The following is a 72,089-nucleotide window of genomic DNA, read 5'->3' as shown; positions in this document are numbered from 1 at the left end:
AGAACCAGCCACAGCGGGGAGGGGGGCTCGCCGGAGAGGTACCCCACTATCTATCTTAGGGTTCAGAATGGGGGCGGTGGTCGCCGGTAGTGGCGGGGCGTTGGCGGGGCGGTGGCGTGGGGACCGCCGGACAAAAACCTCGGCACGGGGGTGGGGGCTAGAGGGATGGCCGGGGCGGCGGCGGACCGGCGGTGGGGAGTGTTTTCGGGGCGGGCGGGGTGGCGCACCGCCGGCCGCGGGCGGCGGGGGGCTTCTGTTTGGCCGGTGGTGGCTGGCGGCTCAGGGGGGTGGAGGTTGAAGATGAACCGCAGGCCCTTGATTTCGTATCCAACGGCTGCAAAATCGACTGACTAGAGATGAAAAAGTCAGTCGACCGACGTGTAGCCTCACCTTGCTAGTGCGTTCAGTTTCGACAGCAAAATTCAGTTTTGACAGCAAAATTCAGTTTCGACGGTTAAGTTCAGTTTCGACAGTTAAGTTCAGTTTCGACAGTTAAATTCAGTTTTGACAGTTAAGTTCAGAGATGAGCGGCTGATGTATTTTACATCTAGCACTTTGTGGTTATGTATTTTACGTCATGTATTGGAGATGCTATTAGAATTCCACTCAGGTTAACGTTGTTCGTTGTCTCTCTTGTCCTACTTCAGCCTCAGCGTCGTACAACTCACCGGAGCTGCTCCAACGACGAAACCCTCCATCACAGCGGAGCAGTACCTCGGGCTCCATCTCCAAACGCCTAAGATCTTCTTCCCCTCCTCCGACAGCCGAGTCAGCCGGAGCATCCTCACCGGCCAACCCAATCACGCTGAGATTGACATGGCTTCGCCAAAGAGGTTGTACACTTGTTGCATCTCTTTTTTACTCTACATGTTATATATATTGTCCACTGAGCACTCGTAGTAACGGGAAATACGATTATTTTATCCTACTATATGACAACCAGTGAGGTACCAGGCAACTTAGCTATCCGTGATGGACTCTCTTAAACGCCATCATTATTTATCTCTGCGCATTTGAGCTGTGCATTTGTCGATGGGCCTGGGAGTTGAGCTAGTATGGCAGTGGCCTGGGTCCAAAGTAATAGAAGTAGCACAAAAACATTTTTTAGTGTAGGATTTTCCTTGCTCAAGCCTGCCTACTAGAATCGCCAGTGCTTGAAAGGAAAAGTGAATGAAAAACATCGGAATTGCAAAGTTTCCTATGGTACTACTTTTCATGAATTTGGTGCAAAGGAATGGAGCAAAGGAAAACTGTAGGATTTGTTCCTTTAGTGTCTCCTTGAAAGAAAAACCGTAGGAATTCTAATTTCCACTTCTCCTCCTTTTCATATTCCTATTCATCAAGCACAAGACTAAGAGATAGTAGCATAATAGAATTATAACCGTACATTTTCTTGTGGTTTGACTTAATCTCACCATGCTTTTTTGCATCCTGTGATCTTCCAATTGTTGTGAATCAAACACCCAGATTGGCAGAAATCCTGTGTTTTTAAATTCTCTGTTTTGCACGTGCATTCCTATCCTATTCCTGTCTATTTCCTATCCCTGCATTGTTAGAATCCTCAAATTCAAACAAGCCCTTACTCAATTACTTCTGTTACAGATATGTGTCAAAGAAAACCTTGTGTGGTTTGTCCTGCTCCTGCGGCGCTGTGTTCCACCCCAGCTCAGCTGCTCCAACGACGGAAGGGTTCACCACAGCAGGGATCCGCTCTCCAGACTGTCTTTCGCCGCCTCAGATCTTCTTCCCCGCCGCCGGCAGCCACGGCAACTGCATTACCATCATCAACTGAGCAGATGACCTTGAGGACTACACGGGTCCGCAAGAAAGGTCGCACTCTTCCGTGTCTTCTTACGTTATGCGTCGCTGAATATGATGACATGCTACATTATCGTCGTGTTCACCTATTAGACTCCGAGTCAGGTCCAAACTAATGCTGAAACTTGAGTTATTAAATGGTTGTGGGATACATATTGGGGCAGCAATCAGTACTATCTGTCTACTATCTGGTTAATCTCCGGTGTCTACTATGAGTTTCATGTTGGGTGCAAACAAACATTAAAGGAGCCATTATCTGTATTTTTTAACTAAAGCTATTATCTGCCTGCTATCATTGGTTTTGGGTCTATCCATAGTTTGCTACCATCACTCTGGATTTGTGCATGCACTCCTTACATAATCTCACTATGTTTTATTCCTATGCATGCCAGTTATTGTACACAATGAACTGATCATGTAGATCAAAAGAGACGAGCCTTGCGTGGCAATAAAATTTCATGCAGATGTCGTTCCATGGTGGGCGCAAAGGCAGCCCCCCCTCCACCCATTTCAGATCGTAATCAAGAGGAAGATAACTCCTATTTACCCCATGAGGTCTTCGCTCTAACTTGGCATGCTGATGTTGGTAATATCATGCATATGGTGCCTTGCATTGCTTACTGTATACATTAAAGATGTCATCTGCTTAGTTTAGACATGCTTTGTGTCAATGTCATCTGTTTAGTTTCTTTATCGTATATGTGAATCATGCAATGCCATCTTGTCTAGCCAGGCATCATATATGTGAATTTTGCAATGCCACCCTGGTTAGCCAGTCATCTTATATGTGAATTATATCATGCCATCATTTTTTTATTACGTGTTAAATTTGTCAACAATTTTAGTACATTCAATTACTCTTCCTGTGCATAAGCCATTCGGCACGGTCATGGAAAAATCTGGAGTGGAAACAAGGTCTTCAGAGCAGACAATGCTATCTGACGAAGCGCATGTCTTGCTGGTTACCGATAGCTCCTCAGAGGAGGATTCAGAGACAGATGACCAGTCATATCCCCCCCCGAGGTGCATGCCCTAACTTGGCAGGGTTATGTTGCTCATATCGTGCGTATGGTATCTTGCATTGCTATGTCATTTGCTTAGTTTAGACATGCTTTGTGTGAATGCCACATGTTTAGTGTCTAATTACCATATATGTGAATTATGCAATGCCATCTTGTTGCAAGACATTATATATGTGAATTATGCAATGTTATCTTTTTGCAAGGCATTATGTATGTGAATTATGCAATGCCATGATGTTTAGGCAAGCGTCATATATGTGAATTATATCATGCCGTCCTCTTTTTTGTATTTCTCATTGCTTTTGTCGACAATGTTTGTATATTCAACTGCTCTTCTTGTGCATCAGCCATTTGAATTGGTGATGGAGAAATCTGGAGTGAAAACAAGGTCTTCGGAGCAGACAATGCTACCTGCTGAAGCAGATATCTTGCTGGTTACAGATAGCTCTTCAGAGGAGGATTCAGAGGCAGATGACAAGTCCTATTATCCCCCTGAGGTGTATGCTCAAACTTGGCAGGGTTATATTACTCATATAATGCATGTGTTGTATTGCAATACTTAGTTTTTACATCATATACACAATATTGAATGCCATCTCCTTAGTTGACACATCATATATGCGATTGCCCTCTGCTCACTTCCTTAGTATATAAATCATATATTTGAATTATGTCATGCCATGATGTTTACATAGACAACATGTATCTGAATTATGGCATGCCAACCCATTTTCTAAAGACATAATATAGTTATATCATCTCATCCTGTTTACATAGTCATCATATTTTAAATTATGTCATTCTATCCGTGAATTATATCATGCCATCATGTTTCCATCGACGGCATGTTTGTGATTTATGGCATGCCAACCACTTTAATAGACACATCATATAGTTATATCATGTCATCCTGTTAACATAGTCATCATATTTTGAAGTATGTCATTCTATCCTGTTTAGTTAGCCATCATACATGTGAAATTGTGTCATGCTATCCTGTTTAATTAGCCATCATATATGTGAAATTATGTCCTGCTATTCTGTTTGCTTAGACAACATAAATGTGAATTATTTCATGCCCTATTTTCTTCCCTACTATCCATTGCACCTGTCTATCTTACAATGTATGTACATTCAATTACTTTTCTTGTTTATTAGCCATTTCAATTGGAGGGAGTGATGGCAGTATCTGTGGGAGTAAAAACACGATCTTCAGAAAAGATCGTGCTACCTGTCGATGCAGATAGAACCACGGTTGTACTTGCCCAAGAACCAGCCCCACCACACATAACCCACACTCATGCAGATTGTACCCCTACCCAGTTGGACAGAGAACCAGCTACACCCCTTCTAACCCCAACCCCAGCAGATAGACACCCAGTTCCCGTTGACACAGCACCGTCTCCACCACAAAGCACCCAAACACGAGCAGTTAGTAAGGCAACTGCAGTGCCCAAATCACGAGGACCACCACTCCGAACCCGAAGTCAACGCTTAAAGCAGAAGAAGAATTGTTCTCAGGTCAGGTTCCGTAGCTATGGTTCATACTACTTTGCTCTTGCATCACTGTATTTACGGATACCAACTAATTTCAAATTTGAAGGATGCAATTGAAACTCCAATGGCGCAACAGGTATGTTTTAAACCTGTTTCTTCAACGTGTTTGGCTGTTTGCTGTTGTAACTTGCTCTATGTTGATTTCAGTTTCAATTGAATAAACAGTTATGTTCTCATGCCATGCACATTACAAGTGTTGTTATTGATGTGTAGTTTCCCACACTTATATTCTGTCTATGCTGCTTTGTCTTAAATAGATATGATTCGAACTATATCTATCTTGATTTGGCAACATAAACTAGAATGATATAGACCATACAGTGACCATACTACATAGATATATGTTTGTTTCATGCTGTTATCCTGTCCACCTTACTACTGAACTGGTTTACCAAAATGAGTTTCATATACTACATTGTAAACTGAGATGTGTTTGTTTGTTTCCCTTTTAGAACGCGGATAAAATATTGGAGAAGAGTACCCTATTATGCAATGGTAAAGGAAGTAATGCAAATAAGGTTCAAGATAGTGAGACATCCCTGTTGGTCTCCAAGAAAGCTGATAAAAACTATATTGAAGACACTAAGACAACCCCAAAGTCCTGTCTTGATGTAGTGTTCGAGTTACTGGCTACCACTGCTGGCACCAGCTCTTCGAACTTGTTGCCTGAATCAGTTCGGCTTCTTGAGTCTCAACTTCAAGTTGAAAGACATCGATCAGATGTTATGCGACAGGAAGCCGAAGGACTGAGGAAGTCCCTGCAGAATTCAGATGCATACTTTCTGTTGCAACAGCAAGCGCTTGAGGACTTCAGCGCCAAACAAGAGAAAGTTAATAAGCTTGCTAAGCATCTTGCCAGCATTATGGGTACCCAGGATATTGTTTCTTGAGCTCTTCTGAAGTGGTTTCAGTTCTGGACTTGTTTTGTTGCGGCGTTTATATGCTGCTGTGTTCCCTATATTTGCACTGGTGGCGAACTTTGATGCCCAGTGGATGTAATATGTGTCTGTGATAGCCTAGTGTAAGTTGCTTGCTTATTTATTTCCTCGTTGTCTTGTTTATTTGTTTGCTTGTAGTCAGTGCAGTTCTTTTTCTGCGGTTTGCTAGTTGCTGCAATAACCTATTTTTTAAAACTAGGCCACAATAACCATGGGCTAATATTTACTGTAGTGACACTGGGCCTCCTACGGGCCGTAGAAACAGTGGGCCTTCTACGGGCCATAGAAACAGTGGGCCTTCTATGGGCCGTAGAAACAGTGGGCCTTCTACGGGCCGTAGAAACAATGGGCCTTCTACGGGCCGTATCATCAATGGGCCTTATACGGGCCGTATGATCGATTGGCCAAACATGGGCCAAACAGACCGCATTCTGGCCGTAAACAGGCTAGAGTTGGAATCGTCCGTTCATGGGCCGACCATAACGGGCTACCGTTAATAGGCCGTATTTGATGACGCTATGAAAACGGACCAACGTATTAACGGACCACAAACGGGCCGACTGTAATGACGGGCTGAATTTGGCCCACAAGCAGAAAATGACAGTAACGGGCCGTAAGTAAACGAATGCTGGAAAATAGCCCAAGAATAAATGGGCTCTGAGAAGGCCGAAAGATAACATGGGCTGGAAACGGCCCAATGGAATAACAGGCCGTTAATGGGTATAAAGTGATACACTGTTCATTACGGGCCAGTTTCACCATGGGCCGTTAATGGGTGTAAAGTAATACACTGTTCATTACGGGCCAGTTTCAGCACGGGCCGTTAATAGGCCAAGAGTTACATAGGGCCTCATATGGGCCGAAAGACGTCATGGGCCATACATGGGCCAGAAGCGAAAACGGGCTGGAATCATATTGGATGGCCCAGATGACGCTACTGGGCCTAATTCGAATAGGGCGTAACGGGCCTTGGGTTAGCGGGCTATAAATGGGCTATATGCGAACAGGCCGTTAACAGGCTTTCCATGGGCCGGCCCGCCAGCTTTTGACCAAGTCAAACAGGCCGGCCTTTTCACAGGAATGGGCCACTGTTGGGCCGTGCCACGTGTCGACGTATCATAGGCGCCTTCTGTCTAATGAGTGGATGACATCTGTCCCAGCGATGAGCCGACACGTGTTTCCTCCAGCCAATGATGATTTTACACATGGAAAATCCCCATTGGTCGGGGCTGTTAACGGGTTATCGGATCCAAAACCCGACCCGATAGCTTAACGGCGTTCCGTTACGGTGGATGCCACGTGTCGGTCACCCTTGACGAAATCACTTCTGTGACGCGCGATTTATCGTCATGGAAGTGGACACTTCCGTGATGATAATTTTGGTGATGTCATGGAACACTTCTACGACAGCACAGGTATGACTATCTTGATTCTGTCATAAATTTGTCATGGATGTACATGCATGACAAAAAACGCGACCTACTGTGACAAACACGTATCATCATGGAAGTGTATTTTTTTTGTAGTGTCCCTTGCATGTTATAGTTCATCACGAAGCTCTTGTAGCTTGGTGGCAGTGATTGAAGAATTATGTCAATGACACTATCATCAGGAAGATTAACTGCCAGTTGAATCAAGTGATTGTTATACCCAGACGTTTTGAGTATATGCTCTTTGACAGAACTATTGTCCTCCATCTTGCAGCTATAGAACTTATTGGAGACTTCATATCTCTCAATTCGGGAATTTGCTTGAAATATTAACTTCAACTCCTGGAACATCTCATATGCTCCATGACGTTCAAAACGTCGTTCAAGTCCCGGTTCTAAGCCGTAAAGCATGGCACACTGAACTATCGAGTAGTCATCAGCTTTGCTCTGCCAGACGTTCATAACATCTGGCGTTCCTCCTGCAACGGGTTTGGCAACTAGCAGTGCTTCCAGGACGTAATTCTTTTGTGCAGCAATGAGGATAATCCTCAAGTTACAGACCCAATCCGTGTAGTTGCTACCATCATCTTTCAACTTAGCTTTCTCTAGGAACACATTAAAATTCAACGGAACAACAACACGGGCCATCTATCTACAACAACATAGACATGCAAAATACTATCAGGTACTAAGTTCATGATAAATTAAAGTTCAATTAATCATATTACTAAAGAACTCCCACTTAGATAGACATCCCTCTAATCATCTAAGTGATCACGTGATCCATATCAACTAAACCATGTCCGATCATCACGTGAGATGGAGTAGTTTTCAATGGTGAACATCACTATGTTGATCATATCTACTATATGATTCACACTCGACCTTTAGGTCTCAGTGTTCCGACGCCATATCTGCATATGCTAGGCTCGTCAAGTTTAACCCGAGTATTCAAAACTGGCTAGCACCCGTTGTATGTGAACGTAGAGCTTATCACACCCGATCATCACGTGGTGTCTCGGCACGACGAACTTTCGCAACGGTGCATACTCAGGGAGAACACTTGTACCTTGAAATTTAGTGAGAGATCATCTTATAATGGTACTGTCGAACTAAGCAAAATAAGATGCATAAAGGATAAACATCACATGCAATCAATATAAGTGATATGATATGGCCATCATCATCTTTTGCCTTTGATCTCCATCTCCAAAGCACCGTCATGATCACCATCGTCACCGGCGCGACACCTTGATCTCCATCGTAGCATCGTTGTCGTCTCGCCAACTATTGCTTCTACGACTATCGCTACCGCTTATTGATAAAGTAAAGCAACTACATGGCGATTGCATTTCATACAATAAAGCGACAACCATATGGCTCCTGCCAGTTGCCGATAACTTCGTTACAAAACATGATCATCTCATACAATAAAATTTAGCATCATGTCTTGACCATATCACATCACAACATGCCCTGCAAAAACAAGTTAGACGTCCTCTACTTTGTTGTTGCAAGTTTTACGTGGCTGCTATGGGCTGAGAAAGAACCGTTCTTACCTACGCATCAAAACCACAACGATTTTTCATCAAGTATGTGTTGTTTTAACCTTCAACAAGGACCGGGCGTAGCCACACTCGATTCAACTAAAGTTTGAGAAACTAACACCCACCAGCCACCTGTGTGCGAAGCACGTCGGTAGAACCAGTCTCGCGTAAGCGTACGCGTAATGTCGATCCCGTCCGCTTCATCCAACAATACCGCTGAATCAAAGTATGACATGCTAGTAAGCAGTATGACTATTATCGCCCACAACTCACTTGTGTTCTACTCGTGCATATAACATCTACGCATAAACCTGGCTCAGATGCCACTGTTGGGAAACGTAGTAATTTCAAAAATTTCCTACGCACATGCAAGATCATGGTGATGCATAGCAATGAGAGGGGAGAGTGTTGTCCACTACCCTCGTAGACCGTAAGCGGAAGCGTTATGACAACGCGGTTGATGTAGTCGTGCGTCTTCACGATCGACTGATCCTAGCACCGAAAGTATGGCACCTCCGCGATCTGCACACGTTCGGCTCGGTGATGTCCCACGAACTCATGATCCAGCAAAGTGTCGAGGGAGAGCTTCATCAGCACGATGGCGTGATGACGGTGATGATGAAGCTACCGGCGCAGGGCTTCGCCTAAGCATTGCAACGATATGACCGAGGTGGATTATGGTGGAGGGGGGCACCGCACACGGCTAAGAGATCAATGATCAACTTGTGTGTCTATGGGGTTCCCCCTTCCCCCGTATATAGAGTGGAGGAGGGGAGGGCCGGCCCTCTACTATGGTGCGCCCTGGGGAGTCCTACTCCCACCGGGAGTAGGATTCCCCCCTTCCAAGTAGTAGGAGTAGGAGAGAAGGAATGCGAGGAGAGAGGGAAGGAAGTGGGCGGCCCCCACCCAATTCATATTGGGCTAGGGGGCGCGCCCTCCACCTTTTCCCTTCCTCTCCTCTATTCCACTAAGGCCCAATAAGGCCCATATACTCCCCGGGGGGTTCCGGTTACCTCCCGGTACTCCGGTAAATGCCAGAATTCATCCGGAACCATTCCGATGTCCAAACGTAGGCTTCCAATATATCGATCTTTATGTCTCGACCATTTCGAGACTCCTCGTCATGTTCGTGATCATATCCGGGACTCCGAACTACCTTCAGTGGATCAAAACACATAAACTCATAATATCGATCGTCACCGAACGTTAAGCGTGCGGACCCTACGGGTTCGAGAACTATGTAGACATGACCAAGACACATCTCTTGTCAATAACCAATAGCGGAACCTGGATGTTCATATTGGCTCCCACATATTCTACGAAGATCTTTATCGGTCAAACCGCATAACGATATACATTGTTCCCTTTGTCATCGGTATGTTACTTGCCCTAGATTCGATCGTTGGTATCTCAATACCTAGTTCAATCTTGTTACTCGCAAGTCTCTTTACTCGTTCCGTAATGCATCATCCCACAACTAACTCATTAGTCACATTGCTTGCAAGGCTTATAGTGATGTGCATTACCGAGAGGGGCTAGAGATACCTCTCCGACAATCGGAGTGACAAATCCTAATCTCGATCTATGCCAACTCAACAAGTACCATCGGAGACACCTGTAGAGCACCTTTATAATCACCCAGTTACGTTGTGACATTTGGTAGCACGCAAAGTGTTCCTCCGGTATTCGGGAGTTGCATAATCTCATAGTCATAGGAACATGTATAAGTTATGAAGAAAGCAATAGCAATATACTAAACGATCAAGTGCTAAGCTAACGGATTGGGTCAAGTCAATCACATCATTCTCTAATGATGTGATCCCGTTAATCAAATGACAACTCATGTCTATGGCTAGGAAACTTAACCATCTTTTATTCAACGAGCTAGTCAAGTAGAGGCATACTAGTGACACTCTGTTTGTCTATGTATTCACACATGTACTAAGTTTCCGGTTAATACAATTCTAGCATGAATAATAAACATTTATCATGATATAAGGAAATATAAATAACAACTTTATTATTGCCTCTAGGGCATATTTCCTTCAACATCCACATGTATGAGCAAATCGTGTACATAGGTATCTACAAGGCCATTGAGGACGCTACGATGTTGGCCTTCCTCAACCGGCTGGAAGCCTTGGATGCCTTTGCTGAGAAGCACCTTGACCTCGCCACAAAAGCCGCCGCTCCTTAGTCGCTGGTTGGTGGCCCGGGGCACTAAGTTGAGGAGGAGGAGGTCGTACGTTTTTGGATGCATCTTTATTCTTTCCTCTTGTAACCACCACTGCGATTGCCTGATCGTGGCCCTAATTATTATTATGCTATTGCATTCCGGTTCTAGTCAATACCGACATGTGCGATCCCTTTGCTTAATTATATGCATCACTGTAACTAGTACTCCATCCGTCAATTTATAAGTTGTGCTTACCTTTTCCATCAACTTCGTGCAACGCACGGGCATCTTGCTAGAAACACTAGAACATGTCGGACCGCATGTGACCAAACCGACGATGCGCCAACCTAGCTACTACGTACCCTGCTTATCTGGCAGAAATAGCCCCGCCCTAGCGTTTCCAATCGTTATTTCTATCTATCTATTGTGCCAAGGAGCAGAACCAAATGTTACAATTTATACATTTTTTCTCTACTCCTACTCCTATAAAAGACTCAGTTGGTGATGGTGGTGTGTCCGTCATCCGTCGTTTCTGACCATTAGATCTGCATCTAACGGCTATGAGGTAAGTTGTGGCATTTTTTCAACAATTGCCCACTTCTCTGCTCCAATTTGCAGAAAACCCCTTATTATCTTGAAAGCAACCACATCCCTCCCTCACCTCATGAAAACAGCCTGAGAAATATATTTTGAGTGAAAAGTAATATATTGGGAGTATATCAAAACAGGAGTGATTTCTTTTAAGTTTGTGAACAAGTACTACTATTCTACTACTTTTGATCCATCACAACGCACGGGCATGTTGTGAGTAAAAGGAAAAGGCCTGACGCGTTCGCGCCGCACCCCCACATGCCCGGGAATTGGGAGTACTCCACGGCCCGTCTGGCACGCCACATAGCTAGGGAAGGCGTGATGCCTAGCATTTTCACTTTCATGTGGGACCATCGTTGAGAAAACCGACCATTGGCAAACGCACCCCGCCTGCCGCCGGGTTGGAAAAGAGAAACGAGGGGAAGATCTAGCTGTAGCATGGAAGCCAAGAAATTTGGTGTCTGATGGGGCTCGTTGACAGAGTGTTATTTATTCATAACTAGCAAGATGCCCATGCGTTGCACGGAAAATCAAGATGCATTTGTATGAGTAGTTTATGTTGTGGGAGAAAAGGATGAACAAGAGAAGGCCTTATTCGCAAATGTGGAGAGGGGTGTGGGCATCTTTTTGCAAAATTGCCATAGTTTCCTGCCTATCCGTCAGATATAAATCGGACGGCCTATATTGCAGGATGGCAGGCACACCATCATCACCAACTCTGTTTCTTATAAGAGTATACATATAGATATATATATATATATATATATATATATATATATATATATAGTAGAGACTTGGTTACCAAATCTCATGCGTGCAATGCATGTGTAGCTTACTAGTTGGTTACCAAATCTCATCCAGGTTTGGCACGAGCTCGTACTGCGGGAGCACCACAAGGCCTTCCTATCCGTCGCAACGCACGGGCACATTTCCCTCTCAGGGCCCACGGGACCGAGCTTCAGTGGCTTAGTGCACCGGCCTATGAGTCAATGGCATGCAGACCTTAAATGCGGCTGGCCCACATGTCATTCTCATGGTGGTGGCGTGGTTCACGACTCACTCATTCGAGATGAACCGAACGGTGGTGGCATGGCCGTGGCGAGGGTGCCACAGCTGGGCGTCGAGGCGTTACGAGGAGTAGATGGCCACACAGGCGGGTACTACCTGTAGTACATAAGTACTCCAGCTGAGGATTGATGCCCGGGACGAAATGTGTCACAGCCGCTGGATGAAAATTCGATGGTGCGGGAGTACGGATCGGAGCAGGCAAACCGCGTCCAATCGGGTGTGGCTGTGGTAGAAAGTTGATGGTCGCTGCAGTTCAGCTGGCCCGCATGTCATGCACACAAAGGTAGAGGAGCGGTGGGGCCGAGAGGGATGAGGCGCACGTCGGGGGACGTCGTGCCGTGGGTTGGAGCGGCGTCGTGGGAATCGCGTGTGGGTGTGGCAGTGGTAGAAACAAGAAATGTGATGGTCACCGTGGTTCAAGTTCCATGGACAAGCTGTCATGTATGCTGACACATGCATTGCATACCGCTCACTGCAAGGAGCAGTAGTAGAGAAAACTTGTTCCAAAGAAACCATTTTTCCGATAAAATTCTCGAGATATCATTAGTTTTTACACATGGGATTACTCCTGCAAGGGTCAATCACAACAGGTGTTTTGTAAAAAAATGCATCTTGATGTTCCCTGTAGTGCACGGGCATCTTGCTAGTTATAGAAGAAGGCCACGCGGGCATCTTGCCGCTGGGTGTGCCACCGACCCAAACTCAATTTTCTTTTGAGACGATTAGGTGCACCGGATGCAGTGCCATGCTATGAAATGTTAAAAAAACAGCTCCAAATTTTTTAAAACCTGTTATCTTCAAACCATCAAAACAGCCCGAGGAATATATTTTGAGTGAAGCATGATTTACTTTTACTAATATGTGTATATCAAAACTAGAGTGTTTATATTTCAAGCCCGTGAACAAGTATTATTCTACTACTTTATATCCATTACAACGCACGGGCTGGCACATTGGTAGTAGTAGTCTCTATCTCTATCTCTACTCTACTCTTATAAAATACAGAGTTGTTGATGATCGTGTGCCTGCCATCCTGCAGTATAGGCCGTCCGATTTATATCTGACGGATAGGAAGGAAACTATGGCAATTTTGCAAAAAAAATACCCACACCCCTCTTATACTAGCAAGATGCCCGTGCGTTGCATGGAACATCAAGATCTTGTGGGAGAAAAGGATGAACGAAGGAAGGCCTTATCTGCAAATGTGGAGAGGAGTGCGGGTAAGTTGTCATAGTTTCCTTCCTATCCATTAGATATAGATCGGACGGCCCATATTGCAGGATGGCAGGCACACCATCATCACCAACTCTGCTTTTTTATAGGTCGTCCGATTTATATCTGATGGATAGGAAGAAAACTGTGGCAATTTTGCAAAAAGAAACCTACACCCCTCTCCACATTTGCAAATATGGCCTTCCCTCGTTCATCCTTTTCTCTCACAAGATAAACTACTCATACAAATGCATCTTGATGTTCTGTGCAACGCACAAGGATGTTTCGTTGGGGGTCTCTCCAGCGCGGCGTGGCCATGGTTGCAAGTTGCCCCTTGAGATGCCGACGTTGAGGGGCACTCGGATTTTGTCCGATGAGCAGGTAAGATGAGTTTGATCACGTAGTAAATGCATTCTAAAGACTACTTCCGTGTCCATTTCCTAATTCTCCCCCTGCCCACTATATCACAGGTTAGGCTCGGTGCGACTGGAGATTGGCTTGCATATGTACGGGAGGGTACCAACATCAATTTGCACAACATTTACAATGGTGACACCGTTCTCGTAGAACCTTTGTCCAACATTGGGATCAGCCATGCAATGGGCCACCGCCTGAATTGGTACGATGGAACCATGGTGAGATTGAAGAAGATAGCACGAACCTTGCACATGGCGGTCAAAGGTGGACGATGCTGTCTGCAGCCGATTTGTTGTCGTACGAGTACGAAGACGCTATGCTCCTTTCTAACCGCATCTTCGCGGTGACAAACCAGGGGACTTGTTTCGTATGGGACACATCCAATGGTATACTCCCACTCTCCCAGTTTATTTGTTTTGAATCTTTTCGTTTTATAAGTTTCAAATTCAAATTTAGAGCTCCCCATCACATGTTGAGATTACAATGTCCATTAAATCGTTGCGTGCATGTATAGTAAAGAAACAAATCTCGAGTTTGCCACGAGTTCGTGCAGCGGTAGCACTACAAGGCCTGGCGCAGGAGTTACATTTACCTCTCGGGGCCCTCGGGTCTGAGCTTCAGCGCCTTACGAAACCTGCCTTTGAGTCAATAACATGTGGACCCAATAGGTGGCTGGTCCACCTGTAATGCTCCCGAAGGCAGAGGGGCAGTGGGTCCGAGAGGGGTGAGCCGCAGGTCGGGGGACGTGTGGTGTCATGGGTTCGAGCGGCGTCGTGGGAATCGCGTGTGGCTATGGTAGAAACTTGATGCTCGCCGCATTTCAGTTGGCCCACATGTCATGCACACAAAGGCAGAGGGGCGGTGCGGCCGAGAGGGGTGAGGCGCACGTCGGGGACGTGGTGCTGTGGGTTGGAGCGGCGTCGTGGAAATCGTGAGTGGCAGTGGATGAAATGTGATGGTTGCCGTAGTTGAACTTCCATGGACAAGTTGTCATGTCTACGGACACATGCATTGCAAACCAATCACTGGAAGGAGTAGTAGAGAAAGCTAGGCGGATAAATAGTTCCTTATAGTCAAGCAGACCCACACTACTACTTGTTCCAAAGACATGCACACCATCGAAATAGTCCATCTATATCAATATACATAGAGAGGGAATATATTTTTTTACAAGAGAGGAAATAGTTCATCCATCCATAATGCCCTGCTGCTGGTGCAGCATCTTCTTCTTCTTCTTCTCATTTTCTGTGGGAGACGGCTTCGCAACAAGCTCTCTGGACCTTGCAGCTATCTTGAAACTCACACGAGCATCGAGGGCAGCATATTTTATCTGCTCGTACGTCAAGGGATAATTTTCCCATCCAGACGACCTTAATGCCAGCGTCTCGTCACCCTTCTAAAGATTTGTTCCGAGCACAAAATTTTCTACGTTGAATAGGGATGGTGTTGGTTTATCACAATCTTCTACAGGAAACTTTATTTTGGTTTGTAGGTCAGCGATGCTTTTCAAATCAAGGTTGTACGGCTCCAACTTCTGTTTGTCCCCTGCGATGGCTGCCCCACAGAAGTATATGTCCTCCCGAGACAAGAAATCGTGATGCTCACCTGGTATGGAGGGCGCGTGTATGATGTGGTACACCAAAACAACATCTTCGAGGCACAGCTGAAGGACGGCGGCGCGTTGGATCTTCCCAGCGGCACGCTCCGTGTACTCTGCGTCGAGACCGATGACATTCATCTCCACCTTTTGGAGGGAGTTGGATACATTGTTGATCCACTTCCGAACAACCCTTGGGTGGTCGGTGACTGTGGCAAGTATGATCAACGAGCCTTTGACGAGGACATGTTGGACGCTAAAAACCTGCATCTCGATCTCTTTCGCCATTTGGAACCGCTGGACCGGAGGGCTATGGTTTAGAGAATTAGGATTAGATGGCTAGTCTAACTGAAGAAGATGATTATTTATAGGGGCTTCGGAATTACTCCAGGAGGATGTGAAGAGGTTAAAACAATGTGAATGCAGTGTGGTTTGGATGCAAATGAAGATCAAGGATTAGTGAAGAAGCCGAGCAAAATCGGTTCCCGATGGAGAAGTAAATGGGAGAAGTTATGGGCATGCATGAGGAGAGCTGCGGTGGTTTGACTGCTGCATGCAATGGATTGGACGGGCTCTTCGGTTACCTTTTCTCTCTCCCACGCGCACAGAATGGCCCACTTGCATGCTGCAGTTTATTGGCTGGAGTCTGGCTGCAGCTGCTCATGCGTACGCTAATTAATGCTGTGAATGCAGGGCATGGAGGGAAATGGGCGCATGCAAAAGGGTATATGCGCAGACTAATTAGAGAAATACTGAAAAAAGTTATGCGCAGACAAAAGAGGACCGGAGGGAGTACTACTCATGTTCCTACTACTCCTACTAGTAGTAGTTGTACAACTGTGGTACACTTGATGGTCAAAATACTATTATTCATCCGATCCTCACAGTGAAGTGACAAGACCTAGCGCCCGAGGTGACACCAGTCCAGGTGGTGTGTCCGGGTTACCGAAGTCAGCCTCACCTTGTGCACTGTGCAGTCACTGTCACCGCCGCTGTATAGCATGCTTCGCCTTGTCCCCCTCTCCCTTAGCACCACTCCATCTCCATCTCCGTCTCGCCAGAGATCCTGAGGTCACTCTTCATCATCTCACTGTGCCCCCGCATACCCTCGCCTCGCTCGCCTCCCCCAGTACCACTATTCCCTCGCTAGCCGCTCCAGCACCGAAAGCCTTCTCCCCCGTAAATCAAGCCCCCCAAAACCCCACCTTCCAAACTCCACCATGGCCGAAAGCGAACCGCGCAGCATCCATATGAGCCGCGATTGGAGCAATCTCCCCAGTGACATCCTCGACCTTTGTTGTTCGTGTATGGATATGTTGAGCGCCCTACGGCTGGCTACATGCTCGAGGGGCATGCACACGGCCATCATCGAAGCGAGGCCTAAGCTTTTCAAGACACCCTGCTTGCTGCTATCTGGTCTTGCGAGATTTGCTCACCATGATACAGAGGCGTACATAATGCCCCTCAACTTCAATCCAACCTCCATTAGCCGAAACTTCTTTGCAGGTATGTAGTGGGTCGCCATACATCATTTCCCTCGACTTCGATCCGATAACCTTCGCCCGAAACTTCTTGCAGGTATGTACTGGGTCGGCATGAACTCCCACTGGATGGCTGCCGTCACAGAAGACGGGGAAAAGTTGGTGCTCGTGAACTTCCAAACCTCCCATGAGATTATCCTTCCTCCGTTGGACGATATAGAGTTTTACCTTCGCAGTCCAAGTCAGCTAGATTACGTCGTCAGTTGGATGCACCTTGTTTTGCAGAAGATTGTAATCTGCCAAGTGCCCACACGACATGCGGATTACGCAGACTTCAAGCTAATTGCGCTGTTCGACAAGGGACTCGCCTATCTTTCCGCCGGTGCCTTGTTTAGCTGGAGACAGCTCAGCTCGCAGTGGATCATCGTCAAAGCTGATACACACTTCTGTGATGCTATTGAACACAATGGCATCATCTACGCGATCGACAAAGCAGATGGCACCACGTATTGCTGGGACGGCGCGTGTAAGTTGTTTCCGTCTAATGTTAATGATGACGCCATGACACCGTTTGAACTTTTTGTGATGATTGACATATCCCTGTTTGAGCAGAATTTGAGTAGAACTATGGCAATGTATTAGAGACGCCGTAAATCAGCTATATTTGGAATGAGTTAATTCATGCGATTGTAACCATGTCATTACAGCCAATTTGTACCCCTGAATAATCAAACTGTTAGGAAGATATTAATATTCTCATTATTTTATAGTAATCTATATACTACTAAATATGAGTGTGTATCAATGGCCATGTTAGTTTCCTCATTTTCATGATGTAGAAACATGCATCACACTGTTCATTTCATCTAACCATACATTAGGGAAGTAAATGTGCATATGGGGAACTCTATATTTTGAAGTAGTGAAATCCTGTAATGCTTACCATGTGTACATACCTATGTTCGCCCTTCAGCAATCAATAGCTAGAATAATATGCTCACAAAAATTTTGCCCACAGAACATGAGTATATAACAATGCATGGTATGTTAGTTTCCTTGAAGAATTTGTTTTTGAGGACAGAACATGATTACATAACATGCATGACATGGTAGTTTCCTGTGAAGAATCGATTGTGAGATAACATGAGTATAACCATGCATGGCACTTCTATATTTTCGAACCCAGTATACATTTCCCTGTATTTTCCTCCCAGTTCCAACAGGGACATATCAATGTTGTTTCTTGCATTATCCTACTCATACTCTGAACAATGCTGATCTTACATTAATAATGCCTGTCCTTTTTGATATGATGCAGTGTCCCTATAGTTACTGCCCTTTGTAATCACACCAACCTTTGCCAAAAATAGGGAAGCACAACTGGTTCCTCGCTCGATCAGAGGACGGCAAAAGACTGATGATCATTCGGACACATGAGCCGGAAAAGTTATATTGCAAAAACCCCAATGTATGCAAGCACCGTGAAATACGTGAGTATCCGGACAGTGGCTGCTACGTCTATGAGCAGGATACCAGCTTGTTTGGGCCTGCAGGATTTTTGAGTTGGAGGCGGGTAAACAGCCTTGGTTCATACTCTCTGTTTCTTGGACTCAATTATCCGATTAACCAGGAGATCACCATTGGCAAGGACCTTGATGGCAGAGAGGCTCTGTTTGCTATGGAAAACTGTGTCTACACGGCGAGCCCTAGGAGTTCGGGAGCAAACTCCCCTGATTGTCAACGATACAGCCTGCAGCCAAAAGAAGGTAAGAATGACACAGGCATCTGGATTAACTTTGATCCTTGGATGTGTCGAGTCCGACAGGCAGTGATGTGGTTCAAGCCTTCAGGTTGATAGGTAATTGGGCTGTTGCGTCAAAAGGGTGGAGTATTGGTGTCTCCGGATCACTGGTGGCTGAACCGGGGCTGCAAATTATGATGGTGTTGGATCATCCCTCTTCGAATGAGTTGCTGTCTTTGCTGCTTGTTCTGGATGGGTAGTTCTCTTTTTTGTTATGCATATTCCTTGTCATTTGGTCATCCTCGTCTATGTCACTCTTACTATGTAATAGTTGCCTCTATTTAGAATGTCATTCTCGTCTGGATCACGAGAGTCTGAGCGCTGCAGATGGGCGCGTTTTGGTGGTGTAGCAAGACTTCTTATGAACTATCATGTCTTGTTGTTTATGTCAGTAGTAGTCACTAGTCAGTGTTTGAATGTTGTATATATTGTTGTTTTGAACTGTTTATTGTCTCGAACGGCTAGTGGGCTAAATGAGAGCATCACCATTCTCTAGTGTTCAGAGTATATCTCCTCTTTTCAAGTTATAATTTGAGCTCAGTGTCTTTTCGATGATGTACACTTGTTTGGGCCAGTGAGGTGTCGTTGAATATGGGCCGAGTAGTAACGCAATGCCAAATAGGTCAATTATGACTCTCAGGCCGGGCTCTCAAAAGATCCTCAAAAAAAGGTCGGGCTATCAGAAAAAGAAAGATTAGGGACTCTTAGGCCGACATGTGGGCGCCACCGGTGTTTTCGTGCGCTTGCGCGCCGAGAGCATATTGGCGCATGTTCGAAATTCATGCTACCTTTTCATACCCAATCAACCGCCCCTCCCCCACCTCTGGAATCTCGATTCCTACTCCAGTTCCCCCAAATCCCCCTCCTGTACTCCCTGTACTCAAGCGCACTATCATGTCTCCGGTCAACGCGGATCTCCGAGCCGGAGATCCTGGGTGCCACCGATCAAAGCTCTCCGCACTGCAGTCGAAAGTTTTCCGGAACCTGACGTTTGTTCTGCGATGGCACGCTGGTGAGCTTTGATCGGTGGCACCCAGGATGGGGCTCGGTGCCCTCTGAGCTTGAGTTTTTAACAAAGGTTACCTTCCACGGCATGCCTCGACGTGCTTGGAACAGCGAGTCCATGAATGAGCTTATCAACGACCTTGGAGGTGAGCTTGTAAGTATGTTTGTTCCTCCAGACAGCTGGGCTCTAACGGTTATGGCATGGATGAAGAAGTCGTCCACCATACCGAAGGTGATTGGTGTTGAGATACCGGTGCAGGAACCGGGGTTGTACTATTCGTCACCACCAAGGCCGCCGCAGACCATGTTAGGGATGTACCTGTATCGAGTGTTCGTGCATGTCGAAGAAGTGGTCAATCAATCAATCGAAGTCCTGCCGCCGCCGCTGGTGCCCGGGTCCGTCGACGACGTCCATTACAGGAGTCAACGTCAGACTTTCCCCGTGTTGCTCGGAATGATGGATCGCGCAGGGCTACTCCATCGCGCGATGGAGGCCACTGCTTCTTTGGGAGAAGAGGCAGGGTTGGCTTCCTGGATGTGCTCTAATTTGAGGTAACAACTGAATCTTGTCAGATGACCTGTTCTATTTTTTTACCTAAACTTTTTTTAGAAAGGGTTGTACGTCAACTTAATGTTCTAGCAGAACTTATATATTGTGTTGTCTGTCTGTTTTCTTTGCACAGCATTCAAGATATTTCCCCATCATTGATAAAGACGATGAACCGTTATGTACGAGTTTGTTGGTTTCAACATAGCCCTACCCGTAGCGATCCACTGCTTCCACCCTGATTGTGCCGCCTACGTGAAATTTTTGTATGCAAGTTCAGTGTGCTATGATGTTCTATATGATTGTGTCAACTATATAAGTTTTTACTGAGCATCGTCAATGCATATGGCTAAAAGATGTATTTACGAGCATCGACCGATGGGTCTCACACACACACACACACGCACAAGTGATATGTCTCCAACGTATCTATAATTTATGAAGTATTCATGTTGTTATATTATCCATCTTGGATGTTTAATGGGCTTTACTATGCACCTTTATATTATTTTTGGGACTAACCTATTAACCCAGAGCCCAGTGCCAGTTTCTGTTTTTTCCCTTGTTTCAGTGTTTCGCAGAAAAGGAATATCAAATGGAGTCCAAACGGAATGAAACCTTCGGGAGCGTGATTTTTGGAACAAACGTGATCCAGGAGACTTGGAGTTGAAGTCAGGGAAGCTTCGAGGTGGCCACAAGGCAGGGAGGCGCGCCTGCCCCCCTGGGCGCACCCCCCACCCTCGTGGGGCCCTCGTGGCTCCCCTTACCAATTTCTTTCGCCTATATATATCTCCATATACCCTAAAAATATCAGGGAACATAATAGATCGGGAGTTCCGCCGCCGCAAGCCTCTGTAGCCACCAAAAACAAATCGGGACCCTGTTCCGGCACCCTGCCGGAGGGGGATCCATCACCGGTGGCCATCTTCATCATCCCGGCGCTCTCCATGATGAGGAGGGAGTAGTTCACCCTCGGGGCTGAGGGTACGTACCAGTAGCTATGTGTTTGATCTCTCTATCTCTCGTGTTCTTGAGGTGGTACGATCTTGATGTATCGTGAGCTTTGCTATTATAGTTGGATCTTATGATGTTTCTCCCCCACTACTCTCTTGTAATGGATTGAGTTTTCCCTTTGAAGTTATCTTATCGGATTGAGTCTTTAAGGATTTAAGAACACTTGATGTATGTCATGCATGTGCTTATCTGTGGTGACAATGGGATATTCACGTGATCCACTTGATGTATGTTTTGGTGATCAACTTGCGGGTTCCGTTTGTGAACTTATGCATAGGGGTTGGCACACGTTTTCGTCTTGACTCTCCGGTAGAAACTTTGGGGCACTCTTTGAAGTTCTTTGTGTTGGTTGAATAGATGAATCTGAGATTGTGTGATGCATATCGTATAATCATACCCACGGATACTTGAGGTGACATTGGAGTATCTAGGTGACAATAGGGTTTTGGTTGATTTGTGTCTTAAGGTGTTATTCTAGTACGAACTCTATGATAGATTGAACTGAAAGAATAACTTCGTGTTATTTTACTACGGACTCTTGAATAGATCGATTAGAAAGGATAACTTTGAGGTGGTTTCGTACCCTACAATAATCTCTTCGTTTGTTCTCCGCTATTAATGACTTTGGAGTGACTCTTTGTTGCATGTTGAGGGATAGTTATGTGATCCAATTATGTTATTATTGTTGAGAGAACTTGCACTAGTTAAAGTATGAACCCTAGGCCTTGTTTCCTAGCATTGCAATACCGTTTGTGCTCACTTTTATTACTTGTTACCTTGCTGTTTTTATATTTTCATATTACAAAAACCTTTATCTACCATCCATATTGCACTTGTATCACCATCTCTTCGCCGAACTAGTGCACCTATACAGTTTACCATTGTATTGGGTGTGTTGGGGACACAAGAGACTCTTTGTTATTTGGTTGCAGGGTTGTTTGAGAGAGACCATCTTCATCCTACGCCTCCCACGGATTGATAAACCTTAGGTCATCCACTTGACAGAAATTTGCTGCTGTCCTACAAACCTCTGCACTTGGAGGCCCAACAACGTCTACAAGAGGAAGGTTGTGTAGTAGACATCAACAAGTGGGACCCGTTGAATTATTTCTTCACTCGTGACAGTTTTTAATTAGGTTCCACTGTACTCTAACTTTTTTCTTAAGTTATTAATTGAGCTCGGTGACTTCAAAAAGTTGTACAGAAGCCTTGTTTGGGCCTTTCCGACGTCCCTGAATGTGGGTTGAGTAGCCATGTAAGGTTGTACTATACTAGACATGCCTTTTTTCAACATCAGCAATGCAACTGGGCCGACAGTTGTACACAATCCGGGTCAACTTGTTATTCTCCGCCCCGCTGGGCTACAAATCTTTCCTGGGAGGGATGCATTAGGCCTAACAAGAAAATGAGCTTTAAGAAATAATAAATGGGATGTAATTATAAAAACTGGGCAGTAACTATAAAAAAATGCACCAAAGACGTAATTAGTTTATAAAATATTACTTTTGGATTTTGAAATTTTTAATTTCACTAATTGTTGCGCGCGCAATGTTTCGTTGGATTTTTACGTAATACAAATTTATATTGAAATTGTATTTAATCTGACTAGAAATTTCAAGACAAAAATATTTCGGATCCTATCAAAATGTGAGAAATTTTATTGAATTCTGTTTTGAATGGTTGGTTGAAATTATTAATCGTTGTCCTAGCTAAAAATGGGTTGTACTTTTAACAAACTATAAATGGGTTGTAGTAAATTCCATTAGAATTCAAAAATGGGTTGTGCATTCTTACAAATCGCAAATGGGCTATAAGTTCTCTGCCACACACTTGTGGGCCTACTAAGTTGGCGCGTATGCAAGGCTTTGTCAACTTATAGTCAACACACGATTCTAGCAGCAGTGCCCGTTGGATGTCCATCCAACGGATGTCGTGCTTCTTCTTCAATCTCGGATATTCTAGCTTCAGTCGCCCAAAAAATGATTCCTCCCCCAGACATCTGGGGCGCACCATTTCGGAGGCTGGCCTGTGGGCCTACTAAGTTGACACGTACCAAGGGCTTTGCCAACTTAGTCAATATAAACGATTCTAGCTGCAGTGACCATACGATGTCCATCCAACGGCCGTTGTGATTCTTCAACCTCTGGTCTTCTTGCTCCAGCCGCCCTAAGCAGTGCCGGTCGTGCCGCCTGCTCCTGCCTCCCATGGCCGGCTGTGCTGCCGCGGACGCCTCACCTCCCCCTACCACTCCCACTGCTGGCCAGGCCCTGCGGCAATGGCATCCTCACACCGCAGCCAAACCAGTGAACCCTCATACTCCTCTCCACGTGGGCATCCATTGCCGCGTCTTTCCCAGCTCCGTGTCGTCCCCTTCCTAGGCCTCGCCCTCGTCCACCGCCTTCGTGCTCTTGGCACGGCATGGTCAATGTGGTCAACGACCGACTTCCATTGGAAGAGTACTGTATGTGGAGAGGCTGACAGCTGGGTCCACGGCCGCAGCAAGGAAGTGCCTCCTTATTACACGGAAAATAATTATTCCTCCACCTGACAGCAGGGACCCACCGGACGGGCCACCGTATTTTGCAAAAAAAGTTTCCCCCCTGACTGCTGGGACCCACCAGCTACATCTTCGCACGCAAGGAAGTGTGTCCATATTACGGGCAAAAAAATGATTCGCCCCCTAACTGCTGGGACCCACCAGCTACATCTTCGCACGCAAGGAAGTGCATCCATATTACGGGCAAAAAAACGATTCGCCTCTGACTGCTGGGACCCACCAGCTACATCTTCGCACGCAAGGAAGTGCCTTACAGTCGGGACCCACCCGGTCGAAGCGTATGTAGCGTTGTCATTCTGGTCGCGAACGTGTACATACATACTGGTCGATCGGTCTGTCTGCAGGCTGCAGCGATGAACCGTGGCCGTGTAAGGAAGGGCACGTGTGGTAGTAGAGGTGTGCACGTAGCATGTACACGTACGTACAGTGGCCAGGGTGCAAGAAAGTTAATACGGCCACGTACGTACATACGGGCGGGGTCTCGAACGCCTACTCGCGCATACGTACGGCCAGGGCTCGTGTACATGGCTGTGGCTGGGTCGGAATGGAGAAACTACGTCGTCGTCGTGTTCATGGGGAGGCAACGGAATGCGTCGTGTTCATCGGGAGGCAACAGAACGCGTGTTGTTCATCGGGAGCCAACCGGCTTGGACGGAATAGCCGATGGAAACGAGGCCTGGTGTACCGCAGAACGGAGGAAACGGCCTTGTGTTCGACCGGCCATGGTCGAAATGGGATCCTGTTCATCGGGAGGGGTCTGGCGTACCGCAAAACGGAGGAAACGGACCTCCTATGGTCGAAATGGGGTCCTGTTGATCGGGAGGGGTGTGGCGTACCGCAAAACAGAGGAAACAGACTTGTGTTGGAGCTCTATGGTCGAAACGGGGGTCCTGTTCATCGGGAGGGGTGTGGCGTATCACAAAACGGGACTCCACGGGATACTGTTCATCTCCACCGTCGACCTCCTCCAGCCTCCACGGGCTCCTATTCATCCACCGTCGACCTCCTCCAGCCTCCACCTGCGACTGTTCATCCACGGGCTCCTGTTCATCCAGCCTCCACCGCACGCTCCTCCACCGGCTACTGTTCAACCAGCCCTCTCCACGGGGGTCCTGTTCAACCACCCCTCCATGGGCTACTGTTCATCTAGCCCTCCACCGGCTACTGTTCAACCAGCCCTCCGCGGGACCCTGTTCAACCAGCCCTCCGCGGGGCCCTGTTCATCCAGCCCTCCACGGGGTCCTGTTCATCCACCGGCTCGATCGATCGGGGTACTGCTCATCCAGCGGCAACGGCCTCTACTACCACGGGTTCCTGTTCATCCAACCCCCACCGGGAACTGTTCATCCAAACCCCCCCACAACGCTCACTGTTCATCCAGAGGTAGCATCGATCGGCTTCGGTTAGCAGCAGTAGCGAAGGAATCGCTCGATCGGGTTCAGTTAACAGCCATCGATCGATCGCTCGGGTTCAGTAATGCATAGCCTGCAGTGCAATCGCTCGGGTTCAGTTAGAGCCCAACGCCTCGCTCCGGTTCAGTTAGAGCGCAACGCCTCACACACACGCGTGTACATATGAGAGAAACGCGCATCGCTCGGCCCCCGACCAGCCACGGTAACCGGGAACTCCCCGATATTTTCCTCGCCCTCGCTTCTACCATGGTTTTTTCCATCATGGATGGCCCAAAGAATGTCATGCAGCTGCGTCTCTGGCCCGCCCAGGACGAAAAGCCCATTTTCTGTCATGATTTTTTGTCATAGAAGTAGGACCCCACCACATCTATGATGATACCGGGTTTTGTCACAATTATCATCATAGAAGTGTCATAAGTATGGTAGAAAAAAATTAGTTCGGCCCAAAATGTCACGGATGTCTCTTTTTTTGTAGTGTTAGGCGAAGCCCTGTGCGGATCACATCACCAACACCATCACCACGCCGTCGTGCTGACGTAACTCTCCCTCGACCCTCTGCTGGATCAAGAGTTTGAGGGACGTCATCGAGCTGAACGTGTGCTGAACACAGAGGTGCCATACGTTCGGTACTTGGATCGGTCTACGAGGGTACATGGACACACTCTCCCCCTCTCGTTGCTATGCATCTCCTAGATAGATCTTGCATGATTGTAGGAATTTTTTTGAAATTGCATGCTATGTTCCCCAAGAGTGGCATCCAAGCGAGGTCTATGCGTAGATGATTTGCACGAGTAGAACACAAAGAGTTGTGGGCGATAATAGTCATACTGCTTACCACGAACGTCTTACTTTGATTTGGCGGTATTGTTGGATGAAGCGACCCGGACCAACATTACATGACCACGTTCATGAGACCGATTCTACCGACGTGCTTTGCACGCAGGTGGCTGGCGGGTGTCTGTTCTCCAACTTTAGTTGAATCGAGTTTGACTACGGCCGGTCCTTGTTGAAGGTTAAAACAGCACACTTGACGAAAAATCGTTGTGGTTTTGATGCGTAGGTAAGAACGGTTCTTGCTAGAAGCCCGTAGCAGCCACGTAAAACTTGCAACAACAAAGTAGAGGACGTCTAACTTGTTTTTGCAGGGCATGTTGTGATGTGATATGGTCAAGACATGATGCGATATAATTTATTGTATGAGATGATCATGTTTTGTAATAGTTATCGGCAACTGGCAGGAGCCTTATGGTTGTCGCTTTATTGTATGAAATGCAATCGCCATGTGATTGCTTTACTTTATCACTATGCGGTAGCGATAGTTGTAGAAGCAATAGTTGGCGAGACGACAACGACGCTACGATGGAGATCAAGGTGTCAAGCCAGTGACAATGGAGATCATGACGGTGCTTTGGAGATAGAGATCAAAGGCACAAGATGATGATGGCCATATCATGTCACATATTTTGATTGCATGTGATGTTTATCTTTTATGCATCTTATTTTGCTTAGTACGGCGGTAGCATTATAAGATGATCCCTCACTAAATTTCAAGGTATAAGTGTTCTCCTTGAGTATGCACCATTGCTACAGTTCGTCGTGCCAAGACACCACGTGATGATCTGCTGTGATAAGCTCTACGTTCACATACAACGGGTGCAACCCAGTTTTGCACGTGCAGAATACTCGGGTTAAACTTGACGAGCCTAGAATATGCAGATATGGCCTCAGAACACTGAGACCGAAAGGTCGAACGTGAATCATATAGTAGATATGATCAACATAGAGATGTTCACCATTGAAAACTACTCCATCTCACGTGATGATCGGACATGGTTTAGTTGATATGGATCATGTGATCATTTAGATGACTAGAGGGGTGTCTATCTAAGTGGGAGTTCTTAAGTAATATGATTAATTGAACTTTAATTTATCATGAACTTAGTACCTGATAGTTTTTGCATATCTAGGTTGTTGTATATCAATGGCCCGTGCTACCGTTCCCTTGAATTTTAATGCGTTCCTAGAGAAAGCTAAGTTGAAAGATGATGGTAGCAACTACACGGATTGGGTCCGTAACTTGAGGATTATCCTCATTGTTGCACAGAAGAATTACGTCCTGGAAGCACCGCTAGGTGCAAGGCCCGCTGCGGAGGAGCAACGCCGGACGTTATGAACATCTGGCAGACTAAAGCTGATGACTACTCGATAGTTCTATGTGCCATGCTTTACGGCTTAGAATCGGGACTTCAAAGACGTTTTGAATGTCATGGAGCATATGAGATGTTCCAGGAGTTGAAGTTAATATTTCAAGCAAATGCCCGAGTTGAGAGATATGAAGTCTCCAACAAGTTCTATAGCTGCAAGATGGAGGAGAATAGTTCTATCAGTGAACAGATACTCAGAATGTCTGGGTACCATAACCACTTGACTCAGCTGGGAGTTAATCTTCCTGATGATAGTGTCATTGACAAAGTTCTTCAATCACTGCCACCAAGCTATAAAGGCTTCATGATGAACTATAATATGCAAGGGATGGAAAAGACAATTCTCGAGCTCTTCGTGATGCTAAAGGCTGCGGAGGTAGAAATCAAGAAGGAGCATCAAGTGTTGATGGTTAACAAGACCACTAGTTTCAAGAAAAAGGGCAAAGGGAAGAAGGGGAACTTCAAGAAGAATAGCAAGAAAGTTGCTGCTCCCGAGAAGAAACCCAAGTCTGGACCTAAGCCTGGAACTGAGCGCTCCTACTGCAAAGGGACTGGTCACTGGAAGTGGAACTGCCCCAAGTAGTTGGCGGATAAGAACGATGGCAAAGTGAAAGGTATATTTGATATACATGTTATTGATGTGTACCTTACTAATGCTTGTAGTAGTGCCTGGGTATTTGATACTGGTTCTGTTGCTCATATTTGCAACTCGAAACATGGGCTACAGATTAAACGAAGATTGGCTAACGACGAGGTGATGATGCGCGTGGGAAATGGTTCCAAAGTCGATGTCATCATCGTCGGCATGCTACCTAAACATCTACTTTCGGGAATAGTTTTAGACCTGAATAATTGTTATTTGGTGCCAGCGTTGAGCATGAACATTATATCTGGATCTTGTTTGATGCGAGACAAGCAAAATAACCGTACACGTACGACTTAGAATTCTCATCAGAAAATGGTATTACTACTTCAACCAACTTGTTTATGATTTCATGTTTCAAAAGGGATTTCAAACCAAGACCGCTATGTGAGAATCGCTGAATAACGTCAAAAGTATCCCGTAAGTAAATATTATCGATAAAAAACAAACCCAGCGAATCATTTATTTCTTTAAATGGTTATTCATTTAAATCAGAGAATAATGGTTGGTCTATTTATATGACTAATATCTTTTATGGTCATGCACCCTTGATGAGTGGTCTATTTTTGTTGAATCTCGATCGTAGTGATACACATATTCATAATTTTGAAGCCAAAAGATGCAAAGTTAATAATGATAGTGCAACTTATTTGTGGCACTGCCGTTTAGGTCATATTGGCGTAAAGCGCATGAAGAAACTCCATGCTGATGGGCTTTTGGAATCACTTGATTATGAATCACTTGATGCTTGCGAACCATGCCTCATGGGCAAGATGACTAAGACTCCGTTCTTCGGAACAATGGAGCGAGCAACTGACTTATTGGAAATAATACATACTGATCTATGCGGTCCGATGAGTGTTGAAGCTCGCGGTGGGTATCGTTATTTTCTGACCTTCATAGATGATTTGAGCAGATATGGGTATATCTACTTAATGAAACATAAGTCTGAAACACTTGAAAAGTTCAAAGAATTTCAGAGTGAAGTGGAAAATCATCGTAACAAGAAAATAAAGTTTCTACGATCTGATCGTGGAGGTGAATATTTGAGTTATGAGTTTGGTCTTCATTTGAAACAATGTGGAATAGTTTCGCAACTCACGCCACCTGGAACACCACAGCGTAATGGTGTGTCCGAACGTCGTAACCGTACTTTATTAGATATGGTGCGATCTATGATGTCACATACCGATTTACCACTATCGTTTTGGGGGTTATGCTTTAGAGACGGTCACATCATGTTAAATAGGGCACATCTAAATCCGTTGAGATGACACCATATGACTGTGGTTTGGCAAGAAACCTAAGCTGACATTTCTAAAAGTTTGGGGCTGCGATGCTTATGTGAAAAAGCTTCAACCTGATAAGCTCGAACCCAAATCGGAGAAATGTGTCTTCATAGGATACCCAAAGGAGACTGTTGGGTACACCTTCTATCACATATCCGAAGGCAAGATATTCGTTGGTAAGAATGGATCCTTTCTAGAGAAGGAGTTTCTCTCGAAAGAAGTGAGTGGGAGGAAAGTAGTTCATCACAGAAATCAATTCCAGTGATGCCTACACCAATTATTGAGGAAGTTAATGATGATGATCATGAAACTTCAGATCAAGTTACTATCGAACCTTGTAGATCAACTAGAGTAAGTTTCGCACCAGAGTGGTACGGTAATCCTATTCTGGAGGTCATGTTACTAGACCATGATGAACCTACGAACTATGAGGAAGCGATGATGAGCCCAGATTCCGCGAAATGGCTTGAGGCCATGAAATCTGAGATGGGATCTGATGACCCACAATTATAGGGGATCAATTGTAGCTCTTTTCGATAAGTAAGAGTGTTGAACCCAACGAGGAGCAGAAGGAAATGACAAGTAGCTTTCAGTAAGGTAAAGTTTGCAAGTGCTGAAATTGTAAGTAGCGGAGTAGTTTGATAGCAAGATAATTTGTAACGAGCAAGTAACGGTAGTAGTAACAAAAGTGTAGCAAGGTAGCCCAATCCTTTTGAGGCAAAGGACAGGCCGAAACGGTCTCTTATGATAAGCAAAGCGTTCTTGAGGGTACACGGGAATTTCATCTAGTCACTTTCATCATGTTGGTTCGATTTGTGTTCGGTACTTTGATAATTTGATATGTGGGTGGACCGGTGCTTAGGTGCTGTTATTACTTTAACAAACCTCCTACTTATGATTAACCCTCCCGCAAGCATCCGCAACTACGAGAAAAGTATTAAGAATAAATTCTAACCATAGCATTAAACTTTTGGATCCAATCGGTCCCTTACGGAATAGCGCATAAACTGGGGTTTAAGCTTCTGTCACTCTCGCAACCCATCATCTAATTTCTACTCCACAATGCATTCCCTTAGGCCCAAATATGGTGAAGTGTCATGTAGTTGACGTTCACATGACACCACTAAGGGAATCACAACATACATACTATCAAAATATCGAACACATATCCAGTTCACATGATTACTTGCAACATGATTTCTCCCGTGACCTCAAGAACAAAAGTGACTACTCACAAATGACAATCATGCTCATGATCAGAGGGGTATTAAATAGCATAATGGATCTGAACATATAATCTTCCACCAAATAAACCATATAGTAATCAACTACAAGATGTAATCAACACTACTAGTCACCCACAAGCACCAATCTATAGTTCCGGTAACAAGATTGAACACAAGAGATGAACTAGGGTTTGAGATGAGATGGTGTTGTTGAAGATGTTGATGGAGATTACCCTCCCCAAGATGGGAGAGTTGTTGGTGATGATGATGACGATGATTTCCCCCTCCAGTAGGGAAGTTCCCCCGACGGAATCGCTCCGCCGGAGGGCAAAAGTGCTCCTGCCCAAGTTCTGCCTCGAGACGGCGACGCTCCGTCCCGAAAGTCCTCTCCTTATTTTTTCTAGGTCAAAATGACCTATATACCAGAAGATGGGCACCGGAGGTGGCCTGGGTGAGCACAACCCACCAGGGCACGCCTGGGCTCCCTGGCGCGCCCAGGTGGGTTGTGCCCACCTGGTGGGGCCCCTCTGGTAGTTATTTGCTCCAATAATTCTCAAATATTCCATAAAAATCCTCGTGAAGTTTCAGCTTGTTTGAAGTTATGCAGAATAGGTGGCCTGACGTAGCTTTTCCAGGTCCAGATTTCCAGCTGCCGGAATTCTCCCTCTTTGTGTATACCTTGCATATTATGAGAGAAAAGGCATTAGAATTACTCCAAAAATCATTATTATGGATGAAAACATCATAAATAACAGTAAGAAAACATGATGCAAAATGGACGTATCAGGATCCATGTATAAGAACAAAGTGTGGGCTTTGGTTGACTTGCCCGATGATCGGCAAGCCATAGAGAATAAATGGATCTTCAAGAAGAAGACTGACGCTGACGGTAACGTTACTATCTACAAAGCACGACTTGTTGCGAAAGGTTTTCGACAAGTTCAAGCAGTTGACTACGATGAGACCTTCTCACCCGTAGCAATGCTTAAGTCTGTCTAAATCATGTTAGCAATTTGCTGCATTTTATGATTATGAAATTTGGCAAATGGATGTCAAAACCGCGTTCCTTAAGATTTCTTAAAGAAGAGTTGTATATGATGCAACCAGAAGGTTTTGTCGATCCTAAAGGTGCTAACAAAGTGTGCAAGCTCCAGCGATCCATTTATGGACTGGTGCAAGCCTCTCGGAGTTGGAATATACGCTTTGATAGTGTGATCAAAGCATATGGTTTTATACAGACTTTTGGAGAAGCCTGTATTTACAAGAAAGTGAGTGGGATCTCTGTTGCATTTTTTATATTATATGTGGATGACATATTGTTGATTGGAAATGATATAGAATTTCTGGATAGCATAAAAGGATACTTGAATAAGAATTTTTCAATGAAAGACCTCGGTGAAGCTGCTTACATATTGGGCATCAAGATCTATAGAGATAGATCGAGACGCTTAATTGGACTTTCACAAAGCACATACCTTGATAAAGTTTTGAAGAAGTTCAAAATGGATCAGTCCAAGAAAGGGTTCTTGCCTGTGTTACAAGGTGTGAAGTTGAGTCAGACTCAATGCCCGACCACTGCAGAAGATAGAGAGAAAATGAAAGTCATTCCCTATGCCTCAGCCATAGGTTCTATCATGTATGCAATGTTGTATACCAGACCTGATGTGTGCCTTGCTATAAGTTTAGCAGGGAGGTACCAAAGTAATCCAGGAGTGGATCACTGGACAGCGGTCAAGAACATCCTGAAATACCTGAAAAGGACTAAGGATATGTTTCTCGTTTATGGAGGTGACAAAGAGCTTGTCTTAAATTGTTACGTCGATGCAAGCTTTGACACTGATCCGGATGACTCTAAGTCACAAACCGGGTACATATTTATATTGAATGGTGGAGCTGTCTGTTGGTGCAGTTCCAAGCAGAGCATCGTGGCGGGATCTACGTGTGAAGCGGAGTAGATAGCTTCTTCGGAAGCAGCGAATGAAGGAGTTCATATCCGATCTAGGTGTAATACCTAGTGCATCGGGTCCAATGAAAATCTTTTGTGACAATACTGGAGCAATTGCCTTGGCGAAGGAATCCAGATTTCACAAGAGAACCAAACACATCAAGAGACTCTTCAATTCCATCCGCGATCAAGTCAAGGAGGGAGACATAGAGATTTGCAAAATACATACGGATCTGGATGTTGCAGACCCGTTGACTAAGCCTCTTCCACGAGCAAAACATGATCAACACCAAGACTCCATGGGTGTTAGAATCATTACTATGTAATCTAGATTATGGACTCTAGTGCAAGTGGGAGACTAAATGAAATATGCCCCAGAGGCAATAATAAAGTTGTTATTTATATTTCCTTATATCATGATAAATGTTTATTATTCATGCTAGAACTGTATTAACCGGAAACTTAGTACATGTGTGAATACATAGACAAAACTGAGTGTCCCTAGTATACCTCTACTTGACTAGCTCATTAATCAAAGATGGTTAAGTTTCCTGACCATAGACATGTGTTGTCATTTGATGAACGGGGTCACATCATTAGAGAATGATGTGATGGACAAGACCCATCCGTTAGCTTAGCATTATGATCGTTTAGTTTTATTGCTATTGCTTTCTTCATGACTTATACATATTCCTCTGACTATGAGATTATGCAACTCCCGAATACCGGAGGAACACCTTGTGTGCTATCAAACGTCACAACGTAACTAGGTGATTATAAAGATGCTCTACAGGTGTCTCTGAAGGTGTTTGTTGGGTTGGCATAGATCAAGATTAGGATTTGTCACTCCGTGTATCGGAGAGGTATCTCTGGGCCCTCTCGGTAATGCACATCACTATAAGCCTTGCAAGCAATGTGACTAATGAGTTAGTTGTGGGATGATGCATTACAGAACGAGTAAAGAGACTTGCCGGTAACGAGATTGAACTAGGTATGATGATACCGACGATCGAATCTTGGGCAAGTAACATACCGATGACAAAGGGAATGACGTATGTTGTTATGCGGTTTTACCGATAAAGATCTTCGTAGAATATGTACGAACCAATATGAGCATCCAGGTTCCGCTATTGGCTATTGACCGGTGATGTGTCTCGGTCATGTCTACATAGTTCTCGAACCCGTAGGATCCGCACGCTTAACGTTCGATGACGATGTGTATTATGAGTTGTGTGTTTTGGTGACCGAAGTTTCTTCGGAGTCCCGGATGAGATCACGGACATGACGAGGAGTCTCGAAATGGTCGAGAGGTAAAGATTCATATATTGGAAGGTAGTATTCGAACATCGGAATGGTTTCGAGTGGTTCGGGTATTTTACCGGAGTACCGAGGGGTTACCGGAACCCCCCAGGGGAAATATTGGGCCTTAGTGGGCCTTAGTGGAGAGAGAGGAGGGCCGCAAGGGGTGGCCGGCGTCCCCCCCCCCATGGCAGTCTGAATTGGACTAGGGGGAGGGGGCGGCGCCCCCCTTTTCCTCTCCCTCACCCTCTCCTTCCTTTTCCCTCCGATGGAGAAAGGAAAAGGAGGGGGCGAATCCTACTAGGACTGGGAGTCCTAGTAGGACTCCCCCCATGGCGCGCCCCTCCTGGCCGCCGGCCTCCTCCTCCCCTCCTTTATATACGTGGGCAGGGGGCACCCCAAAGGACATCAATTGTTCTCTTAGCCGTGTGCGGTGCCCCCTCCACAGTTTACTCCTCCGGTCATAGCGTCGTAGTGCTTAGGCGAAGCCCTGCAGGATCACATCACCAACACCGTCACCACGCTGTCGTGCCGATAGAACTCTACCTCTACCCTCTGCTGGATCAAGAGTTCGAGGGACGTCATCGAGCTGAACGTGTGCTGAACACGGAGGTGCCGTACGTTCGGTACTTGGATCGGTTGGATCGTGAAAACGTTCGACTACAACAACCGCGTTAACCTAACGCTTCCGCTTTCGGTCTTCGAGGGTACGTGGGCATACTCTCCCCCTCTCATTGCTGTGCATCTCCTAGATAGTTCTTGCGTGATCGTAGGAATTTTTTTGAAATTGCATGCTACGTTCCCCAACAGGTGGTGCTAACTCGGTTTAGGGTTGTCTCCTGTAGGGGAAGGCTATTAGGGATAAGAAGAGAGCCGGTGCTAGCTCGCGACCCATCATCTTGAAGGAGAAATCAGATAAGTGCAGAAGCAAGAAGAGTGACGCTATAAAAAAGGCATTCGCGGTTGCTTCATGATGATGATGATTGTTGGCTCTCATTGTGTTGCTCTCTCATCATGGGTGTGCTCGTGCCTGTTGCCTTTGATGATGTCTTTTTCTCAGGTTATTTTGTGGGGGTAATTCTGTGAGGATGCGTCTCATATGCCGGAAGTTGGTAGGGGTAGCATGTTGGGGGTGTTTTCATGTTTTCACTTGTGGTTGCCTTTCGTGGTCAAGTTGTAACGGTTTTCGCCCAGTATCCCGTAATTAAGTGGGCAACTCTCTTCTTCTTAATGAGTGAATGTGGCAAAGCTTTTGCCTCTGTTTCAAAAAACCCCGCAAGAATCTGTGAAGCAAGTATTTGGGCTTGTACATAACATATATATTCACAAGAATTTGTTAACACAAGGTTATATTCAATCTTTGTATGAATGTAAACCTGCTAAAAATAAGGGCAGAAAACCTAATAATTAAAGGAAGAAAAAAAGAGAAGGTGGGAGGGGGAGGGAGGGAGGGACGGACGGATGGCCACGACGCCCGGAGGCACGAGAAGGCCGAAGTCGTCGTTGTTGCGCGTGGTGCCCGGGGGCGGCGGCTCCAAGACGCACGTGGAATGGCAGGAATCTTATCATAATTTTTTAGTCTCTGAAATTTGATGATTCTGTTGTTTACTCGGTTGAAACTTGATAAAGTTTTAATATCAAAAACGTATGGAAAAATGATCTTATTTCAAAGCCCTCGGTATAAACAACACGAATATACAAACAAACCATAATTTAGATTATTTTTTTGTTCAAAAAGTATTAAAAAATAAAATTGAAAGTCAAAGAAAAATGGGGGTCGACTCGAACCAACCAGCGGTTGGATGGTTAGAGGGACAGTGGTATCCCCAGCCTATCAGGGTTCAAGTCCTGGTGCTCGCATTATTTCTGGATTTATTTCAGAATTTTCTGCGATGCGCTTTCAGTGAGAGAAGACGTTTTCGTCAATGACGAGGCGCCTACGGTGACCTTGCAAATCTCAAGATGATATGGCGGCTCAGTCTTTCGAAGGTGCTCATAGGGATAGGGTGCGCGTGTATGCGTTCGTAGGGGTAAGCGTACACGCATATGTATGAGCGTTTGCGTCTGTGCTGCCAGGGGCGGATCTGGGCCCCAGGCCCCCAGGGCCCAGGCCCGGGGCGTGGTTTTTTTTAGTTATTACCTAGCCATGTTTTTTGAATGGGCCCGGGGCTTAGCCCAAAACACAACCAGGGCCCAGGCTGTCCATCTTCACAGCGCAGCCCAGCTCGCCCCCGATGCCCAGACCTAGTCACGCCCCGACTCCCCTGCTCGCCTGCGCCCTCCGCCGCTCCCCGCTCGTGATGGCCGCCGGTGACTCCGCCGTTCGCCCGCGGCCCTGCGCCCTCCGCCGCTCGTGACGGCCGCCGGTGCGACCTCCGCCGCTCGTCCGCCTGGCCTGCTCCGCTGCTCGCCCCGTCGCCCGTCCTCTGCTCCCCTGCTGCCCTGCTCCGCCGCTCGCGCAGCCCAGCTCACCGCCTCGCCCGCTCTGCTGGTTCCTGCTCTCCGCCACGCGCAGCCCAGCTCGCCGCCTCGCCCGCTCTGCCAGCTCCTGCTCTCTGCTGCCCAGGATTGGTAAGTGGCTGACCATCAGATGCTATAACTTGTTTTCTGAATATTTTTGATCTGCTAGACTGCTATAATGTTGGGATTTGCTACCACAATACCGCTTATGGTCCATTGCTGCTGTCGAACATTTAATTTCACTTGATCAAGGCACTGATGTTGGCTTTTCATTTGTCTAAGGTGTTGGCTCTTCTTCCACCGTTGATTAAGTTATGGAAGACACTGATGAAGCAAGCCATTGATTTGGTATTCTTTTTACTGCACGTATTGTTCGTAGTTTTTGTCATCTTTTTTATCAATTTTGTTGTCTCTCTAAGCATTGAGTTTAAATTCTAAATTTTTGGTGCAATTGAGTCATATTTGAGGTAGCTATAGCTAGCTTGATGGATGTTAAGTTTTTCTCTCGCGCCGAAATTTTTTTTTGGGCCCGGGGCTTGCTTCAATCCTGGATCCGCCACTGTGTGCTGCTGCTGTGTTCAAAAAAGAAAAATGGGGGTTGACGCCCGACCTATGGGATGGGTCGATGGGACTACGAGCCTAATTGGTTTGCAGCCAAAAATTGGCAAGCCAACTATTGGCGCTTACCAAAAGTTGACGGGCGATTGGTTCGGCTCGAACCGTGGGCGCGCCAACACGCGGGCTAGCCAAATATTGGTGGCCTCACGCACCGCTTCCAGAACCAACTCCTGCCCCCACCGCTCTCCCCTCACGGTTCGCCCCACCAGATCTAACCCTGTCCTCCTCCTTCGCCCTAACCCCATCCCCTAGCGCCTCCTTCCACCGCCCCTGCCCCTGCGCCGCCGGTGACCAGAAAAGCTCAAGGACCTCCGGCGGGAAGTCCTCGGCCAGCTGCCGAGCAGGGCCAGATCCACCGGAGCAGTCAAGGTTAGTTCGTGCCCAAATGTCATGGGACTTCTCTTCTTTCCCCGTGTACTGTACCCAATCACCGCTCTCTCATCTGACTCCACAAGCGGATGTACGTGCTTATTGTTTCTAGATGCGAGTGCGTACGTGCTTATTGTTTGCTAATATTTTCTCTGTCTTGTACTCGGAACGAGATTCAGGCACGAATCAGATTATTAAAGTACCTTACATCTGCATAAATTTGAAGCTAAATATGTTGCTTAAAGATCCTGGACTAATTGATGCTAGTATATCAGTAGAACATGTCCCCTCGTACTTTGCTTCTGCATGGTGGGAGGGCTGGCACCTAATACTCTTCTAATTGATTTGAGGGCCTAAAAGACAGAACAGTATCATCTTGCTTTTGATTGACTACAGAAGTCACCTACGAAGCACCGATACTTCAGAAGTTGCCGTATCGCCGTTCAGAACGTCTCCGATACTCCGATACGCCCGATACTGCTTCGATACGCGTATCCCACAAGTATCCCCTTTTCTTATTTAAAAAAAAAGAAAAAAATCAGATATGCTGGCGATACGCTAGCGATACGGCTGGGACACGGCGAGCGCAGAACTACGTTGCACCGATATGGCGATACGAGTACGGCGATACGTGATACGGCAATTTCTAGAAACAGCAATATGCGATACGGCAAGTATATATATAAATAATTAATAAAATTACATGTTCTACTTCTATAGACATCAGCAACATCATCAACAAGTAATAATTTAATCCCACAAACATCAACAAGTAGCACCACAGCAAGCATACACGTAAGCCAGCAAGCAACCAAACATGAAGCACACATCAAAATCAAGCAGCCAAGCATACATCAGATCCAAATTAATATAGTAATACTACTACCTAATGAAAGCCAACAAGCAGCCAAGCATACATCAAGATCAAGCACACATCAGTACATCACTAGGGGCTCGAGGTAATTGTTCTTTACCTTTCGAGTTGCACGGCAGTGGAGAAGAGAAGAAGACGCAGGCAAAGAGGCGATTCCAGGGGGTGGGGGCGCCGGCGGTGAGCCGCTCTTGGCGGAGGAGGAGGCAGCGCCGGCGGTGAGCCGCTCTAGGCGGAGGAGGAGGCAGCGGCGGCGGCGGCCCTGGGTCGCCCTCGAACCCTAGGTCTCAGTGTAGTTGACCAGAGAAGAGAGGACGCGAGAGGGGCAGAGGAATAGGTCGTGGTCGTGGCCTCATGGGCTATTGGGCTCGCTCAGGCTGCGTTCTGCGCCTACGAAGCACCGATACTTCAGAAGTTGCCGTATCGCCGTTCAGAACGTCTCCGATACTCCGATATGCCCGATACTGCTTCGATACGCGTATCCCACAAGTATCCCCTTTTCTTATTTAAAAAAAAAGAATAAAAATCAGATACGCTGGCGATACGGCTGGGACACGGCGAGCGCAGAACGCAGCCTGAGCGAGCCCAATAGCCCATGAGGCCACGACCACGACCTATTCCTCTGCCTCTCTCGCGTCCTCTCTTCTCTGGTCGACTACACTGAGACCTAGGGTTCGAGGGCGACCCAGGGCCGCCGCCGCCGCTGCCTCCTCCTCCGCCTAGAGCGGCTCACCGCCGGCGCTGCCTCCTCCGCCAAGAGCGGCTCACCACCGGCGCCCCCACCCCCTGGAATCGCCTCTTTGCCTGCGTCTTCTTCTCTTCTCCACTGCCGTGCAACTCGAAAGGTAAAGAACAATTACCTCGAGCCCCTAGTGATGTACTGATGTGTGCTTGATCTTGATGTATGCTTGGCTGCTTGCTGGCTTTCATTAGGTAGTAGTATTACTATATTAATTTGGATCTGATGTATGCCTGGCTGCTTGATTTTGATGTGTGCTTCATGTTTGGTTGCTTGCTGGCTTACGTGTATGCTTGCTGTGGTGCTACTTGTTGATGTTTGTGGGATTAAATTATTACTTGCTGATGATGTTGCTGCTGTCTATAGAAGTAGAACATGTAATTTTATTAATTATTTATATATATACTTGCCGTATCGCATATTGCTGTTTCTAGAAATTGTTGTATCACGTATCGCCGTACTCGTATCGCCGTATCGGTGCAACGTAGTTCTGCGCTCGCCGTGTCCCAGCCGTATCGCTAGCGTATCGCCAGCATATCTGATTTTTTTTCTTTTTTTTAAATAAGAAAAGGGGATACTTGTGGGATACGCGTATCGAAGCAGTATCGGGCGTATCGGAGTATCGGAGACGTTCTGAACGGCGATACGGCAACTTCTGAAGTATCGGTGCTTCGTAGGTGACTTCTGTAGTCAATCAAAAGCAAGATGATACTGTTCTGTCTTTTAGGCCCTCAAATCAATTAGAAGAGTATTAGGTGCCAGCCCTCCCACCATGCAGAAGCAAAGTACGAGGGGACATGTTCTACTGATATACTAGCATCAATTAGTCCAGGATCTTTAAGCAACATATTTAGCTTCAAATTTATGCAGATGTAAGGTACTTTAATAATCTGATTCATGCCTGAATCTCGTTCCGAGTACAAGACAGAGAAAATATTAGCAAACAATAAGCACGTACGCACTCGCATCTAGAAACAATAAGCACGTACATCCGCTTGTGGAGTCAGATGAGAGAGCGGTGATTGGGTACAGTACACGGGGAAAGAAGAGAAGTCCCATGACATTTGGGCACGAACTAACCTTGACTGCTCCGGTGGATCTGGCCCTGCTCGGCAGCTGGCCGAGGACTTCCCGCCGGAGGTCCTTGAGCTTTTCTGGTCACCGGCGGCGCAGGGGCAGGGGCGGTGGAAGGAGGCGCTAGGGGATGGGGTTAGGGCGAAGGAGGAGGACAGGGTTAGATCTGGTGGGGCGAACCGTGAGGGGAGAGCGGTGGGGGCAGGAGTTGGTGGGTCTGCCGGGGCACGAACGGACGCACGGCAACAGAAAGGAGAGAACCTTCGCGAGCTATCACTCCGTGTCGCGCCGTCCGGCTCCCCTCCCCCGCCGTCGCCGTCGCGCTCGTCCTGGCGAGATTCCGCACGAGCCCAACTGCCAGCCACTCGCTGTCCTGCACTATCCCGTTCCACTACAAGTTCGCCCGCCGTCTCTTCTTGCACAGCTGAGCCACTCGCATCCTCGGGCTCAGATCTCTCATCCAAGAGTCCCCCCGGCGGCGCCCCTCCTCCGCCCCCGGACCGTCATCCCGCAGGTAAGCTGAAGCTGACCTCTCTCCGTGGTCGCTCCATGGGCGGGCCGCGAGTCGCCTGCCCGTGCCCGCCATGTGTTCGATGGAATAGCCATGAGGTTGATGTGTATGCGGTGCACGCGTGTGCTTTTGCTTTTCTTGAGCTGCTGCTGGCCATCCCATCCTGATTGTTACGGGTGCTGCTTGGAGGCTATCCGATCGGAATTAGTTGTGACTGAGCAGCAATTTTGAAGCTTCTGCCGATAGGAATTTGACCATGTGGGTAAAGAAAAAAAAACATGCTTTGTGGTATGTGCATAAGCTAAGTAGTTTCAGCAGGAAAGTCGCTTGTTCAGGAAGTTGATTACATGTTGTTGTCTGGATAGGTGCCCTGTTAGCTGTTGCTGCTAGCACTGTTTTTGAGTCGCGCGACTAGTCGTCAACTAGTCCATGAGTCCCACTGCACGGTTTTAGCTCGGTTTTCCGTGAATTAACTGGGCAATTCTCTTCTTCTTTATTAATGATATGAGGCAAAGCTTTTGCCTCTGTTTCGGAAAAAAAAAGAGTCCCACTGCCAGATGTCGACTCAACCTCTCGACTAGTCGAGACTAGTCGCGACTAGTCAATCGGCCAGGCACGACTCGTCAAAAGTCTCTACCCAAGAACGACTCGTCAATCATCGACTCAAAAACCTTGGCTGCTAGTCTCAATCCCAGGGGACCTCATCGTTGTGTCACTTTAGGCGATCTTTTGGGCAGCTGAAATCTGGTGCTGCAAGTCTAGAGTCCGTCTTTCCGTCCCAGTTCCATTTTTTCTATAGGATCTATTTGATAGTACAAGAAGGATCACGTGTCTTTTGTATGCGTGTTCATACAGTCCTGGAGGAACTCTGTGGCAGGGAGTCCAAGACAACAGATCATCTGCTCTTTACCTGCTGCCGCGTCGCGCACGTCTGGTGTGCCCTTGGCGTCGACCGTGGCCTCCACTGCGGCGATATCTGGGAGGTCCCGTCTCCTCCTCTTGCACCTCAAAAGCACTGGCCTGCTGTGCGACTTCTCCTTGAGCGAATTTGGAATCATCGGCACGATGTGGTGTTCCAAAGCAAACGTCCTGCTGTCAGCCGTGCCGTCGCCGCTGCTGCCGGTGACCTCAAACTTTGGCCCTTCCGCCTGAAGCCTGAAACCGTGGAGACCTGTCAGTTTGGAGCCCATTCCTCCAAAACCTGGACCTGTGATCTCCCTGTAGTTCTGCTTATTTCTTTCCCTGCCTGAACTTTTGTTGGGTAGAAAGCCACAAAACTCTTATCTGTACTCTCCCATGACTCTGGGTTTAGAAAGCCACAAAACTCTTATCTGTACTCTCCCAGGACTCTGGGTTTGCTGCGTGAGAAATACATATTCAGGTGGGGCGTCTTGCCCCCCGGTGACTTCTCAAAATAAAGAGAAGTCCTGGGGGGGAAGCATAAGCCATGAACTGTTGCCTTGACATCTGCTTTTCTTCTCAGTGTTGATCTCACTTAATCCCGTAGTACTTATAATATACATCTCGCACACATTTGCTGATGGTGATCGTTCACTTGTTTACCTTTCCCATGCAAGGAAGTCTGAAACCTATGTTTTTTTTTCCTGTTTGCAGGTTTGAGATCGGTGCATTGCTTGGTTGACCCCTACTTGTGGAAATGCTTGATTCACTTATTAGCCATGTAATAAGATCTTCAAACAGCTCTGACTCGTTTTTTGCTGTGCTGTCATCTTCACTTTATCTGACACTTAGTAAAAGCACTGATGTGCCATATTTATCTTGTTGGCCCAGGACCCAAAGGTGTTGACTGAGAAGAAGCCTGATGAGATAATTGCGAGTGGTGTTGTTGAAAGTCTGCAGAATTTTCTGCGCAAGTGCATCATAGCTGTCCTCTCATATGGCCCAATGCCTAAGCACATCGCGTTTATCATGGACGGGAACCGCAGATACGCCAAGTCCAGAAGTATCAAGCAAGGCACCGGTCACAGCGTGGGCTTCGCTGCTCTAATGGCAAGTCTTATCTACTGTTACGAGATGGGTGTCAAGTACATCACGGTGTATGCATTCAGCATCGACAATTTCAAACGCGACCCTAGTGAAGTCAAGACCTTGATGGAATTAATGGAGGAAAAGATCAACGAGCTGTTGGAAAACAAGAACGTCATCAACAAGGTTAACTGCAAGATCAACTTCTGGGGGAACCTGGACATGCTTCCTGAACCAGTGCGGCTGGCGGCCCAAAAGCTGATGGCGAGCACCGCCGAGAACACAGGACTGGTCTTCTCCGTCTGCATGCCGTACAACTCAACCTCAGAGATCGCCAACGCCGTCACCGAGCTCTGCAAAGAACGGAGGGATATGATGCAGGGGCAGCAGGCCAGCGGCCGCAACGGCCGCCCTGCAAATGGCGGCGCATGTTCGGATATCTCGGTGTCCGACCTGGATCGCCACATGTACACCGCCGGCTGCCCAGACCCGGACATTGTGATCCAGACCTCGGGCGAGACCCGGCTGAGCAACTTCCTCCTGTGGCAGACGACGTTTAGCCATCTGCAGAACCCAGACCCCCTCTGGCCTGAGTTCTCCTGGAGGCACCTCGTCTGGGCGATACTGCAGTACCAGAGAGCCTACCCGTACATTGAGCAGAACAAAGATCTGGCTAAGAAGCAGCTGTGAGTGAGGGATCTCATCTCCTTCGGAAGGAGATATATGCAGATGTTAATCAAGAAGATACAATAATAACAGAACAGGCCTGGCATTGAAGCGTCAGTCTGTGAATAAGGGATCTGATCTCCTTTGGGAGGGGATAAGCAGATGCCATGAAAAAGATAGTACAGCAACCTGTTGAAAGTTGGCCTAATATTTTTCGTGTATGAGAAGAGTGTAATTATGGAAACCATGTGTATTATGATGTACTAGTACAATTCTTCGTTTTTGCTGTTGTGTTAAACGTCAGCAATATCTTGCCACCTAGGCTGAACACGGGAGCCAAGTCGAGAAAATTGTAAAGCTTTTAATGGTACCTGCCATGGTGCCAAGCTTATGATTGTTGCTCCGGTTTGAATGGCACTGATGTTGGGGAAGAGGTTGTTCTCATGACCACAAATGGGCAAGGGGGAGCCGATTGCCATCATTTCGCCGCGCCGGAGTAAAAACGCCATTGCAGCCGCTCCTCCACCCCCCCCCCCCCCCCCTCTCCTCTGCCACCGCCGCTCCACCTTGCCAACCCTGGATGGCCGTCGGAGCCCCGGCCGCCCCGCCGATGCTTGATCCCGAGCCACCCGAGCCATGACCGGCCCACCAGTGCTCGATCCCTAGATGCCGGATCCCCGGCCTCCTCACCAGTGCTCGATCCCTAGATGCCGGATCCCCGGCCTCCCCGCCAGTGCTCGATCCCGAGCCACCGGAGCCTCGGCCGCCCCGCCAGCGCTCGATCCCTGGTCTCCCAGCCGGTGCTTGATCCTGAGCCACTGAAGCCTTGGTCGCCCTGCCAGTGCTCGATCTCGAGCCGTCGGAGCCCCGGCCGTGCTTGATCCCAACGGCATCCTTCAGCAATGGCGGAGACAAGGGACCAGCGGGGGCCCTGCCCCCCTCCCCCCCCCCCCCCCCCCCCCTAACATCTGAAATTTGCTGCTAAATTGTTGATGAACAATGTAGAATGAGTGATCATTTGCTGCTTAAAACCTATTGTCCTATTGTTTGGCCCTCCCCAAGCTATTTTGACACCACTTGGCCCCCTCGTCCAAGTTTCCTGGCTCCGCCACTGCCCTTCAGTGCTCCTCCCCAACACGAATAAAACCACTGATCCAGCACCGGTGGACGTGTGAGCAGACGACGAGAAGCAAGCCGGGCTGGACGACGAACGTGCGAGCGCATGACGAACAAGCAGCGTTCAGTTTTGGGTTCGGTACTAGTACCAGCCGCTTCGATTTAGGTTCGGTTTTGGATGCTCCATTTTAATTTAGTTTAGCCACTCCAATTTTGTTCAAATTTTTACGTTTCGACAGTAAATTCAGTTTCGATAGTTAAGTTCATAGACAAGAATAGGTTCAGCTTTGGAGCCTTGACGTATTTTTACGTTTTTGGTGATGTAAAAAAGCTTTTTTTAATAATGTATATTTTACTCCAACAATAGTTTGGTAATATAAAATACATCATCTATTGGAGATGGTCTTAGCTTTTTTTTAGAGGTCGAGCCTTGTTTAGCTTTTTTTTAGTCTAAACACACTTTATTTAATTATCATAGTCCAAATACATTGGAATACAATTAAAGTCCGAAGGTTCGAGGAGCCACAAATGACGTCCTAAAAAAAGTCCTAAAACGTGCTTAGCGAGGCTATATGCCTTAATATTAGTCTCAGGTCCCTCGAAAATGAAAGTACGAGACATGAATTGGGCTGAAGTTGATTTGATCTCCTTAACGATGCTGCCATACACAATTGATCTTGATCTTTTTAAAGCGTTGGTTAGTTTTACTTGGGCCACGTCAACCAAAGAGAAGAAAGCTGGGGAGGCCTGAGCACCACATAAGAGCAACTCTAGCAGACCCCGCGTCCGCCCCCGACCCGTAAAATAACCGTCAAAATGCGGATACGGGCCGGAAAATCTGCCTGACCAGACCCTGCATCCCGCTCCGGCCCGCAAAAAAATTTGAGGGGCGCGGCAAATTCCCGACCCCAACCCGGGAAAACGCGGGTTTCCCCCTCGCGGCTGCGGTGCCCTGCATCAGAGAGAAGCAGTTGGCGGGAGGGACATTTCGGCCCCGCGCTCTTTTCCCCCTCCTTCCGCTGCCGCCCGCCCTTGCTTCCGCCCGCCGTCGGCGATTCCGGCCATATATGCGGGCGGAATCGCGCTGCGGGGCCGCCCCACACCCTCCCGCACCGAGCCGCTGCATCGCCCCTCCGGATCCGGCGAGAAGAGCCGCCCCCCGTCGTCGCCGCCGCCGGGGATCGACCACCGTCGAGCGTGCCCCCTCGTCGCCGCCCGGGATCACCCGCCATCGGTTAGTCCTTTTTTGTGATTTTTGCGAGCTGTGTAGTTGATTGACGAGCCGGTGTGCGTGTAGATGGAGTTGAGCCCGTGCGAGAAGTTCTTGCTCTCCGATTCGTCCGATTCGGGCGACTCGGATGTTGAGACCATGCTTGTGACATTTCGGCAGCAAACATTAGTCATGGCGCTTGCCGTGAAGGAGCATGAAGACGAGCACCGGAAGAGGAGGCGAGGATCGACTGTCGGGCGTCTGTGCAATCCTCATAATCGCCATCTTGGGAACGAGATGTTGATGCAAGACTATTTCACGGAGAATCCTACATATCCTCCGCACCTCTTCCGGAGAAGGTACCGAATGCGCCGATCCCTCTTTGTGAAACTTGTTCAAGCTTGCGAGGCAAATTGCCAGTATTTTACTCAAAGAAGGAATGTCGCGGGCTTAAAGGGATTTAGTGCATATCAAAAAATCTCCGCAGCTATGCGGGTGATTGCATATGGCGTTCCGGCTGACTATGCCGATGAGTATCTTCGCATTGGTGAAGATAGCACAATTGAGTCTGTGCGTAGATTTGCGAAAGTGATTGTCCGTGTCTTTGGTCCTGAGTATCTTCAGGCACCCAATGAAGATGACACAAAGAAATTGATGGCATCTAATGAGAGGAGAGGTTGTCCTGGCATGCTAGGTAGCATTGATGTATGCATTGGAACTGGAAAAATTGCCCCAAGCCTTGGCAAGGAATGTATTGTGGCAAGTCTCGTGATGCAACAATTGTGCTAGAGGCCGTAGCATCCGAGGATTTATGGATTTGGCATTGCTTTTTTGGTATGCCGTGCACTCTCAATGATATCAATGTGTTGCAACGGTCTCATTTGTTTGCTAGGCTTGCTAGTGGTGATGCTCCTGCTTGCAACTACACTATCAATGGGCATGAATACGCAAAGGGGTACTATCTCGCAGATGTATATACCCTCCTTGGTGCACATTTGTCAAGAGCATCAAAGAACCCAAAACAAAAAAACAATGTGAATTTGCAAGGGTGCAAGAGGCAGCTCGAAAAGACATTGAAAGAGCATTCGGTGTTTTGCAATCTAGGTTTGCCATTGTCCGTGGTCCTGCTCGTTTTTGGGATAAGAAAACTTTGAAAAACATCATGACATGTTGTGTTATTCTGCACAATATGATTTTTGAAGATGAGAGAGGAATGAACTTAGAATTCTTTTACGACAATGTGGGTAGCCGTGTCAAACCAGCTAGACCGAAACCACATTAGAGCTTTTCTTCATACATACAAGGAGATTGGAAATGCAGGCACACACTTTCAACTTCAGAAAGATCTCATTGAGCACCATTGGCAAAGGGCTGGACAATGACTAATTTTTGTATTCATTTGTATTTGTATTCATGACAAGTTTTGTATTGCATTATTTAAGTTTGCTACGGTGATTTGAATAATTATTTGTAATGCGAATGATTATTGTATTATGTTTGATTTGAATAATTCAGTTTGTTTTCGATTGTTGAATTACGTTGGATTTGATATTTGCGGGCTGATGATATGCGGGATACAGCAACACAAAGAGCAGACCCCGCAAAGCCGACCCGTAAAAAGGTATATTCCGCGAATATACTTTTTTACAAATCCGTTTGGGGGGTCTGCATCTGTGCCAGCCCGAGCCAGGCCGCAAAAACGGTTTTGCACGAACTGTAAACGCGTTTTGCGGGCGGGCGGGATGCGGGGTCTGCTGGAGTTGCTCTAAAGGAGGCCTGAACCAAAGAGAGGCGACCGTGCGACGAGGTGGGCTGGACGGGCTCCGTTTGCCTGGTCAAGAGATGTCAGGCCGCGCGTTCGTCTTGCTCGTGCATTCCTGCCTTTGCCCTAGCTGGCCCGCCGCTCCAAGTTCCATCCATGCATCCAGCACGTCGTCACTTGTATTAGATCCCACGCGCACAACTCCTAGAAATCATCGGTCACGCCATGGCCATCGCGGAGACCTCGCCCCTCCACCGGGTAATCGACGCCCGCCGGTGGGACGCGGAGCGCCTCCTCGGCCGCCTCATAGTCGTCGTCCACGCCGCCTTCCTCGACGCCGGCTTCGCGCCCCACGCCCACGGCGTCCCGAAGCACCGGCGGGTCCCGAGGCGGGTGGGCGCCACGGCCTCGACCCTGCCTCTCGTCTACGCCGCGCCGCGCCTGCCAGACGCCGCCGTCGCGCTGAGGATGCGGACGCACGGGATGCGGATCGTGTTCTACGTGTGCGTGCCCAGGCTCGCACTGCCAGACCCAGGACCAGGAGTGCACTGGGCGTGCGTGGACGCGCTCGCCGCGGCGCCGCTAATGTCCGGCGGCCTGGACGGCACGGCGCGCGCCCTGGCGGGCGTCGGCGCCTGCGGGGTGCCCGCGCTCTGGAGGGAGCTCGCGGAGAAGCTGTGCCGGGGCGCCCTCGTCGACCTTTGCCGTGAGAACGACGTGGTGCTGTGCCGTGAGAACGCGTTCGTGTCGCTCCCCGGCGACGTCACGCTGGCAGTCCTGGCGAGGCTCGCCGACGTCTTGGACCTCTTGGGGGTGGCGAGCACTTGCACGGAGCTGAGGTGCCTCGTGGCCGACCACGACAGCAAGCTCTGGAAGCACAGGTACAAGGCCTTGTGCTCGCTGACATGCTGCGACGACTCGCCTGAGACGAGCTGGATGAAGGGGTGGTGCGAAGAGAAGCAGATTTTTCTAAACGAAGATGGTGTCACCTCCTTCGTAATAGACTTCTCGTAAAAGCGTGATTCGTTCTATTAATAACTGAATTTGAAATGATATACTTAAGGCATCCTTAAGTTTTTTATTTTTATATTCCAATGAAAACTTTAGTTCTTATAAAGGATTAAATCCTTTTCCTCTCAATAGCATATTGAGGAAGAATATACATTCTGGCGATTTGTATCCAAAGACTAATTTAAATTGCATCTAAAATAAAAATAGGATTATGAGTACAGAGTAAAGTTTGACGCAGCTAGAAAGCGTGAAGCGGCGGCATATGGCTATTGCGACAAACCTCGCTCTGGCCTTGTGCTTAAGTATTCATTACAATAATACATTATTATGCTAATTGCTACTACAATTTTATTTTCTTGACCGTTTTCAAGAGGACTTACAAAACTGACAATCGTCAGCTTAACCATCTGTCAAGTTCTGGGTCTCCATATTATGTATGCCTGGTATTTTTTGTAAACTGTTGTTCTACGGCATGCGATTTCTAGATCTCATTTCAAGGGGCGAGTGGATATTGTGGTGTTTAAAGTCTGATTGGTTATTTTGCTTTACAGCTGGTTTAGTGCTGAGCTGCTGAGCATTGGAAACAAGCCACAGTGCTTACTCCGGGAAATTGTATTCAAGCACATAACGGGTTGAAGATTAGGACCCCTTTGAATTTGAACAAGACCATGCTCATTCTTTTTCAGAAAATGGGTGGTTTGGTTGTTGATACATTAATCAGATAAATTAGGTCGTAAGATCGAATCAATAATTTCATTATATCCATTTCTTGTACATTCTATTTTATATGGTATTTCATACCTTCTATTTTATATGATATTTCATAAAGAATAAACCATAGGGATAGAGTCTAGAATATAAGTAATAAAGTGAATAAAAAGAGGAAGGGGGCAATCCAAATGTTGCTAATATATTACGACCATCTGATTAATACTGAAATTCATGGACATTTTTGAATTCGTGAATATTTTTTGAATTCCTAAACATTTTTAAAAAGCATGAACATTTTTTAAATTCGCGAACAGTATTTCAAATTCATAAACATTTTTTGAAATCGCAAATATTTTTTAAATTTGAGAACATTTTTTGAATTCAAGAACCTTTAAAATTCATTTTTTATTTTGAAATCCCGAAACATTTCTTAATGAAGCAAAAAATAATAATAGGAAAGAAAAAAATAGGGGCGCCCGCCCCGCACATGGGCCGGCCCAAAGCGCACACGGGAGGAGCAGGGGGTGCCCGTGCCTGTGGAGCTCGCCACCACCACACACACAAAAAAAAAAAGAAAAATGGTTGCGCGTTGGAGGTCCAGCCACCGCCAAGTCGGTGGGTGCTACGTGCTCTAACGAGGTTGCACATAAAGTGCTCGTCAAAATGCCTTAAAGTGAAGAGGACTATTTGAGAGGTGTGGTTGTTTGGCAGAAAATATGGGAGGTCAAAAGAGTATTTGACAAAAACTATCACATTAGGGGTTGCCGTCCCACAGAACTACCACATTCAAAAAAGTGACTGATAACTACCAAAACTTTCTAATTTTATGACTAAAAACTACCACTTCTGAAAAATGGCCAGTTTAGACGATTTAAACACGTTTATGACATGCGGGACCCATCTGTCAGGGCTGACGTGGCGGCAAAGTCAATTCCGTTTATTTTGATCGTTGAGCTGACCGTTATGACAGCTGGGGCCCACACGTCATTCTTCTTCTTCCTCTCTCTATCTCTCTTCCCTGAACTCTCTATCCCGAGCCACCATGGCCATGCCACTCTCACCAGCGTCGCCGCCGCCAAGCCTACATCGAGCCACCACGGGCATGCCTGTCACCGCCACGCCCAGACTCAGTCGTCCCCTTCCCCAACTCCTACGCTCGCCCAGGTTAGCTTCGATGCGCAGTTGGTCGACCACGGCAATATGGGCGACATCGGCGAGAATTTCGTCGTGCTGCTGCTGCTGCCTGGACCTCGGTACCGTGGCTGCCGGAGCAGAGCAGCCGTCGCAAGGAGCAGCGGCAAGCAACAATGGCAAAGAGCAGCAGCCGCAAGCAGCAGCATCGGGAAAAGAGCAGCAACAGCGGTGGCAAGCAGCGGGAAGGAGCAGCAGTGGCAAGCAGTAGCGGGAAGGAGCTAGATGGGCATGGCGTCGCCCGCCGTGGTTGCGGCAACCCTCCAGCCCTACCGTGTCGCGTGCAACACCTCCAGAACGGGGCTATGCGGCACTTGGAACTCGGCCGCTCTGCACACAGGAGCTGGCACGCCCTCGAGCTCGCCAGACCAATGCCAGCCGGCTCCAGCGACGAGCTCGTCGGCAGGGACCTGATTGCTTTTTCTAAAAAACTAAAAATGACCTGATTGCTTTTTTATAAAACTCGCAAGGATTTGATTGTTTTTTTTAAGTTATAGGGACCTGTTTGTTTTTATTTTTTTGAAGGGACCAACGTGTGGGCCCCACCTGTCATAACGGTCAGCTTAACGGTAAAAAAACGGAGTTGACTTTGCCGCCACGTCAGCCCTGACAGGTGGGTCTCGCATGTCATAAATGTGTTTAAATCGTCCAAACTAGCCATTTTTCAAAGTGATAGTCTTTAGTCACAAAATTAGAAATTTTTGGTAGTTATCAATCACTTTTTTAAATGTGGCAGTTCTGTGGGACGGCAACCCTTAATGTGGTAGTTTTTTGTCAAATACTCAGGTCAAAACTCAAAACAGACACGCGTGGTCTGGGCAGGTCCGCAGAAGTTTGAGAGGCCAGGTCACCTTAATCCTAGAATCAGAACAACTACTCAAAAGGCCACTACAGCAAAAACTACAAGAACCACAAGACAAACTATATCGACAGAAACCTGAATATGCTACACATTTGCTACGTATCTACTGGCATTCGATAGTTCGCTGGAAGGGATTCGCATCAATGGCTGCAGCGCCCAAGGCGATGACAATGTCGGTGAGATCCGTGACAGCAACCCAACAAAGGAACGCGCTGACAAGACAAATCACAAACCACGAACTAGGAACATCGAAACATATGCACACATGAATCAAATGTGCATGCCAACAAGGAGATGAACAACACATAGAGTTCGCAAAAAGGTCTGGTGTGCAGCATTGGAAGCCATGGCAGTGGTCAGTGGAGACGACATAGTCGTCCACTGAAGATAAAGTAGTCATAGCAGTTAGTCAGAAGCTCGGGCATTCAACCCTTGTATGTCCAGCTCTCAACTAGTTCAAAATCAAAATCAATTCACACACACCATCACGCGTGCGTCATGAGCGAGTGTGCACGTTCTACTCTCTTTCCTCGTGCTGTAAAGGAGAGTAAAGTAGCTCTCCCTTCACTGGCAATCTGGGATTAAACTATGTACACATCATGGATAACTTCTAGATTTCTTATAACAATTACCACGGGACATGCGGTCGAAAGCCATAATGCATACCTAGCAATTCTACAGGTTTATGTCATATTAGCATTTCTATAAAAAACAGTAGACTAGTATAAAAAATGTAGAGCTCTACTCCCCAACTGAATTATGATGCCATGCTGGTCTAATTAACATGAAACACAAGCACAAAACCAAAATTAAATTAAACCATCTTAGTTGAAGTTTCATTTAACTAACATCAAACAGGTCTCATGACCGGAAAGGGACTAAATTCAGATTACATTGAAGCTATTTCCACAAAATAGACCATATATGGCTTGCAAAATAGCTACACGCTTCCATTCCCATGTCAATCGGAAAAGATGTACTCCGTACCAAACAACTGCTGCAATTCCCTTTCAAAAGGATGAGTGGATGACACCTCACGCTCCAAATTAAGTTACTTCTACCAACTTGACCTGAAATTCAAAGCTCTTGATTTATTACCTTCAGAGCACATATGGTGATTCTTTTATGGCTATGCATGAAAATGTAGAAACTAATATGCATTGATGACCTTAAAGTCACTTGATAGAGAAACACATCATTTTTCTTCACTACTACATACACAGAAATTGGGAAGCATGCTTGACGATTTGATCATGATTCATGCATTCCAAAGTAATCTAATACCTGACCATTCTACAAAATTGTTCGGTAAAGAACAATGATGTAACTTAAGTGTGCCATTTTTACTAAGATAACTGAAGAAATATAGTGAAGCATACACAAGGGTGCAAATTATCCAATTCCAAGCCTTGATGTATCCTTAAAGAATTCAGCTGCTAACTACAGACTATAAGTGAAGTCTCAAATGACAAAAGAAATAGCAACAAGAAAAAAAAATCAGCTATCTGAAATGATGGTGCCATTTCAAGACGTAATCACTTAACTCTCATGATATGTTTGTAACATCTGAGAAAAGCAAATCATGTAGTACTAATAAACAACTGAGTAGTCCCTTCTTAAACTTTTGATCAGTATATCAGTAGCCTAATAATTAAATCAACAGCTTCTGAAAACAAATCAACTTCTACGTCTACATGGTGATGATTTCCAAACAAAAATCTGGAAAATAGGGGCACATTCATTGAAGTGAACAAGTCATAAATAAAGCAACAGATTTTAGAATATTGTGAGTTCTAGGAAAATAATCTAGGAAACTGGTAGGCACCAAGGAAGCTGGAGTGCCTAGTAACAAAACATGCATTGTACAACTATTTATAATACTAACAAATTCATGAAACTCTATGCAATTTTCAGAACAGATAAACTCTGCAATTTTCAGAACAGAGAAACTCTATGCAATTTTCAGAACAGAGAACATCATTATCCGAGTGGCTTGGTGAGCAATTTGCACAGGTAGTTAAATATCTAGATCGACCAAAGTAGAAACTAGATAAGTAAATCTAACAAATACATCCTTTGTTCCTAAATATAAGACGTTTTGGCAGTTCAATTTAAACCGCCAAAACATCTTATATTTAAAAACAGGGGTAGTAGTAGATTACATGCTAAATGCAATCAGGCATCCTGAAGTAGAAACAAGAGAAATAAATCTAACAAATAGGAGATTACCTACTCCATGCATCAAGCATCTTGAAGCTTCTTGTCATCATCTGCGGCAGGCAGAGGTGCCATCCGCAAAAAGAACGGAAAAGCAGGGCCTCTGTAAGGCCTATCCTCATTGTTGAGCCCATTGTTCAGAAAAATTTCCAGCTTGACGGTGTTGAGGTTGAGCACAAGAAGATAGGAGTCGGTCTTCCTTATGACCAGAACTCCATGTAAACATAGCCGGCCCTCATCGCCAGGATGCGCACCCTCTTCATCCACTGGTCACGACGAAGCTTCTTCAAGTAGGGAAAGTGATTCAGCAGCGAGACCTCCTTCTTGACCACCCATCCACCATTGGCGTCACTGACCCAGAGCAGCACGCGTTGCTCTTTGCTGGACACGATGCACAGCCCGCCGTGCTCCGGCATGTGCGCCACGCAGTACGATTCGCCGACCGGCACCGGCGCGGTCATGTACGACCACACCATGGTCTTCGTGTCAACCACCAATATCTCCTCCTTCGGTTCACAATAACAATCCTTCTTGGTGTTGGACCGCCAGTAGGCAAACCGCCCGGCGGCAATGCCGTCGGTGTAGGGCCAGGCAAATCTGTAGCGCACCGAGCCGTTCTCCACCCAGCTGCGGGTGCGGGAGGAGAAGACGACCGAGGCATCGTCGCCCCAGGGGTCGGGCTGTATGGCGATGACCTGGAACGAGGCGTCGGCCTCGTCGGCGACGATGGCGTAGCGGAACGGGCGGAAGTCGTGGGGCGGCTTGAAGAAGACGGCGGTCCGGTCGAGAGGGTCGTACACGGCGAGGTCCGTGCTGTAGCGGCCGAGGGAGAAGAGGAGGAAGCCGCCGTCGCAGCCACGGAGGCGCCACTCGTCGTCGTTGTCGACGTCGGGGTGGTGCATGAAGTAGAAGTCGCCGTTCGCCGCGGCGGAGGCCAGCTCGGGGTTGTTGCGAGAGGGCGCCTTGATGAAGCAGGTATCATGGTAGTAAAGGGGAAACTTCTCGCGGCCACGGTTGGTGACGAGGACGCCGACGAGCGGGGGCCTGCGGAGGGAGCCGAAGCGGCGGAAGACGGCGGGGTCGGAGGCCACGCGGCCCCAGCGCTTGCAGACGCAGGCGGCGCTGGCGAGCGACGCCATGTCGGGGAGGCGGCGTAGTACCTTCCCCAGGAGTTCGGCGCCGAGTGCGGCCACAGGCGGGACCGTCGGCCTCTTGACGCTCCCTCCCTCGCTCTACTCCCATGGCTCCATTTCTTCCTCGAGAGATTGGAATTTGGAACTCCGCAACCGCTCTCTCTTGTGAGGAAGGGATTTCCTTTTCATTCGCCTTTTAGCGCCAAGATGTTTCGGATGAATCGCGCCAAGATCGTTTCGCCTTACCGCCAAAAAGTTAGCCGCGCGCGCCGGTTTTTCGCGCGAAAATCATTTCGCATTAGCGCGAAAACGGAGGGCACCTCGGCTAATCTTTTACACCTGTTAATGTTTTGAGAAAATAAGTTCAGTTAAGCAATTGATTTGTAGGCGATGTAAGCATTATTTGATAATTAACAAAGCTAGCCATGAAGGCCTTTCCGTAAAAAAAAGCAATTGATTTGTAGGGATTGGCATACAAACACAGAGCAAACTTAGGTTGAGTAGACTAACAGGCATTATATATGAAGCGGCGATCGATTCCAGCGAAGATTCAAAAGAATAAATTGCATGGTTTCAACTCACTTAAACTGAGCAGGGATTTTCTTTTTCGAGGAACCGGCAAGAGCACTGCCTTTCATATTAGACCAAGAAAATAATGTTTATGTACACAGATAACATGTCTTTCTGGTGGGAAACCTAACAAAAACCCCTAACCATCCCGCAAGTTAGCTCGAATCAACCAATACTGGCTGCCACCTGTGCCCGACCAAAAGGCAGGGTCCTCTGCTTGGTGTCATCAAAGGCGAGAGCAATGACCTCGAGGTGAGTGAGGCGAGTTTCATTGAAGATACGTCGGTTGCGCTCCTTCCAGATGTTCCAGATGGTGTAGAGGAAGCGGTCGCTAAGCCTTCTTCTGTTGTCTTTGGACAAAGTGGCGGTGAGCAAGTCCCACCAGTCATCCCCATGGGAGGGGGCAGCGTGGGTGTGGCCCCAAGGGCCTCCCCAATCCAGGCCTGGACGTGGAACCAAACAAAAATGGCAAACGGGCAGTCCTGGCACAAGTGAATTGTCGTCTCCAAGGCTCGAGGGTCATGCGGCTCGCCGCGAACGGCCAGCATGTCCGCCGTGAGGATCTTTCCATGGAGCATGAGCCAGCTGAAGAACTTGCACTTGGATTCCACGTGTGACTGGAGAGAACCTGGGGAAGGTTCCATAGAATTCGGCCGAGTAGGCCGAAGCAGTGAAGTAGGTACCATTGGGGGTCCACCGCCAAGAGATGGAATCATCCTGGTCCAGGGTCAGCGCAACCTGGGAGATACCCTATGTGAGAGCAATGAACTCCTGTAGTTGGGGTGGGGACGTCAGGCGGGGGACCGAACGGATCCACTTCTCCTTCTGGGGCTCCTTCATCTCCATTCTCTACTTTCTGGTGGCGGTCTTGTAGAGTCCAGGGGTGACCAATCTTAGGGGGGCCTCTTCGGATTATATGCGCAAAGCGAACTTATATATGAGAGGCGATTGAAAAAGAGGATGATGTCACGTATATCATGCTCGCCAGTCGGCAATCCACCTCCGCCCGCACCTCCTTGGATGACACCAACACATATGAGGGAGACATGCACATGTGTGCCTCCCCCACGTTTGTGTAATTGGGCTCCTTGATGCACGATCGACTGTGGTGCACGATGGGACACTGGCGGATTGGGGGACACGTGGGTGGCGCGGATATCCGCCGTGAGCCACCCGCTACAGAACCTCGATATCGCCCCTTCGCTCCCATTCTCGATGGCGAGTCCAACCTCTCCCACTTCTGGGCGGCAAACAAAGCGCCTAGATCTAGGGTTCCTCTCATTTTCTGGTGGGAAGGAAATGTTGGGGAACGTAGCATGCAATTTCAAAAAAAAAACTACGCTCACGCAAGATCTATCTAGGAGATGTATAGCAACGAGAGGGGAGAGTGTGTCCACGTACCCTCGTAGACCGAAAGCGGAAGCGTTAGGTTAACGTGGTTGATGTAGTCGAACGTCTTCACGATCCAACCGATCTAGTACCGAACGTACGGCACCTCTGAGTTCAGCACACGTTCAGCTCGATGACGTCCCTCGAACTCTTGATCCAACAGAGGGTCGAGGGAGAGTTCCGTCAGCACGATGGTGTGGTGACGGTGATGGTGATGTGATCCGCGCAGGGCTTCGCCTACGCACTACGACGCTATGACCTAAGGAGTAAACTGTGGAGGGGGCACCGCACATGGCTAAGAGAACAATTGATGTGCCTTTGGGGTGCCCCCCGCCCCCGTATATAAAGAAGGGGAGGAGGAGGTGGCCGGCCCTAGGGGGCGCGCCAAGTGGGGGGAGTCCCACTAGGACTCCTAGTCCTAGTCGGGTCCCCCTTCCTTCCAACGGAGAGGGGGAAAGGGGAAAGAGGGGGAGAGGGAGAAGGAAAGGGGGCCGCGCCCCCCACCCCTTGTCCAATTCGGACTTGCCATGGGGGGGCACCTCTTGTGGCCTGCCTTCCTCTCTCCACTATGGCCCATGAGGCCCATTAAACTTTCCCGGGGGGTTCTGGTAACCTCCCGGTACTCCGAAAAATCCCCGAACCTCTTCGGAACCATTTTGGTGTCGGTACATAACCTTACAATATATCAATCTTTACCTCTCGACCATTTCGAGACTCCTCGTCATGTCCGTGATATCATCCGAGACTCCAAACAAACTTCGGTCACCAAAACACAAAACTCATAATACAAATCGTCATCGAACGTTAAGCGTGCGGACCCTACGGGTTCGAGAACTATGTAGACATGACCGAGACACATCTCCGGTCAATAACCAATATCGGAACCTGGATGCTCATATTGGTTCCTACATATTCTACGAAGATCTTTATCGGTCAAACCGCATGATAACAAACGTCATTCCCTTTGTCATCGGTATGTTACTTGCCCGAGATTCGATCGTCGGTATCCTCATACCTAGTTCAATCTCGTTACCGGAAAGTCTCTTTACTCATTCCGTAATGCATCATCCCGCAACTAACTCATTAGTCACATTGCTTGCAAGGCTTATAGTGATGTGCATCACCAAGAGGGCCCAGAGTACCTCTCCGATACTCGGAGTGACAAATCCTAATCTCGATCTTTGCCAACCCAACAAACACCTTCGGAGACACCTGTAGAGCATCTTTATAATCACCCAGTTACATTGTGACATTTGATAGCACACAAGGTGTTCCTCCGGTATACGGGAGTTGCATAATCTCATAGTCAGAGGAATATGTATAAGTCATGAAGAAAGCAATAGCAATAAAACTTAACGATCATTATGCTAAGCTAAAGGATGGGTCTTGTCCATCACATCATTCTCTAATGATGTGACCCCGTTCATCAAATGACAACACATGTCTATGGTCAGGAAACTTAACCATCTTTGATTAACGAGCTAGTCAAGTAGAGGCATACTAGGGACACTCAGTATTGTCTATGTATTCACACATGTACTAAGTTTCCGGTTAATACAATTCTAGCATGAATAAAAAACATTTATCATGATATAAGGAAATAAATAATAACTGTATTATTGCCTCTAGGGCATATTTTCTTCAGTCTCCCACTTGCACTAGAGTCAATAATCTAGATTACATAGTAATGATTCTAACACCCATGGAGTCTTGGTGTTGATCATGTTTTGCTTGTGGAAGAGGCTTAGTTAACCGGTCTGCAATATTCAGATCCGTATGTATTTTGCAAATCTCTATGTCTCCCTCCTTGACTTGATCGCGGATGGAATTGAAGCGTCTCTTGATGTGTTTGGTTCTCTTGTGAAATCTGGATTCCTTCGCCAAGGCAATTGTTCCAGTATTGTCAGAAAAGATTTTCATTGGACCCGATGCACTAGGTATTACACCTAGATCGGATATGAACTCCTTCATCCAGACTCCTTCATTTGCTGCTTCCGAAGCGGCTATGTATTCCGCTTCACACGTAGATCCCGCCATGACGCTCTGCTTGGAACTGCACCAACTGACAGCTCCACCATTCAATATAAATACGTACCCGGTTTGCGACTTAGAGTCATCCGGATCAGTGCCAAAGCTTGTATCGACGTAACCATTTATGACAAGCTCTTTATCACCTCCATAAACGAGAAACATATCCTTAGTCCTTTCAAGTATTTCAGGATGTTCTTGACCGCTGTCCAGTGATCCACTCCTGGATTACTTTGGTTTCCCTTCTAAACTTATAGCAAGGCACACATCAGGTCTGGTACACAACATTGCATACATGATAGAACCTATGGTTGATGCATAGGGAATGACTTTCATTTTCTCTCTATCTTCTGAAGTGGTCGGGCATTGAGTCTGACTCAACTTCACACCTTGTAATACAGGCAAGAACCCTTTATTTGACTGATCCATTTTGAACTTCTTCAAAACTTTATCAATGTATGTGCTTTGTGAAAGTCCAATTAAGCGTCTTGATCTATCTCTATAGATCTTGATGCCCAATATATAGGCAGCTTCACCGAGGTCTTTCATTGAAAAATTCTTATTCAAGTATCCTTTTATGCTATCCAGAAATTATGTATCATTTCTAATGAGCAATCTATCATCCACATATAATATTAGAAATGCTACAGAGCTCCCACTCACTTTCTTGTAAATACAGGCTTCTCCAAAAGTCTGTATAAAACCATATGCTTTGATCACACTATCAAAGCGTATATTCCAACTCCGAGATGCTTGCACCAGTCCAAAAATGGATCGCTGGAGCTTACACACTTTATTAGCACCTTTAGGATCGACAAAACCTTCTGGTTGCATCATATACAACTCTTCTTTCAGAAATCCATTAAGGAATGCAGTTTTTGACATCCATTTGCCAAATTTCATAATCATAAAATGCGGCAATTGCTACGGGTGAGAAGGTCTCATCGTAGTCAACTCCTTGAACTTGTCGAAAACCTTTCACAACAAGTCGAGCTTTGTAGACAGTAACATTACCGTCAGCGTCATTCTTCTTCTTGAAGATCCATTTATTCTCTATGGCTTGCCGATCATCGAGCAAGTCAACCATCCACACTTTGTTCTCATACATGGATCCCATCTCAGATTTCATGGCCTCAAGCCATATTATGGAATCTGGGCTCATCATCGCTTCCTCATAGTTTGTAGGTTCGTCATGGTCTAGTAACATGACCTCCAGAACAGGACTACCGTACCACTCTGGTGCGGAACGTACTCTGGTTGACCTACGAGGTTCGGTAGTAACTTGATCTGAATTTTTATGATCATCATCATTAACTTCCTCACTAATTGATGTAGGCATCACTGGAACTGATTTCTGTGATGAACTACTTTCCAATTCGGGAGAAGGTACAATTACCTCATCAAGTTATACTTTCCTCCCACCCACTTCTTCCGAGAGAAACTCCTTCTCTAGAAAGCATCCATTCTTAGCAACAAATGTCTTGCCTTTGGATCTGTGATAGAAGGTGTACCCAATAGTTTTCTTTGGGTATCCTATGAAGACACATTTCTTCGATTTGGGTTCGAGCTTATCAGGTTGAAGCTTTTTCACATAAGCATCGCAGCCCCAAACTTTAAGAAACGACAGCTTAGGTTTCTTGCCAAACCATAGTTCATATGGTGTCGTCTCAACGGATTTAGATGGTGCCCTATTTAACGTGAATGCAGCCGTCTCTAAAGCATAACCCCAAAACGGTAGCGGTAAATCGGTAAGAGACATCATAAATCGCATCAGATCTAATAAAGTACGATTATGACGTTCGGACACACCATTACGCTGTGGTGTTCCAGGTGGCGTGAGTTGCGAAACTATTCCACATTGTTTCAAATGAAGACCAAACTCATAACTCAAATATTCACCTCCACGATCAGATCGTAGAAACTTTATTTTCTTGTTAAGATGATTTTCCACTTCACTCTGAAATTCTTTGAACTTTTCAAATATTTAAGACTTGTGTTTCACTAAGTAGATATACCCATATCTGCTCAAATCATCTGTGAAGGTCAGAAAATAACTATACCCGCCGCGAGCCTCAACACTCATTGGATCGCATACATCAGTATGCATTATTTCCAATAAGCCAGTTGCTCTCTCCATTGTTCCGGAGAACGGAGTCTTAGTCATCTTGCCCATGAGGCATGGTTCGCAAGCATCAAGTGATTCATAATCAAGTGATTCCAAAAGACCATCAGCATCGAGTTTCTTCATGCGCTTTATACCAATATGCTCTAAACGGCAGTGCCACAAATAAGTTGCACTATCGTTATTAACTTTGCATCTTTTGGCTTCAATATTATGAATATGTGTATCACTACGATCGAGATTCAACAAAAATAGACCATTCATCAAGGGTGCATGACTATAAAAGATATTACTCATATAAATAGAACAACCATTATTCTCTGATTTAAATGAATAACCGTCTCACATCAAACAAGATCTAGATACAATGTTCATGCTCAACGCTGGCACCAAATAACAATTATTTAGGTCTAAAACTAATCCCGAAGGTAGATGTAGAGGTAGCGTGCCGACGGCGATCACAGCGACCTTGGAACCATTTCTGACGCGCATCGTCACCTCATCCTTAGCCAATCTTCGTTTAATCCGTAGCTCCTATTTTGAGTTGCAAATATGAGCAACAGAACCAGTATCAAATACCCAAGCGCTACTACGAGCATTAGTAAGGTACACATCAATAACATGTATATCAAATATACCTTTCACTTTGCCATCCTTCTTATCCGCCAAATACTTGGGACAGTTCCGCTTCCAGTGACCAGTCCCTTTAAAGTAGAAGCACTTCGTTTCAGACTTAGGTCCAAACTTGGGCTTCTTCCCGGGAGTAGCAACTTGCTTGCTATTCTTCTTGAAGTTCCCCTTCTTCCCTTTGCCCTTTTTCTTGAAACTAGTGGTCTTGTTAACCATCAACACTTGATGCTCCTTCTTGATTTCCGCCTCCGCAGCCTTTAGCATCGCGAAGAGCTCGGGAATTGTCTTTTCTATCCCTTGCATATTATAGTTCATCACGAAGCCTTTATAGCTTGGTGGCAGTGATTGAAGAACTCTGTCAATGACACCACATCAGGAAGATTAACTCCTAGCTGAGTCAAGTGGTTATGATACCCCAGACATTCTGAGTATGTGTTCACTGACAGAACTGTTCTCCTCCATCTTGCAGCTATAGAACTTGTTGGAGACTTCATATCTCTCAACTCGGGCATTTGCTTGAAATATTAACTTGAACTCCTGGAACATCTCATATGCTCCATGACGTTCAAAACATCTTTGAAGTCCCGATTCTAAGCCATAAAGCATGGCACACTGAACTATCGAGTAGTCATCAGCTTTAGTCTGCCAGACGTTCATAGCGTCCGGAGTTGCTCCTGCAGCGGGCCTTGCACCTAGAGGTGCTTCCAGGACGTAATTCTTCTGTGCAGCAATGAGGATAATCCTCAAGTTACGGACTCAGTCCGTGTAGTTGCTACCATCATCTTTCAACTTAGCTTTCCTAGGAACGCATTAAAATTCAATGGAACGATAGCACGGGCCATTGATCTACAACAACATAGATATGCAAAAAAACTATCACGTACTAAGTTCATGATAAATTAAAGTTCAATTAATCATATTACTTAAGAACTCCCACTTAGATAGACATCACGTGATCCATATCAACTAAAGCATGTCCGATCATCACGTGAGATGGAGTAGTTTTCAATGGTGAACATCTCTATGTTGATCATATCTACTATATGATTCACATTCGACCTTTCGGTCTCAGTGTTCCGAGGCCATATCTGCATATGCTAGGCTCATCAAGTTTAACCCGAGTATTCTGCATGTGCAAAACAGTCTTGCACCCGTTGTATGTGAACGTAGAGCTTATCACACCCGATCATCACGTGGTGTCTCGACATGACGAACTATAGCAACGGTGCATACTCAGGGAGAACACTTACACCTTGAAATTTAGTGAGGGATCATCTTATAATGCTACCGCCGTACTAAGCAAAATAAGATGCGTAAAAGATAAACATCACATGCAATCAAAATATGTGACATGATATGGCCATCATCATCTTGTGCCTTTGATCTCCATCTCCAAAGCACCGTTATGATCTCGATTGTCACCGGCTTGACACCTTGATCTCCATCGTAGCATCGTTGTCGTCTCGCCAACTATTGCTTCTACGATTATCGCTACCGCATAGTGATAAAGTAAAGAAATTACATGGCGATTGCATTTCATACAATAAAGAGACAACCATAAGGCTCCTGCCAGTTGCCGATAACTTTTACAAAACATGATCATCTCATACAATAACGTATATCACATCATGCCTTGACCACATCACATCACAACATGCCCTGCAAAAAGAAGTTAGACGTCCTCTACTTTGTTGTTGCAAGTTTTACATGGATGCTACGGGCTTCTAGCAAGAACCGTTCTTACCCTATGCATCAAAACCACAACGATTTTTCATCAAGTGTGTTGTTTTAACCTTCAACAAGGACCGGTCGTAGTCAAACTCGATTCAACTAAAGTTGGAGAAACAGACACCCGCCAGCCACCTGTGTGCAAAGCACGTCGGTAGAACCGGTCTCATGAACGTGGTCATGTAATGTTGGTCCGGGCCGCTTCATCCAACAATACCGCCGAATCAAAGTAAGACGTTGGTGGTAAGCAGTATGACTATTATCGCCCACAAATCTTTGTGTTCTACTCGTGCATATCATCTACGCATAGACCTGGCTCAGATGCCACTGTTGGGGAACGTAGCATGCAATTTCAAAAAAAAATCCTATGCTCACGCAAGATCTATCTAGGAGATATATAGCAATGAGAGGGGGAGATTGTGTCCACGTACCCTCCTAGACCAAAAGCGGAAGCGTTAGGTTAACGCGGTTGATGTAGTCGAACGTCTTCCTGATCCAACCGATCTAGTACCAAACGTATGACACCTCCGAGTTCAGCACACGTTCAGCTCGATGACGTCCCGCGAACTCTTGATCCAGTAGAGGTTCGAGGGAGAGTTCGGGCAGCATGATAGCATGGTGACGGTGATGGTGATGTGATCCGCGCAGGGCTTCACCTAAGCACTACGACGCTATGACCAAAGGAGTAAACTGTGGAGGTTGGCACCGCACATGGCTAAGAGAACAATTGATGTGCCTTTGGGGTGCCCTCCGCCCCCGTATATAAAGGAGGGGAGGAGGAGGTGGCCAGCCCTAGGGGGCGCGCCAAGTGGGGGGAGTCCCACTAGGACTCCTAGTCCTAGTCGGCTCCCCCTTCCTTCCAACGGAGAGGGGCGAAGGGGAAATAGGGGGAGAGGGGAAGGAAAGGGGGCCGCGCCCCCACCCCTTGTCCAATTCGGACTTGCCATGGGGGGGGGGGCGCCACCTCTTATGGCATGCCTCCCTCTCTCCACTATGGCCCATGAGGCCCATTAACTTTCCCGGGGCGTTCCGGTAACCTCCCGGTACTCCAAAAAATCCCCGAACCTCTTCAGAACCATTCAGGTGTCCGTACATAACCGTCCAATATATCAATCTTTACCTCTCTACCATTTCGAGACTCCTCGTCATGTCCGTGATCCCATCCGGGACTCCGAACAAACTTCGGTCACCAAAACACACAACTCATAATACAAATCGTCATCGAACGTTAAGCTTGCGGACCCTACGGGTTCGAGAACTATGTAGACATGACCAAGACACATCTCCAGTCATTAACCAATAGTGGAACCTAGATGCTGATATTGGTTCCTACATATTCTACGAAGATCTTTATCGGTCAAACCGCATGATAACATACGTCATTCCCTTTGTCATCGGTATGTTACTTGCCCGGGATTCGATCGTCGGTATCCTCATACCTAGTTCAATCTTGTTACCGAAAAGTCTCTTTACTCGTTCCGTAATCATCTCGCAACTAATTCATTAGTCACATTGCTTGCAAGGCTTATTGTGATGTGCATTACCGAGAGGGCCCAGAGATACCTCTCCGATACTTGGAGTGACAAATCCTAATCTCGATCTATGCCAACCCAACAAACACCTTTGGAGACACCTGTAGAGAATCTTTATAATCACCCAGTTACATTGTGACGTTTGATAGCACACAAGGTGTTCCTCCGGTATTCGGGAGTTGCATAACCTCATAGTCAGAGGAATATGTATAAGTCATGAAGAAAGCAATAGCAATAAAACTTAACGATCATTATGCTAAGCTAACGGTTGGGTCTTGTCCATCACATCATTCTGTAATGATGTGATCCCGTTCATCAAATGACAACACATGTCTATGGTCAGGAAACTTAACCATCTTTGATTAATGAGCTAGTCAAGTAGAGGCATACTAGGGACACTCAGTATTGTCTATGTATTCACACATGTACTAAGTTTCTGGTTAGTACGATTCTAGCATGAATAATAAACATTTATCATGATATAAGGAAATAAATAATAACTTTATTATTGCCTCTAGGACGTATTTCCTTCAGTCTCCCACTTGCACTAGAGTCAATAATCTAGATTACATAGTAATGATTCTAACACCCATGGAGTCTTGGTGCTGATCATGTTTTGCTCATGGAAGAGGCTTAGTTAACCGGTCTGCAATATTCAGATCCGTATGTATTTTGCAAATCTCTATGTCTCCCTCCTTGACTTGATCGCGGATGGAATTGAAGCGTCTCTTGATGTGTTTGGTTCTCTTGTGAAATCTGGATTCCTTCGCCAAGGCAATTGTTCCAGTATTGTCAGAAAAGATTTTCATTGGACCCGATGCACTAGGTATTACACCCAGATCGGATATGAACTCCTTCATCCAGACTCCTTCATTTGCTGCTTCTGAAGCAGCTATGTATTCCGCTTCACACGTAGATCCCGCCATGACGCTCTGCTTGGAACTGCACCAACTGACAGCTCCACCATTCAATATAAATACGTATCCAGTTTGTGACTTAGAGTCATTCGGATCAGTGTCAAAGCTTGCATCGATGTAACCATTTACGACAAGCTCTTATCATCTCCATAAACGAGAAACATATCCTTAGTCCTTTTCAGGTATTTCAGGATGTTCTTGACCGCTGTCCAGTGTTCCCCTCCTGGATTACTTTGGTACCTCCCTGCTAAACTTATAGCAAGGCACACAGCAGGTCTGGTACACCACATTGCATACATGATAGAACCTATGTGTTGGGGATATAACTACTGAGTATGAACCGCCCAGAAGGGGCCGGGTCATGCCATCGGCGACTTATCAATGAAGATGGCGGGTCATAGCAAGCCCATTGACGACCCAAGACCCAGAGGCGACTTGAGGCCCAAGGGGATGAACCGCCACATGAATAACTTGTATTGTAAGGCAAGCTTAGTTAGTCACCGAGCCGGACACGATGTGTATGAGCCGATCTGGACTCTGTAAGCCACCGGGCATCAACCTATGTATATAAAGGGGTGACCCGGCGGTGGGTTAACTCAAGAAACCAGAGATCGAGAACTAGGTCAAGTGTATTCGCTCCCTGGTAATCGAAATCCAAGCAATACAGTCCCAAACTGGAGTAAACCTTTACCTCCACCGCGAGGGGCCGAACAAGTATAAACTCTCTGTGTTCTTTAACCTGTTTAACCCCTTTAAGCTAACCTAGTTGCGATGGCTCCACGACTAAGTCCTTACGCTAGGACATCTGCCGTGTTAAGTCCACGACAGTTGGCGCTCACCGTGGGGCCAGTGCACGGTGGTTTCGAGTTCTTGAAGGGCAACTTCGCAGGGATCACGGGACACACTGTGGGCCGGATGACCAAGAGTCATCGCGGCAAGCTCTACAACGACGACGCTGGCTGGGGCCCCGAGGTCGGCTCAATTGAGTACGGGTACCGGGTCCCCTTTGGTGGAATCCATGTTTTCATCGGCAAGATCAGCGAATCAGGCCCTGAGCCGGACACCTGCACCGACATCATCGAGACGGCTCAGCGTGCACGACCCACCAAGATTCAACCCGCCGTGAAGCACACCTTTGTTGGTTTCATCCATGGGGCGGAATTTGAGGAAGGACCGGTGTCTGGTGGTGAGGCGGCCATCTACTCTGATGGTGAATTGTCAACCGGTGAGACCAATTCAATGTATCAACTGCAAGACGGTCGGCTTGGGGGCTATTCTAATGGAGACAGTATTCCGAACCCCTATGAGCCGCCGAACAGGGTTGCGATCTTCATGGCCGGTACACAGCCAGCGCTCGGCTCAATGAACGCCGCGGCTATGACCTCCGGCTCAATGGCTGCGGCAATGGCTGGTGCTAGCGGCTCTGCACGCCCGCCGGCTCAAGTTCTGACAGAGTTGTTGGTGGGTTTGGCGACTTTGATGGGGGTGGAGGTGACCCCGGACACTCAGGAACAACATAAGGTTGATGTGGTGAAGCTACGAGATGAGATAGCTCAAGCCAAGGAGGAGCTGGCGGCTGAAAACGCTAGGATGGTTACGGAGCAAGCTGCTTTGGACGCTCAGGCACAACGGATTCAGGCAGAGTCTTTCCGGCTTACCTTGGATCAAAACGCTTTGAATGCTATCATGAGAAGGAGACACCAGTGTCGTTTACCTCCGGTTTATGATGCGAGAAACCTCTTCAACACGCCTGGGGCAGGGACCAGTGACCTGCCTGTGGTGAACCGGGCGGTTGAGGCGTTCGTGACTGGAGCGCCGGTTCAGTCGCGTGCTGCGGATCCGCCTCAATTGGATATGGCTCTGCCTCGGCATGTTCCGACGCCGCCGGGTCATTATTCTAATCCTTTGGAGAACATGATTGCTGCAGCGACACGATTGGCGGCTCTCCCAGTTGAAGGCGAGTCTCCGACGGCAATAGAAACACGGAGGGCCAGAGAGCTTCTTCAGACAGTTGTGGCCCAACAGGCGGCTTATTCTTATAGTCACGAGCGGACTCACTCAACCCCTTGACCGAGTCGGAGTTATAGCAGGCACATTGATTCGCCAGCAGTTTCAAGCAGTGAGAAACACCGTAACCAACCTCGTAGGCATGATCCGGCGTGCGGTGGTAACGATGCCCAGACTTTGGTTGATCAGGGCAGGGCGCGTCGGGAGGCGTAGCTGGCGGCTCAGCTAGCGGCTCAACAACAATCCCTGGTTAATCCGTCAGCGTCTGTGGAGGCAGGAGTGACCTCTAGAACCCTGGGTGTGCCATGTTTAGTGCTGGCTCTACGCAACGAGCGTTTGCCTAAGGATTTCAAGGGCCCTTGAAAGGTGCATAATTACACAGCGGATCAACCCCCGGAGGCTTGGATCGAGAGCTATGAGATGGCTATGGAGATGTTGGATGTTAGTGATGCTGCATGTGCTAAGTATTTCACCATGATGCTGGATGCACCGACTCATACTTGGTTGAAAGGGCTGCCCGCTAACTCCATTAGATCATGGGCGGAGTTGAAATCATGTTTCATCCAAAAAATTAAAGACACATGTAAGCAGCCCATGTCAATCCTAGATTTAGACTCTTGTGTCCAAGGCGAGGGCGAGTCGACAACCAATTGGGTGCGCCGGATCTCAGTTGTTATACATTCTTCGGACAGTATTAATGCCGGTTCAGCAGTCCTGATGTTGGAAAAGAATTGTCGTTTCCTTCCCCTTAAGCAGAAACTGGGGGGCTTAAACACCATTGCAATGACATGGGGGAGGTCATGGCGGCTCTTGTCAAATATGCCGACTCTGATAGTACTAAAGACCCCGACTCTTATGAGGAGAAGGCCGGTAAGGGGAAGAAGGGTGGCAATGCGAAGGGACAGCAGCATAACACGACGGGTCACGGTGGCAATGGTAAACGCAAGGCCGAGGGCGGTTTAGACTTTGTGGCCAACACCAATACGCAGAACAATAATTAGCGTCGGAAGGGAAAGCCGCCCCAGCTTGGTGGGCCAAAGTTCAACCTGGAGGCAATGATGAATCAGCCTTGCCCAAAGCACGATACGCACGAGAAGCCAACCAATCATCTATGGAAGGATTGCTTCATCATGAGGGAGTACAGAAATTCCAATTTTTTCCATAACAATCATGGCCCGAATGGCGGTTCAGGATCCAGCTCTCACGGGCCTGGCTTTGGTGGAGCCGGCTCAAGTTCTGGTTTCCACGGCCAAGGCAATCAAGGTGGTTTCAATCAATAGTCTGGTCAAGGGAATCAACAGCAGCAATCTGGTTATCAGAGTAACCCGAAGCAGTTGAATAGTGGACAATATCATGTGTTCACCACGAGTTTATGCAAACGAGATCAGAAGATTCATAAAAGGGCGGTGAATGTAGTTGAGCCGGCGGTTCCCCGTTTCTTGCGATGGTCTGAACATCCTATTCTCTGGAGCCATGAGGATCACCCGCCCCGGGTTGACAATCCAGGTCAGTTGGCTTTGGTGGTTGCACCTCAGGATGGAGGGTACAAGTTCACTAAAGTACTCATGGATGGAGGCAGCAACATCAATATCCTTTACTATGATACTTTCCGTCGTATGGGCTTGACTGATAAGGATCTTAAGCCGTGTAATACTGTCTTTCATGGAGTGGTGCCTGGTAAGTCGGCGTATCCTGTGAGCAAGATAGCTTTGGAGGTGGCTGTCGGTGTCAAAACCGGCGGATCTCAGGTAGGGGGTCCCGAACTGTGCGTCTAAGGTCGATGGTAACAGGAGATGGGGGACACGATGTTTACCCAGGTTCGGGCCCTCTCTATGGAGGTAATACCCTACTTCCTGCTTGATTGATCTTGATGAATATGAGTATTACAAGAGTTGATCTACCACGAGATCGTAATGGCTAAAACCCTAGAACTCTAGCCTGTATGATTGTGATTATGATTCTGGCCTCTATGGACTAAGCCCTCTGGTTTATATAGACACCGGAGGGGACTAGGGTTGTACAAAGTCGGTTACAGAGAAAGGAATCTTCATATTAGGACGCCAAGGAGAGTCCTATCCAGACACGGGAGAGAGTCTTCAGTTTTGTATCTTCACAGCCCATCAGTCCGGCCCACATACTGTAGTCCGGACGCCCGAGGACCCCTTAGTCCAGGACTCCCTCAGTAGCCCCCGAACCAGGCTTTCAATGACGATGTGTCCGGCGCGCAGATTGTCTTCGGCATCGCAAGGCGGGTTCCTCCTCCGATGACTCCAAAGAGCTGTATTCGGCCTTTCATTTAGTGTCATACACATTGGCTTCTGTGCATCCATTGCTTCAGCTTCCATGTGTCGAGCGAATACGAGAGGTCAGGGTATGTTTTGCATATAACACCCCGACCATGTAAGAAAAGCGTCTATTTAAAGGGATTGGATCTCAGATCCGCTTCACACCACGCGGAAAATCCTCCGAGCCTTCTTGGAGAGACCGCTCCAACATGGCTAGCACTCCCAGTTCTTCCTCCCGTCCCCACGGCCTTGAAAAAGGCGATTGGGAGATATGTTCCATATCCCACGGTCAACTAGTGAAGCTGCAAACACAGGGATTTCTTCCCCCCGCGGATCTAGTCCCCGTTCGAGCAGGATTGACTTCCTTCAACGGTGGGGCTCAGGTTGAGAATTTCCCCAATCTATCCAGGGGGAACAAGTGTGCTTCGTTCCCTACCGGCTAAGAGGCATCGGTTTTCCAATTCATCCGTTCCTCCGAGGACTTCTGGAGTATTATGGTCTTCAACTTCACAATTTCACTCCTGCCTCCATTCTGCACATCGCGGGTTACGTCGCTCTTTGTGAGCTATTCCTGGGTTGTGAGGCCCACTTTGAATTGTGGAGGAAGCTATTTTGCCTCGTCCCTCGTAACCAAGAGGGATCAATATTTGAAGTGGGTGGAGCCGAGGTATGGCGCGTCGCCGGGACCGGATACCTGTCCGGCACACCAAAGAAGGCAAGCGAAGAGTGGCCTTCCGAATGGTTCTATATTGAGGACGTCGCCCTTCCTGACCCAGTCCGAATGGGTCTTCCCGAATTCGCAAGTGTTCCGTTGAAGAAACGCCACAGCTGGCGCCCTCGGAGCCTCGAGGAGGAAGATAGCACGGAAGTCCGTCAACTGATGAGCAAGATAAAGACGCTTGCCCAGTCCGGATTATCAATAGTCGAGGTAATGGCAACTTCCATAGTGCGAGGGGTCCAGCCACTCCAATACAGAGGGCTCCCCATGTTGCACTATAATGGGGAAGATGACGCCTCCCGCTGCGGTCGGAAGGTGTCAGATGTGGGGTTCCGGCAAACCCTTAAGGTTCGAACACTGGGGTGCGCGCGAAGTCTTTCCCTCCTACCGATCTACGCCCTAGCTCGCTAAGATCTCACGGACGAACTCGACGAACTCGCAACACAGAAAGACACGGGGTTTATACTGGTTCGGGCCACCGTTGTGGTGTAATACCCTAATCCAGTGTGGTGGTGGTGGATTGCCTCTTGGGCTGATGATGAACAGTACAAGGGGAAGAACAACCTCCTGAGGTTGAGGTGTTCTTGTGCTAGTGTTGGCCTTTGATCTGTTTGGGTTCTCGTTGTCCGTTCTACTGTGGTGGCTAGAACTATTTATAGAGGCCCTAGTCCTCTTCCCAAATAATGAGCGAGAAGGGAGCCAACAACGGCGGGCAAGTTTGAAGGGGGCCAGCTAGTACAAGCTATCCTGACAAAAGTGGTCTTCGCCTGCGAAAGGCTCTGGTGGTGACGCCGTCTTGGGCTCCACGATGACCTCCGTCTTGCCGTCCTCCTGGTATTGGTCTCGTTGCACCAATATAGCAACCTTTTCCTGATGCCTCGGTACTCCTCGCCTGCGCTAGCTTCCTTAGCACCAAAGAGGAAACAAGGACGATGCGGGCGCTGGCGCCCGCCTGGTGTCGATCGTCATGGCTCACGTCACGAGAGCCTCGTGAGGTTTGCCCCGCCTTGATATCTCCGCTCCTCGTGAGCCTGCCTGGCTTGGCCGCTCCTGAGGAGGTCTTGCGTCGTCCGCCTCGCGAGGCTTGGCCCCTCGCGAGGGTCTTGAATGCCTTGTCATTGAAGATGGGCTGTATGGCCTGCTGACTTAGCCACGCTGTGGGCCGCAGGCAGGCAAGTCCGGGGACCCCCATTCCCAGGACGCCGACAGTAGCCCCCGGGCCCAAGGTGCGCTCGGGCTTGGCTTCGCGGCGAAGCCAAGGGCCAAGTACGAAGCACCGCGGGCCCCAAAAGCCTGCGGCCTCGGTTGACGCGTGGCGGTTGATTGGATGTGGGCGTCCCCGCTTCCCCACGCTGCCTCTGAATCCGCCTAGCTATGCGCCCCCCGCGGCCTACATAGTTATTCCTCCTTCACCCACGCCTGTTTCTTCCAATCTCCCTGCTTCCTTGAGGCCCTGCTCTGCCCTGCCAATCCGGCTTACGCTTCGCTTTCTTCATCGCCATGGCGCCGAAACAAGCTGAAAAGGGGAAGAAACCCCTGTCGTTGCCAATTGCGCCTCCATCTTTTGAGCCGGCGCTCGGCCGGCCTCGGGTGCTCAACGACGAGGCCATGGACAAGGTGCGCCCCATGCTTGCCTCCAGCTTCAACGAGTGGGGAGAGACGGTGGCTTGGCCCGCGTCCCTTACTCGCATGGATCGGGCAGCCACTGAGGTCCCGATCTTCATTGATGCCCTTTGGGCTAGCTCGATTCCTCCCTTCTCCGCCTTCTTCAACGCGGTGCTCGAGCATTACCAGATCCACATGCTTCATCTCAACCCTCAATCTGTGACCCTTCTTGCCGTCTTCGCCTTCTTGTGCGAG

At 47.3% G+C, this 72,089-nt stretch overlaps 1 protein-coding gene, 1 non-coding gene and 1 pseudogene across 3 annotated transcripts; 2 read left to right on the top strand and 1 right to left on the bottom strand.

Annotated features, from left to right (window-relative positions):
• Positions 1-36,006: 36,006 nt before the first annotated feature.
• Positions 36,007-43,521, top strand: LOC109757672 (dehydrodolichyl diphosphate synthase CPT3). Of its 2 annotated transcripts, XM_020316503.4 has the most exons (4): positions 36,007-36,367; positions 36,539-36,604; positions 42,053-42,119; positions 42,230-43,521. In XM_020316503.4, the coding sequence occupies exons 3-4, from the start codon at positions 42,096-42,098 to the stop codon at positions 43,112-43,114; spliced, it is 909 nt and encodes a 302-aa protein (XP_020172092.3). In that variant the 5' UTR covers positions 36,007-36,367; positions 36,539-36,604; positions 42,053-42,095; the 3' UTR covers positions 43,115-43,521. The 2 variants fall into 2 exon arrangements, with proteins under 2 accessions (XP_020172092.3, XP_020172091.3); XM_020316502.4 differs by lacking the exons at positions 36,007-36,367; positions 36,539-36,604 and adding an exon at positions 40,337-40,441.
• A 1,982-nt stretch (positions 43,522-45,503) lies between these two features.
• Positions 45,504-46,838, top strand: LOC141026868 (uncharacterized; annotated as a pseudogene).
• A 4,909-nt stretch (positions 46,839-51,747) lies between these two features.
• Positions 51,748-54,435, bottom strand: LOC109757677 (uncharacterized). The gene is made up of 2 exons (XR_012189179.1): positions 53,187-54,435; positions 51,748-52,023 (listed from the first exon to the last, which is right to left on the bottom strand). It is a non-coding gene; the product is annotated as an uncharacterized protein (transcript).
• Positions 54,436-72,089: the final 17,654 nt, after the last annotated feature.

The sequence above is a fragment of the Aegilops tauschii genome, chromosome 7 (genome assembly GCF_002575655.3).
Source record: "Aegilops tauschii subsp. strangulata cultivar AL8/78 chromosome 7, Aet v6.0, whole genome shotgun sequence".
Lineage (NCBI taxonomy): Eukaryota > Viridiplantae > Streptophyta > Magnoliopsida > Poales > Poaceae > Aegilops > Aegilops tauschii.
Note: the sequence above shows the minus strand (reverse complement) of the source record. Positions and strands in the feature narration are given on the sequence as shown.

Coding starts and splice junctions, on each gene's coding strand:
- LOC109757672 (XM_020316503.4), top strand. CDS start 42,096: ATGCTTGATTCACTTATTAGCCAT. Junction 42,120..42,229: donor TTGATTCACTTATTAGCCAT/GTAATAAGATCT, acceptor TTGTTGGCCCAG/GACCCAAAGGTGTTGACTGA.